At 39.2% G+C, this 72,089-nt stretch overlaps 2 non-coding genes across 2 annotated transcripts; one reads left to right on the top strand and one right to left on the bottom strand.

Moving 5' to 3' along the window:
* Positions 1-45,608: 45,608 nt before the first annotated feature.
* On the bottom strand, positions 45,609-45,682 carry Trnat-ugu. Its single transcript has one exon. It is a non-coding gene; the product is annotated as a tRNA-Thr (tRNA).
* Positions 45,683-46,230: 548 nt separating this feature from the next.
* On the top strand, positions 46,231-46,304 carry Trnat-ugu. The gene has a single exon. It is a non-coding gene; the product is annotated as a tRNA-Thr (tRNA).
* Positions 46,305-72,089: the final 25,785 nt, after the last annotated feature.

The raw sequence follows: 72,089 nt of genomic DNA, 5'->3' as shown, positions 1-72,089 counted from the left end.
TCTTCCAACCTTTCCCCGGTATACCTCCTTCTCTTCTGATCCTTGAACAGAGTATTCGCCGTTATTATCTGAAGCTTTTTGTACAACTCTATTAGTCTTTCTGCCTTGTCATTTCTAGTACCAAATCGATATAGTACAGTAACCCTTTCTTCTACTCCTTCTCCTACAACTGCATTCCTGTACCACATGACTATTAGGTTTTCATCTCTCTTTGCGTAATGAATTACTCGTTCAATGTACTCACACACATTATTTATTTCTTTATTTTCCACATGGAACTTCGAAATGTATATTTATTTATTTATTTATTGCCAAATTGTAGACCTGTTAACTTCTGTTTTGAAACAGGTCGCTCGTCTTACAATTTTCGTTTTCCATATTTTTGCAGTTTCTTTTCTTTTGTTTTATCTATAACATTTATAAAGAATAATACTTTTCAAAATAACAATAATTTAAGGTTGAAATATAAATAAAATTTTGTTGTTTTTGTTAGAAAAATATAAGAAGATGATAGGATAGAGGAGAGATTTGTTCGTACCATCGCCAATTGTGAATGACGATGAATACCTCAGAATGCTTTCTTCAAGCTGTTGACCACCAGTCACACATACATACACACACACACACACACACACACACACACACACACACACAGACACACTCGTACGTATATAGATACATACATACACAAATGGTTATTAGCAGAGAAATAGTATTGCTAATTCTATTTATTACTAATCCTACTAATTAACTTTAAGTGCACACCCGTGAACAGCATTTGGTGATCTCTCGGCTAGGTCGCCAGCACCTTATGCGTATTTACTGTTACATCTCGTCTTCCTCCTCCTCTTCCTCCTCATTGTCACTGTTTTCGCTGTGGGTAATGCTGTCCATCCTCTGGAGATTGTTGTTACGTTGCACACAGGCATGTCTGTTATGTCGTGTCAGCAGACTCTCTTCATGTGTTGTTTTTGATATACTGTTTTTCAATAGGTCGGCATGTATACCTGAACTATCCTTGACGATTTTGGTTTGCTGTCGATTCTGATGAGAACAACCTTATCACTGAACTGTTCACACTAAGTCACTCGCTGGCCTACCGTCCTATTCATAACGAATCCTTAATGTCTTGTTATTGCCAAGTGAACTATCGTTGTCGATTTTGGTTTGTTGTCGATTCTGATGAGAACAACCCTATCACTGAAGTGTTCACACTAACTCACTCGCTGGCCTACCGTCCTATTCATAACGAATCCTTAATGTCTTGTTATAGCCAAATGTACTTGGAGGTACTAACCGTCCTAGAAACATACTACTCCTGATAGCTATAGTTATGACCCTTCAGTAGAATAAGGCATAAAAATTGTAAATAATCTGTCACTAACTTTTTGAGACTTTTGGTAAAAACGTTTCCCACATAAACTCGTGGGAAACCTACAGATATTAAAACATGTACCTCATGTCAATCCAACAGTTTATTAGAGTATCATGGAAAAATTGAAAGTAGATCGTTCAAGAGCATTTGGAGATTTGTGCTAACAATGTTTCCTTTTGGAGATATTAATAATATACAGCATATGTCTGCCTTAACATTTATTACAGCATTGTGTAAAAATTTGAAGCAAATCGATGAAGGATTTTTCGAATTTTCTGCTAAAATCATTTCCTTTTTTGTATAATACATACGTATTTATACAACTGTATGTATTAAAAAAAGTATGTAGCATATGTTCCGCCGACGTTCATTAGAGTAACGTGTAAAAACCTTAAGTGGATCGATCAAAATTATTTCCATACTTTTGCTGAAAACCTTTTCCTTTTATACTGTACATTTATATTTATTCAAGCATATATATTTAAAATATGTAGCCTACATCCCTCCGTCCGTTCATTAGAGTAACCGGAAAGAAATTGATGTAAATCGATGAAGAATTGTTTGAGATTTTTGGAAACAAACATTTCCCTTTCTATTCATATAAGACTATCGCCATCCGACTGTTTATTGAAGTATAGTGGAAACCTTCAAACTAAATCGATCAAGAACTTTTCGAGATCTTTGGTAACAAATTTTAAGAACTACTTGTCTATGTATATTAGCCTAGAATACCTTAAAAAGCTCCTCTGATTATAAGCAGTCAGAGTTATTTGTTAATGCACTTCCGTCCATCCACAGGGTAACCTTGAAACAGCCACAGGTGACTATGAAAAACGTGTATTTTGCCCATTAGTTACAGCCAAATAACGGAAAAGTAACGTTAGTTTATAATTTTGTATAGGTTGTGGCCACCAATCTCAGCAAACAATAATAAAGGACAAAAAAGCTTGATCGAATTGTAAAACTAATTTATATGCAAAATTCCATTGTTAAAAAAGAAATGAAAGAGAAACCTCACATGTGTTTCACCACGAAGCCTTAAGGGGCCGGTGGAAGAAACATCTTCCAACTACTTATTCAAGAATGAGAAGCATCTGCCAGCACATGTTGCAGTAGGAGAAGCGTAACCTATGGAAAGAGCTGTTTATTCTTCCACTGTAGTGGTTACCGACATAGTCGTTATCACACGATTGGCGTGTATAGAAAGGCCCCACGTGACTAGAGACCGAGAGGAAAAACAAATTATTCATTCGGCCATGCAGGTCATATAGGCACGTCACCTGTGTTGAGATGGGATATGACTTGCTTATTTTCAGGAACGCAAATATCTGCATGGGCAGTCCGTCGACATTGGGAGCACCATGGAAATTCACCTCGGCGTCCTTTGCCATGTGTAGCCTCGACGGCGTTTCAACAAGATAAGGTGTGACTACGAGTAACCTGTGCTGTTCACACTTACCTCGATACACAGAGTTTCGATTGTTGACGCCTGCAGGACATTGCCCTAACCTCTCACACATGGGGAGGGCTGCCGAGAGCCTGTCAGTCCACCAATCGCCAGCCACGACGATTGCTGAACTCTGAGAGAACGACTTATGCGTGTCTGTCATCAAAAATCAGTTCGATTCGACACCGAGCCAAGTTAGACCCACTGTTTCTGCCAGAGCTGGCATCTCTATTCACTAAAATTTGCACCGGGCGTATTTTCAAAGCACCAACAAATTTATTCGTGTATTCTTCCTAATATATTGCACACGCACAGAAAGAAATATGTTTGTTGCAGGTGATATCTTCTGGGAGGTTAGGCTGCGTCATGTTTCTCTTCAGTTTCTTCTACACGATCCATGTTGCGGTATGATGGGCTGTTCTTCAGAACCTTCGGACATTCACCGTTAGACTGTTCGGGTAACACTGGACGCGACAAGATTCTGAAGAAGAGGCAGGTGGGTCGAAACTTCGATAATGTAGAAGATGTAGGAGAAGAACGTAGATGGAATAATAACATTGAAGATTTTGCCCCCAATGACAACGGCCACACTTACCTACAGACTTACTTTTCGGTTATGCGCTATCCATGCTGGTGGTAACACATCGCTAGAAGGAGGAGTGCCGCGAAAGCATCCAGTAGTTGACCCGGCGGACACGCACGCGCGCACTGTGTCTGGCAGACCCCGGCGGGGTAATCTGGCGTCCGTGTAATGGGTACTTGCGGGAGGCCAATTCGGCTGCCTGCCGGCCGGTGTGAATGGGAGCTCATCACGCGGCTCCTCCCTGAAACCCCAACCCCGCCCCTACACTACCCCTACTCCTCACCGCCGAAATTATCCCGAATGCACTTCATTAGCCAGCGTTGGGGTCTCCATCGAGCGTTGCCTCAAGCAGACAGCCTTCCTGCTCCGCAGTGTTTGCGACGACGCCCCGCTTACCCGTCCGGTGTCTCCCCCCCTCCCCCCCCCCAAAAAAAAAACATACATTCGTCTGGAACCTCTACACATTAGTGCTGCTGTCAACTCAGTTCTTTTAAACTTAATTACATCTGTCTAAAGTACACGTCTATTACGAATGTTTATCTTCCAGTTACGGGTTGTGCAAAAGAGCCCGCTCATTTTTACACTACGGCCATTAAAATTGCTACACCACATAGATGACGCGCTACAGACGCGAAATTTAACCGACAGGAAGAAGATGCTGTGATATGCAAATGATTATCTTTTCAGAGCATTCACACAACGTTGGCGCCGGTGACGACACCTACGACGTGCTGACATAAGGAAAGTTTCCAAGCGATTTCTCACACACAAACAGCAGTTGACCGGCGTTGCCTGGTGAAACGTTGTTGTGATGCCTCGTGTAAGGAGGAGAAATGCGTACCATCACGTCATGAACTGATATATAATGACTTTTGAACACTATTGTTTGTTGAACACATTGTTTGTTCTCCATCAAAATCTTTCATTTGCTAAGTATGCCCATCAGTAGTTAGTGCCTTCAGTAGTTTGAATCTTTTGTTTCGCTTACAGTAGTGGCGCTTGCTCTATTGCAGTAGTTCGAGTAACGAAGATTTTTGTGAGGTAAGTGATTTGTGAAAGATATAGGTTATTGTTAGTCGGGACCATTCTTTTGTAGGGATTTTTGAAAGTCAGATTGCGTTGCGTTGTGTGTTCAAAAAATGGTTCAAATGGCTCTGAGCACTATGGGACTTAACATCTGTGGTCATCAGTCCCCTAGAACTTAGAACTACTTAAACCTAACTAACCTAAGGACATCACACACATCCATGCACGAGGCAGGATTCGAACCTGCGACCGTAGCAGTCACGTGGTTCCAGACTGAAGCGCACACTTCCATACTTATCAAGCTAAGTATGGAGTGTGATTACGCATGTCAATCACATCGCGATTACGGGCAGCATGGGGCTCACGCCTGAGCCTCAGGATGTGCGCTAGCAGCGCATGTCGGGTGTTTCAAGCGTTAATTTCGCGTCTTAATATCTCGGGATGTAATGGGAATATTGCGATGCAATCAACGCCATTGTGTATGTGCTTTGTCATGCTATGGATTTCTGAAGAAAAAAATATAAGAGGTCCTTTTAAAAAAACATAAGTTTGTGTTAAAAAACACTCATGATTTCGTTTTAGAATGTTTCCAAATATGTACATTCATGGGCCCCAGCCCTACATTGATACTGGTGAAAGTCGTTTTCCAGTAGCTGTTATTGTTCCAGAGATATTTTGGGTGGACAAGATAGCTGGGACGCCCTGTATATATATATTAAACATCTACACATTAATAAAAATATAACACGTAGAAACTCACTGTTTCATCTTTTTATAAATTAGATCTATCCTCCTGTCCTTTTTCTGATCGTAAATATCGTTAACAGGCGATATGAACTCCTGCCGTTTGGTTCAAGATTTCGCAGTTCCCTTCACTACAGCCAAAATCGCTAAGTTGGACAGTCTGTCATTTGTCATTGTGTTGTGAAGGTAGGTTTTAACGTGTTTTAATGTACTCACGCTTCTTTTGCAGGGCACTGTTGTTTCTGGAATTGCAAGAACCAACGACAGTAGTTTCACTCATTCAGAGAATACGTTTTTAATCCACTATTTATAATGGATTTAAGGAGGTCCTGAGACTGTAGATGTTTATCCTTACTGCTGTAAATAAACGTAGGTTTCTCCTTCAGTTTTTCACTATTAAAGAAAGGATATATTTTATGTAATTTTTCGGCTTCACATACAGGGAAATTGTTTGCCCTACTATAACCCGAGAACTTTCTCTCATTTAAGAGTACTGTAAAATATTTTTCTTGAAAGTCCTACGATCTAATTCTCATGTTTACTACCACTGTATCAATTATTTCGAATACTAGCCTTCTTAGTTTCTGAATACTTACTTCTGTTTCGTTAAAATTTATTACAGATACTGCTGCTGACTTTATAAGTCTTTCAACAGCCTTAATGCAATTTTCTGTTTCGAGCTTACTGTGGCTTATGCCCACAATTTTACTTTGCAAGATGCCAAACAAGATACTTGTATGCTGGAAAATCGAATTCTACAACCACAGTAGAACAAGAGAAGTTTGATCATCTAGTATACTATTCAGCCCAAATGCTCGGTGTAAAGAATTATCATCCCATCCTTCACTCTTTATCACATCCTTAACTGCTGCTCTCAGGTCTGTTGTTGCTCTCAGGTCTGTTGTTGTTATTTTTGGGGGAGAAGACCAGACAGCGAGGTCATCGGTCTCATCGGATTAGGGAAGGACGGGGAAGGAAGTCGGCCGACCCCTTTCAAAGGAACAATCCGGGCATTTGCCTTGAACGATTTAGGGAAATCACGGAAAACTTAAATCATTCTGGCCGGACGTGGTATTGAACCGTCGTCCTCCCGAATGCGAGTCCAATATGCTAACCACTGCGCCACCTCGTTCGGTTCTCAGGTCTGTATAATGAAGTATAATGGTTTGCACAGCGCGTGAATGTAACTTGCACCTTCGAACGGCAAAAAATATGTGGAATCCTGACGTTAGCCACAAAAAGTTTTGCTTGCGTAATTTTCTTTTACAAGTATAGAAGAGGACGAAGTAGAACCGACGTGCGTAGCAATGGATAAAGAGAGCATGAGTATATGCTTATTTCACAATAGAATGGACACCATAATTTTTTCGTGGCATTGCACTGCAGCCGTCGTATGTTTGAGATACTAATTTGTTTTTGTCAATATTCCAACTGCTTAGTACTTGCAACAAAACAGTGGCTATGCCTTGTGCATCTCAACTGATCCGTTATTGGCAAAACGAAGAATTACAGTTTGACTTCTAGTTGAGAGTCCGTTGTTTCGTCGCCTTGTACTGATATTAAAGAACTATTCTTAACTTCAAGTTTGTTCTTTAACAACATCTGTAATAAAAGCTATTGATTAATTCAGTGTGTCAGAGGGAGTGCCTTTAAATAATCCATTGGACGCTAAATGATCTTTCCTTCTGCCAATAAATCAAAAAGTTCTAAGTAATTTCCTTTATTTAGTGATATCTCTGATTCGCCATGGCCTTCAACAGCTAACTCTTGCCGTGCCAAAAGGCAAATAGTCGAAATTAGCTTCATCATTATACCGATCAACCTTCTCGTAATGTTTCAAAGCTTCTAGGCATGATGTTTCTGAAAGAGCGTAGTCCTAGTTGATTGTATTTCCGAGCTGCTTTAATATGTGGAATGCAACTTCATGCTTTTCAGCTTTTGAAACATTACCTATTCCAATCAGTGCACAGTAAAAACAAAAAAGTTTTACCTTACAGCGCTGCCACTTAACCACGGTTTTGAAATATACTACTGTGTTTGAAAACGTCTTACAAAGTTTCCATGAGATTTTTCAATAGACATATTTGGCGTCGGCTATCGTTCTTCCACCAGTAGTTTACATTCCAAAGAAAGACGAGAGGAGAATGCAGGGTTTAAATTTAAAAAAAAAAAAGACACAGTGGAACTTATGGTGAAATAGATGCTTCCGTGACAGTTTCAGGCAGTCAGCAATACCATGCGTTAAAAGATAATGATTAAAATATTAGACAACTTAACGTTTTTCTTTCTACAACCCAATGGCAAGACAAATTGACGATCACAGTTTATACATAACAGGGCACACTGAAACATACTTCACTAATTAGTTAATCACTACCACTAATTACTACATTTCAGCTACAAAATTCCGTTCTAGGTTTATCATGAGAATGTCTAGTACTGCTGATATAAAAACCAACAGATACACACGTTTGATATAAGTACGGCTACTAAATTTTTAATCTGAGGAACAATGAAAATACAGAGGCTCTTTCCTATCATCTTGCAACAACAACCAATGATGCATTCACTTTTATTTTCTATGAGCTATGGATGTCTTCTTGTTCTCTGTGTTTTAAATAAACACTTAAATTAACGTACTTGTTTTGTAAATAATACTGCCTTTTGCTGCAGCTACGTAATTTATGTATACCATACGCATTTCGCCATATCTTGTTCTAAGGCATTATTAATGGGACCTATAATGATAGAGTTTTGTTAGTTTTAGATTATTAAACAGTTCGCGTCACGATTTTTCCGTAAAAACGTAATTGATTACGATTTGCTGATTCGCGTTTCTTCACATCTGGTCTGGAGATCGCAATACCACTTTTATTAGGCCATATAAGCACAACCTAGCGTTCTCACATTCTTCACACTGCTCACCATTTTTCTCACTCTTTCTTTGTGTTATTCTATTGCTTTTCTTGACACTCGATATAACTATTTCGCCGGACACTGCTTTTCACAACGTAAATATTGCTACTCTATTACGTGTTTCCTCGTCTTTGTTGCGTTTACCTACTTGTTGCCAGCCTAACGAAGTATGAAGTATGTTCAAGACTAACGTCTATTCATGATGATTATACCGTGTTTGTGTATGAGAGAGATAGAGAGAGAGAGTCGACAAGCGTTTTTTTTATGTTGGTGGTTTGAATTGTATGGTGTTGTAGTAGCTGTTAGCGAGTGGTTGAAAACGACAGCTGGTTTGACTTTTCGTTTGGGTATTCTGTATAGGGGTTCATGGATAAGTGAGTGTTAAGATGTTGTCTGGTATTATTATACACAACAGACAATTCCATACAATACACCCCAGAACTGACAAAAAACCGAAACATATACCAGAAATAAGGAATGTATAAACTACAGTGTAATACTTGTGAAGTCAGATACATAGGACAAACAGGGACAACATTTGATATCAGACACAAAAAACACATGAGACCCTGAAAATATGGGACGAACCACTCCCACACCTAAGAGAACATGACCACAAACCAACCACTAGAGAAGGCGACGTGAAAATAACTGGAATCAACATTGAATAACACCTTCTAATCCTGCAAGAAAATTACCACATACAGAAAATCAAATCAGAAGGGAAAACCCTTTTGACTGACCGAGTATGCATGCCAAGCAATTCATTATTCACACTAATGGATAAAATAATATAATAACGCTCCCAAAGAGGATTAATATAATAATACTGTTCAATATAATAATAATATCACCCAACATCTTTACACTCACTCATCAGTGAACCCCTACACAGAAAATTCAAACGAAAAGTCAAATCAACTGTCACCAAAGTTTTCAACCACTCGCTAACAGCTAGTACAACACCATATAATTCAAACTACCATCCTCAAAATAAAAAGAAAGCGCTCGTCGACTCTCTCATACACACATACGCTGCTGGAATAGAAGTTAGTCTTGAACATACACTTCATACTTCGTTAGGCTGGCAACAAGTAGGTAAACGCAACAAAGACGAGGAAACACATAATGGAGTCGCAATATTTACGTTGTGAAAAGCAGTGTCCGGCAATATAGTTATGTCTAGTGGCAAAACACAATAGAATATCACAAAAAAAGAGTAACAAACATGGTGAGCAGTGTGAAGAAGGTGAGAAAGCAAAGTTGTGCTTATATGGCAGTAATAAAAGTGGTAGTGAGACCTCCAGACTAGTTGTGAGGAAACACGGACCAGCAAATCGTAAGTAATTACTTTTTAAAAAAAAAATCGCGACGTGAACTGTTTAATAATCTAAAACTAACAAACCTGTATCTTTATAGATCCCACTGATGATGCATTAGAACAAGATAAGGCGAAGCGCGTAGGATATAAATAAATTAAGTAGGAGCAGAAAAAGGCAGTTCTATTTACAAAAGAATTATTTATATGCTTGCTGCGGAGGATGGCCACACAAACAAACTTGTTACTTAAATTAACGGTTAATGTTTTTTCATTCCGCCAGGCTTGCTCCTAGCGTGTTAGACGATGTGAATTAGCGCTATCTGTTAGGGAACTTTTGAATTACTTGTCACTGCACTTACAAAGGAACCTCCCTATCACACCCCCCCCTCAGATTTAATTGTAAGTTGGCACAGTGGATAGGCCTTGAAAAACACACATCAATCGAGAAAACCGGAAGAAGTTGTATGGAACTACGAAAAAATGAGAAAAATATATAAACTGAGTAGTTCATGCGCAAGATAGGCAACATCAAGGATAATACAAGCACCGGAGCGTCGTGGTCCCGTGGTTAGCGTGAGCAGCTGCGGAACTAGGGGTTCTTGGTTCAAGTCTCCCTCGATTGAGAAGTTCAATTTTTTATTTTCATTTTATGTGACAAACTATTATGTTTTCATCAGTTTTTTCGGAGTGATTGTCACATACACAAGAAAACCTAAATCGGGCAATGAAGAAGAATCTTTTTACCCATTTGCCAAGTGTACAAGTTAGGTGGGTCGACAACAAATTCGTGCCATGTGACGCACATGCCGCCACCAGTGTCGTATAGAATATATCAGACGTGTTTTTCTGTGGAGGAATCGGTTGACCTATGACCTTGCGATCGAATGTTTTCGGTTCCCGTTGGAGATGCACGTCCTTTCGTCTATTAATCGCACGGTTTTGCGCTGCGGTCGCAAAACACAGACACTAAACTTATTACAGTGAACAGTGACGTCAATGAACCAACGAACAGATCGTAACTTTGCGAAAATAAAGAAAGTAAGTTTTTTACTCGAGGGAAGACTTGAACCAAGGACCTCTCACTCCGTAACTGCTCACGCTAACCACGGGACCACGGCGATATTGCGCAGACGTTCTCCTTGATGATGCCTGTGATGCACGTGGACTACTCAGTTTGTATATTTTGCTTATTTTTTCATAGTTCCACACAACTTCTTCCTGTTTTCTCGATTGATCTTTGTTCAGTTTTTCAAGGCCTATCCACTGTGCCAACTTATAACTAAATCTGAGGGGGGCGCGATGGGGAGGTTCCCTTGTTAGGCGTGTATCCACCTGCTGGTCAGAAGTAAACATAAATCGAACGACAGCTCTGAAAAACCGTATCCATGATACAGAACCCTTGTCCACCACGTGAAAGAAACGGATTTTACTCCACATACTCGTAACAAGCACGGAATTCCGAGCTGCTATTGGTTGCGAAGCTAGAGGAGTGATGCGTTATATTGACTGGTGCATAAATATTTGAAAACGTTTACAATGATACGTGATCAATGATAAATGTGCCACTAACTATTAAGTCAGGTAATAAAATAGCCAATGAGATAGTAAACAGCAACATATGCCTCTCAAAAACACGTACCTTTAATCAACTAGGTGCAACAGGTTATAAAACCAATTGCCGACACACATTAAACTAGTAACAATACTAAGCTTGAAATGATTCTGAATTTAAATCAGGGGGTCTAGTAATGATCATAATCTATAACTTTATTGCCTAATACAGGGTTTCTATGCCTGTGCGTTAACCGACTTGCATTAGAACAGATAACACAGTAACAGCTCTTTCTTAAATTCGGTTTGAAGCAACTAAACAGAATGCAAATCTAAGTTTACTGGCTCTGAAGGAGCCTTTGCATTTCTTCATTAAATAACTAGGCTGGTCCATGAGGACCCTTAAACTTTCATGATTTGAAGAACCATGCTCATTAACAAAACTACACCAATATGTATGAGAAAAGGTAAGTTTCTCACCATTAATTATTAGTTAAGTAAAGCGCAACAAACTATAGCTCTTTAGATAATATCGGTGCTTTCATAAGCAGTCTTTTAACCTACTCAAAATTATAATTGGCTACGCAAATGACAACAGAACGTTCAATTCAAATTCAGCTACTTTCTCATAATAAATTAGGAGACTCAGTATTAAATTACTGCGATATGAATCCTGTCCAGGTTTGTGATAATCACAGGTGTAAGACAGAGTTTTCAGTAACACCACGATTATTATTAAAACCAAGCAGTTTTCACAAATACCTGATCCATTTACAGACTGCCAAATACAAAACAATTTAGTGGAAGGTTGGTGGCACTGGTGGCGCAATTTGCAGTGACTATTAGCCTGGCGGTGATGCAGTCATGGCAGCACTATTGGCCTCGCCCTATTACTGATATTCTTGGTGTCGAAATAATATTTTTATTGCGCCAAAAATCATGCCATGGTAATGGTATCAGCAAATTCAACAGCCGAGGCCCATAAATACTGCCCTTAAGCTCTTCTGGCCTCAAAACTCCTGGAATATGAGCCACTATGATCCGCTGCTGCTTGCGAGGTGTTAACCACAGCACTACTCGTCATAAAGGGCGAGTTGCCTCTTGCTCGCCAGCCACACCTGTTCCACTCCACCAGGCTTCTTCCGTAGCTGTGGGGCTTCCCTACATCTTTTATATTTAACCCTAAGTTCCCTAATTCTGGACCAAGTCATTTATAGTACATTACATAACAATGATATCAGCAGTTGTTTAAATTAACAAGCATAATTTAAACAACATCGTTAAAAAATTCACATAACCGAAACATGTATACATAGTCAAAGAATTTCCGTGACAGATACAACATTATACATCAGCAATACTACAAACTGGCATACGAATATCGATGCAGATACAAAATAGGTAAAAAAACAGATGTTACAAGTCGATTGCCAGTTACATCATTTGAGTCCAAAATCCGTTCTCACGATATGTCCATTTCTTTCTAAACCATCTTATTTTCCAAGAATTATCTCTTCTTTTCATTTGCTTTCATTATTTTAATTCATCTTGATTTTATGCACAGTGCTCAAAAACATCAAAAGCACTAGTGTTCTAATCTGAAACTTTATAATCCCAGAAGAAAAACCCTCAAATCTGAAATGTACCCAGCTGCCACAATGATACTTTTCTGAACAGTTGGTTAATGAAGACGTTTTAGAGCACACAGCTTCTACTTTGCATTTCGAATTAATTTGAGGAAGTGTACACTGGATTAATTATAGCAGATACTAGATTTCTACAGCGTTATCTCGAGGATGGTTTCTTCTGTCAACCTGGTGTTAAGAATGGTCTGGAATTTTATCAGTTGCTTGAATAAAACGCAAATTTCCGTTTTGGATGTTTGTTAAATCCACGAAACATCCATTTCTGTACTTCCTACATAAACGATAATTATATTTTCAGCATAATAATAGGAGTAAAATAAAACTTTCTTCTCTGTAATCCAAATAACAAGCGATTATTCATAACAAAATAATACAAGCACACTATTAACGCTCCATCATTACACTTCGTCACATAGATGCCTACTCGACTACGTTACCAAAACCAAAGACTCACATGTGCCAAAAACAAGTTTTCAAGAAGTTACATTCGTATGAAAATTGTGTAATTTCACATGAGATTTTGTACATCAAAAGGTAGAAATTTATCCGTTATTTCAAAATGTAATTTGTGTTAATATACTCAATTATTATTTTTGTTCAAATCTGTTTTAAATAAAATGTGTAGTACATGGATGACTATTACTCTCAAAGCTACAGCATTAACCTCTCCAGAACAAATAGAGAATATACTGCTTACAATAAAACAAGTGAGAAATTAGCCTGCAGATAAATGAGAGTCGAGCAGAAATAATGTACTTCCATCTCAAAACCGAAAAACAGGTAAGTTCACAAAACACATTACTGGAATCTTCACTTAAGAAATCAGGCATTAATAGGTGTGCCGGCCGGTGTGGCCGTACGGTTCTAGGCGCTTCAGTCTGGAACTGCGTGATCGCTACGGTCGCAGGTTCGAATCCTGCCTCGGGCATGGATGTGTGTGATGTCCTTAGGTTAGTTAGGTTTCAGTAGTTCTAAGTTCTAGGGGACTGATGACCACAGATGTTAATTCTCATAGTGCTCAGAGCCTTTTGAACCATTAATAGGTGTAATAAAGATCACAGAGCAACCGTCTAGCATCGTTTTAGTACTTCAGTTCGGCGCCGGTGACGGTGATGTTTACGTACATAAAAAGCATTATTAGCAGTGGTTGGTTACGGTTTCCTTCTTTGCAAGAATCACCTTATGCAGTATTCCTTTATTTTCAACGGCACGCTTCACCGTCGCGACTCAGATGAATGAAGTCTTCACGACACGGTAACAAGGTGAACGATCCGCCACTCGTGAAGTCTTCTTACGTGACGTGCACTTTCTCTTGCACTGATCTTTCATACTAAAGCAACAGGTCCGTAAGTCCTCACGTTTCCCAAAAACCATTCCAGCGCGCGTAATTGTTAATCTCCATGAACCAACACACCTTTTGAGAGTCCATAATATCTATGCGGCTGTTGGTAGACTGGTTCCAGAACACGCACATAACTCTAGTATCTCAACATGATGTACTTCACGATGACTGGGACAATCTAGAAAGAATTTGCTTGTTTATGACACACAAACTGTTAGGACATGCAGTCGCGGAACCGTACCTGCTATCGATAACAATTAGATTCGCGTGTCTAGGAGGACCAAGGTATCAGGAAGAGAAGGGAGCAGTGATATGGTGTTATGCTTACTTATTTTGTAAATAATTTATATAACCTGAAGGTGGTCAGATAGTCCAAACTGGAAGTTAATAAAGTTTATTTCTTCAGCAGCTCTTGGTGATTCTAAAAGTGTTTTTTTTTTCAAACTTAAGATTCATACCAAGTACAGCATGGAGTGGGGTGCAGACTGGGGGGGGGGGGGGGGGGGGGGTTGCAGACTGGGGGTTGAGCAGACTTGGAACTCAGTTCAACAAGTATTTTATCACGAAAGCAAATTTTAGTTAACAAATTAGAAAACTGCTTACAATAAAACAAAAGATATATTTCCGTAGGCCAGAACTACTTTGAGCAGGGGCAAAAAATAATCATACAGTTTTCCTTATAAAAATTACAGATCAAACGGAAATTCAGATCAAATAAAATTTTGCACTGTAAGGGACAACCGGGCAACACCGGCTAGCCGCGCGGTCTCACGCACTGCTTCCCGAGCGGAAAGGCGTGCCAGTCCCCGGCACGAATCCACCGGGGGGATTAGTGTCGAGGTCCAGTGTGCCAGCCAGCCTGTGGATGGTTTTTAAGGTGGTTTTCCACCAACTTCGGCGAACGTGAACTGGTTCCCCTTATTCCGCCTCAGTTACACGAAGTCAGCGATTTCTGCGCAAACACTGTTTCCACGTACACGTACACCATAATCAGTCTACCACGCAAACATTTGGGCGACACTCGTCTGGTATGAGACGTTTCCGGGGGGAAGGGGGGGGGGGAGTCCACTGGGTGCCGAACCGCACAATAACCCTGGGTTCAGTGGGGGACGCTGGAGGTTTGGGTGACCTGTTGTGGGGTTGCGAACCACTGAGCGCTACGGCAGATCGAAGCCTGTCCGTTTTTACTAGGTCCCCGGTTTAAACACACAATACAAATACATACCCACGTTTATGTCTGAATAACTTCTCATACAATAACATATGTAACAAGTCGTACACATAAAAGTAGTAACAACTAAATCTTAATATAAAATGAGTAAGTCACAGGGTCAGTCACAAAATAATAATAAGACAATAAACTCTTAAAACCACTGGACTAACCAACTGATTTACGATACTGGAGTGCCTGTGTTGTTAAGAAGAACGATGCAACGAGCTTTCGATCATGTACGCATATCCAAAGGAACAGGCACATTCGTGACTAAAGCCGTTATGAAATGTATTCACCGTTGCGAATACGAACAAACATCAGCTGTATAAATGAACGATGACAGTGAAAAGTTGTACCGGATCGGGACTCGAACCCGGATTTCTCACTTTGGGCGAGCGGTCGCCATGCATGTATTTCATAACGGCTTCAGTCACCGCACTGAACATGCATGACCGAAAGAACATTGCACTGTTCTTCGTAACAATACAAGCATTGCAGTATCGTATGCTTCCTCCTATACCAGGCAGCGACTTTCAATTGAAACGTCCTCCCCTGTACGGGAATTACACAATGTTTATGTACGAGTACAGGTTGTGACGCGGGAATGGCAACATATGGAAATTTAGGTTTTGCCTTGCTACATGCACGGCTAGCCAAAACGGTTACGGCGATTGTTCGTATAAAGCGGGAAAACCGGTTCGGCATACATTTTCACTGTCGTAATTCCTTTATACAGTTGATCGTTGTCCTTATTCGCAACTGCAAATATAATGAATACATTTCATGTACAGCTGATCTACACTCACAGCGACAAATAATCAGTCTCACCGCGCGGGATTAGCCGAGCGGTCTAGGGCGCTCCAGTCATGGAGTGTGCGGCTGGTCGCCGGCTGGAGTTGCCGCACGGTTCTAGGCACTACAGTGTGGAACCGCGCGACTGCTACGGTCGCAGGTTCGAATCCTGCCTCGGGCATGGATGTGTGTGATGTCCTTAGGTTAGTTAGGTTTAAGTAGTTCTAAGTTCTAGGGGACTGATGACCTCAGAAGTTAAGTCCCATAGTGCTCAGAGCCATTTGAACCATTTGCGGCTGGTCCCGGCGGAGGTTGGAGTCCTCCCTCGGGCATGGGTGTGTGTGTTCGTTCTTAGGATAATTTAGGTTAAGTAGTGTGTAAGCTTAGGGACTGATGACTTTAGCAGTTAAGTCCAATAAGATTTCACACACATTCGAACATTTGAACACACCCACAGCTTGTAATAACACAATTGTGCCTGCTCTGCCTCACAGCACACACTGTTGCACAACCCGTATGCCGTTAATAACAATTAATATGCACAGATTTCCTTACAGGAAGTCATTTAGAAGTGGCTACACTCGATTGGCGGTTCATTCGCAACATGGAGCACCGGGTCAGTCAGGATGCGACAAGGATGCCACCATTAGCTGCGAAAGCGCTCGGGTGGTGCTCCTTGTGACATGCCGAAGTTGTTACTTTACCTCCACTGGAACTGTCCAGGAAGACAGCAACGGCTCCACCAGATTGTTGTCTACAAGCTAGCCCTGCCCGTGCTCACTGTCGTCCAGGAACTGTCCCCCTAAACAGCTTCTTGAGGCCCTGAGGCCTTTGGACCGGGCTCTGCCCAGAAATTTCATTGTGCCACTGCAGCAACCTACCAGCTCCAAACTATTCAGGCCCACCCCGCTGTTACGGACACATTAGCCACCACGCAAAACCAGCCACAGGTGTACGCCGCAGGCCTGTCCACTGCGGCATCGCGGCAAGGGCAGCAGCCCCTGAAAGCATGACTACTGATACTTTTGAAAGTATCGGGAATCCGATGTATCGATATTTAGAAGAATATCATTACCATGCTTCGATATATCGATATGTACCAACATATTGATACATCGGTAGGAAAAGTGTCGACGTATCTGCCTAAAAAAATGCGGCCTGCACATTGTAAATATACAGACAGTTTTAGAGCTTTATATTCAACTAATCATTCATTACTAGACATCCTGTACATCAACAAGCTAGCAGCCTGGTAGTCCTCATTAGAGCAGGAAAAGGAAGGAAAAGGATGCTCGTTCGCCTACGGCGATAACCGCTATGCTAACAATGTTAACTGCGTCGCAGTGGCACAATAAGAGGTGTCCGATGGATCCGACGTTCAGTTTCCTACCATGTCTGGAACAGCCCAGAAGACTTAATGTCGACTTCCCTATTTTTTTTTCATTTCTGCCAAAGCCAGTGACCTAGTAGTTGTAGCGTCAAAACTGCGTGATGGAGCTAAACGTTGTAACTTCTGTTGGTATTCCGAAAGCCGACTACGTCAGCATTTCTCCCCACAGTCTCCACTCACCGCAAATACCAAACTTGTTATTTAGGTTTTTGCTCATCATTTTCAGGAACCTATTTTTGAAGAATGCCGACTGGAAGGAAGAGAACACCATTTGTGTTAAAAATAGTTTTTTAACGTCACTTGTGTACTGTTACACCACATCTAAAACCTTGTTATTCCATTCATACCGGCGTTATCCAGTGCTATCGGGCTTCTTCTTTGTGCCACACAATCAAAGTGAAAGATTGGATTTGATGAAAGCGAAAAGAGTAGTAAGTCTCTTTCACACAGTGAAAGTAAAGTTATATTCTATTACGATTTAAAAAGAACAACAAATATTTACCGAAAACGGTGAAAACAATGTAATATAAAATAAAAATATCAGCACTCCAAATTGCTTGTTCGATTTCATTGTATCGATATATTTCGCAAGGGAACATCGTGTGTACATATCGGTATCGTTTGTAGGTAATACCGATGTATCTGTTACAGTCAAAACCCGTTTTTAGTTATAACGCATTCTTACTTGTTATAACTAGTTTTTACTGAGCCACTTCGTCAAAACGCGTTTTGCCTATTTAAAACTAGTTTTAACTCACTTTCGCTATTGACCAGCAGTAAATTCTAGTTGTAACTAAGGCTATCACTATCAACTAGTTTCAACTAGTAAGAACGACTTCTAACTAAACTAGACAGAACTAGTTTTCACTAAATTTATTTAGGGGCAAATATTAAAATTAAGAGCAACTACGTGTTGATTGAAATAAAAAATCAGCATTTTTGTATTGTGCAATGCGATGTTTATTGAGAACATTGATCATACATCTTGTAAGTCACTGTTTATGGTTTCTTATTGGCAACGTTACGTAGCGCTCTGTATGAAACTCACTGGCTAGTTTGTATTGTTGTCTGCCATTGTAATGTTCGGCAGTGGCAGCTGGATATGAACAGCGCGTAGCGTTGCGCAGTTGGAGGTGAGCCGCCAGCAGTTGTGGATGTGGGGAGAGAAATGGCGGAGTTTTGAAATTTGTAAGACTGGATGTCATGAAGTGCTATGTATATTATGATTTTTCAACACTATTGAGGTAAATACATTGTTTGTTCTCTATCAGAATCTTTCATTTGCTAACTATGCCTATCAGTAGTTAGTGCCTTCCATAGTTTGAATCTTTTAATTAGCTGGCAGTAGTGGCGCTTGCTACATTGCAGTAGTTCGAGTAACAAAGATTTTTGTGAGGTGAGTGATTTGTGAAAGGTATAGGTTAATGTTAGTCAGGGCCATTCTTTTGTAGGGATTATTGAAAGTCACATTGCATTGCGCTAAAAATATTGTGTGTCAGTTTAAGGACAGTCATGTATAATTGATCAAAGGGGACGTTTCATATGGCGACCCTGCCAGGATACCTCACTGGAATCTTCTCATTTTTTTCTTGTAGTTTGTGTAATTAGTGTAGCTTTTGTTTATTGCTAGCATGTAATTATAGAGAGAATTTCCTTTGTAGTTGTAGTTTATCATTGTTGTACAGTAAAACAGTTGTGGCATGCATGTAGATTTGCAGCAAGTATTTCGCAGCTGCGCTTGCAATTAACTAGATATTATTTTCAGTGCTATGTTAATGTGTTCCCTTGTTTTTGCTCTTCAAATTGTGTTTTTCTGTGTTATGGTGTGAAAAATTGTGACAATAATGGCGTGTGAAGAACGTAATACTAGGCTCCAAAGTAAACTGACAAATGACAGTGAAGACGAAAGCAGTGTGTTAGCGCCACCGTGTAATGAATTAACTAATGTTCAACATAGTAATTTGGTAATTGTGCATAGGGAAATGGAGTGGGTGGCAAACAATGGCATAGGCAGTGAAACAATTAGTGAACAGGGAAGCATTATCGATCGATCGGTCGGCAAAAGCTCGCCTCAGGAATCCGAAATGACAGGACACAATTTTGCAAATACTGTAGATTCAGGTTTTGCGTCCTCACCGTTTTCTCAAATAAGTCAAGACACATTTTCTGCTTGTCAAAATGTGAATGTTGCCGGTGCAAATGCACTGCCGGAAAGCGTAGAGGAACAGATTCCAGACACTAATGCATTGTTATTACAGCTAATGCAACAAATGGAACAACACCAGAGACAAAGATAGCAAAAGCTTCAAAAGTCAGACACAATGGAACAAAGTCTTCAAAAGTTAGACACAATGGAACAACACCAGAGACAAACACAGCAACAGTTAGACGCAATGGAAGAAAATCTTCACACTACGCTTAAACAAACACGTGAAGATTTAACTACTGAGTTACATAAAATCGAATCGAAATGTCAAAAAGTCTGTAACGACGTAAAAACACAAATTTGTGGGCATTTTCAACCTATTTTTTCGCGGCATGAAAATGCATTACAGAATCATGAAGCAGCCATAAAAGAACTGCAAATTATTGTTCATGAAAATCATGAGGCCTTGCAACCTAAAATTGACTCAGTTGCATCTACCGATTCGGTTACGCAACTTGCAAAAACTCAGGAAAACTTAAAGGACACATTAGAAAGACACATGGAGGAAATTAGTTCATTATCAGAGAAAGTAGTTGAACTTTCGGATCAGCTAAATAATTTATCTATGAAGGTAGATGATAATCTGAATGACACAAAACCGTTAGTCTTTAATGACACAGAAGAGTGTGAACAAATTAGGAAATTCAAACAAAATCAGAATCAAATTAATACGCAACACCAAAGAGAAATCCGGGAAGTACAAGATCAGCTGACACAAGTAATACAAGTATTACATATTTCAGAGGACACTCGCACTCCAACACGGGAAGAGGGACTTAGAAATACGGAACAACCACAAAATAATAACACAGGACACTTCGGAAATTATGAAAGAAATTGGCAAGGCACACACCGCCGAAACGACGTAACAATGACCGACATGTGACTCGCCGACATGATGATTTTGACTATACGTTGTTCATTACTACATGTAAATTCAAAACATTTAAGAATTCTGGCAACGACATTCATCCACAAGCATGGCTCCATCAATTCTCTCATTGTTTTCCTCCCAACTGGTCATTAGAGCACAGATTAGATTTTATGTGTGGCTACTTAGAGAATGAACCAGCTGTAAGAATGCGATCGGTCATTCACGATTGTCACAGTGAAGGAGAATTTTACCATGCCTTCCTCTCAGCATATTCGTCTCAAGCTACACAAGACCGAGTAAAACATAGCATCATGATGATGAAACACTTTGAACAATCTGAATTTTCCAGTCTTGTGAAATATTTTGAAGACATGTTGCACAAGAATCAGTACCTGTCAAACCCATACAGCCCCTCAGAACTCACCCACGTTTGCTTAATCAAACTACCTGAATATTTACGACATATTATTTTGGCAGGACGTTGCAAAGATGACATTGAAGCTTTTCAGGGACTGTAACAAGAATTGGAAATTGACACTGACAATTGCGGAACGCGAAAACAGGAACACAACAATTACAGGTCACAACCGCCACAATTCCGCGATGAAAGAAATAATAACTGGACACGACAAGGCAATTCTCACAACACAAATCGTGACCAAAACAGACACCACCTCTATGACAACCGGTGGCAGAGTAGTAATAATTACAGAGAAAGATCACATTTCTGTAGTGATGAATATGACAGAGACAATCAAAGAAACAGACAATATGGCAACCAGAACTATTATTATCAAGGGAGACAGAATAACTTCAGACGCAATGGTCCACCGTGCAGTGATAATTCAGGGAGAAATTCTCCACCACTTAACCGACATGAAAGAAACTACAGGAACTACCGACATGATGACAGACGATATAATCATAACGACAGACCTGAATTTCATCAGAACTGGCGGGATTTAAACAGGGCTGGGCCCTCTGGGCAAGGTGAATTTGTAGAAGTTAGGTCTCCTAATCCCTATAACGACGCACGCCAACAAAGAGACAGACAATGACTTGCACCGCAGGCAGCCACGTGCGCCGGTTAGCTCAGAGAAAAATAATATAGATGCTAACCTTGAGAAAAATTTTGGCATTCCTTACCGACGTATACAACATGATAATTGCTGTGAAGCTGAAACTCTGCGTACTAGGAAGAGTAAAGGATTGCACCATGTTTCACATGTAAATCCGTGTATTGAAAGATAATCTGCTTTTTAACTTAGTCTTTGCCATAAAATTTTTCACTTCACGCTACTAGTACAATTTGTCACATTGAGAAACTGTTAATATGCAACAACGTTTGAAGTTAAATATCCAGTCAAAAACCAAGAGAACTTATTTAAACAGAAATTACGAATGCATTGTTATAGCGAACAGATGACACAGTGTTATTGTGTGTGTACATTCTTGCTTGTAAATTGCACGATTACGTAACGACTATAAGGCTTACATACTTAGAACATATACTGCTAATGAGATTTTAATGTAACATTTTGGTTTACTTGAAAATACATTCTGGATTTAAAGTACTTTCAGTGAGATACCAGATGACACAGTGGTTATTTTATGTGACAGCTACACGATTTTATCACGATGCTACTAATGAGTGACAATTTACAATGTTGCTTTTGCAGTGTTTCTGTTTTATATCTGCACAGTTTTTATGTATTATTCTGGAAAATAAAACACGTTTTAGTAGTAACTTTTGTGGTATAGCTACATTGAGATAGCCTTTTTGGTAGCACAACAATACGTTACAGCACAGTACTTTCTTCATCATGGCAATAAGCGTGGTAACTAAGATATCTATACGCAAAGCATTTCACTTTTGTTTATCATGAGGTAAGAACATTGGCTTCTGCAGAACTTAGCTTTCGGAGGACGATAACTGTGACACTTCCACAGAGATTATTTTGCAATAAGATGCACAGTTTAGCGCTACAGTACACGTATTTGAGTGATTAATTTTGTACTTAAATCATTTATTTTTAAAGATATTTGAAGTACAATGATACAAAGGTTTTCCGTGATACATTTCATTCCATTGCTGTAATCAGTAACACCTGAGAGTATAATTACATTAATCCTCAGGGGGGTACACGCTTACTTTGTGTACCACGTGTATGGCAAGCACATGGAGCCCTAGCTAATATGGTATTTGCTTATACAACTTTACGCATTGGTACCATATTTCTCTAACACACAAATTACACGGCTATCTGATCATTTAACTGAGAGATAAAGATTTTTTTTACTACATCAGTGACACATGTTTACGCAATTACACAGTTGGGTAACTTCACATTTATGAAATTGTATTTTGTCTGTACTTTGTGAACTCTTCATATTTTTTCAGAATCATTGTGATACTATGAGAGCTTTGAATGATGTTTTTGGTATGGGTCATGGTATTTAAAGTACGTTTGAGGTGGATGACACTATTTAAATGAGCAGAGAATTTTTTTAGGTTTTGAAGTTATTGCAGAAAGCTACGACGTTTTTGAGAGTTGACTTAGGTGTTTTGATGTTATTTTTACGACGACGATGTGTATTATGCTGTTGAGGTATGTTTATGATCAATAAGCTGATGTTATATGAAGAATTTGATTATGCTATGTATTTGTTAGGATGAAATATTGAAGAAGTGTCGACCAATATGTATATGTGTAATAAGGTAAGGAGTAATGAATAGTGGTTAGGGACTCTGACTTGTGAAAAAGGATGTTGGAAACCATGAATCGTACTTTAAGAGTTATGAAATGTGTCTAATGCGTGAATGTATCACAATGCCGGCGAAAATTTTTTCGACACTGTTATATTCATAAGATTTTGTATCTACACATTTGCAACGCAAACTCTCGACCTGTGAAATTCTGTATATGAGACTGCCACTGTAGCGGAAACTGCTGTCGTAAATATTTCCGTAAGAAAGTTAAGTGACCACCTGCACGTAATGCGTCGTGGGCACCCAGCTGTGTCAGATGCCTGGAGAAAAAGCCATTAGTGTGTGCCTTTTCAGAGGCACAGGTAGAAAAAAAAGAGGCCATTATCCTCGCTATTGACATTCCTTTGTAGAAAGCATCGCAAATACGACATGCTCAAACTAGAAAACATATGATTATACTGTGGAGCTCTTAATTTATGATATTTACTAAAATGCCTAATGAAATGATGAGAAACATTTCACGGCTATTGTCTTGCTAGTTGAGAGAAACGCCTCCCGTAGTTTGAATCTTTTATTTAGCTGGTAGTAGTGGTGCTCGCTATATTGCAGTAGTTTGAGTAACAAAGATTTTTGTGAGGTGAGTGATTTGTGAAAGGTATAGGTTAATGTTAGTCAGGGCCATTCTTTTGTAGGGATTATTGAAAGTCACATTGCGTTGCGCTAAAAATATTGTGTGTCAGTTTAAGGACAGTCATGTATAATTGTTCAAAGGGGACGTTTCAATCTAAGTCATTAATATTAACTACAGAAATACAAAAATTACCATACACTGAAGAAACATTTTAAGGAACATTACAGAGCCACAAAGTTACAAAGGTTTCCTTTTTTTCCTACAAAAGCATCTTTTTGAAATACCTGCCTTCTTACACATACAGCAACAAATCCTTGTCATGATCCTAAGGGTGCCATATTGGCAGCAGTTCGTAATGATACCTATGTCTCTGGCACGTTTTCCAGCAACAAGAATTTCTCTTTGGACACATCAAATTCGGATCCAGAAAAGCTTTTAATTAGCTTGTTTGAAAGGCGATTAGGTACTTAATACATATTATAAAATGTATTACAATGTAAGTATTAGAACTGAAAATATTAATTAATTACCTGAATAGTTAGCAATATTTTCAGATCATTAAATCAATGAAGTAATGAACGTGTTTGACATTTGCCCTTAATTATTGAAATCAATTCAGAAATACATACCTGCAATACAATTTGTCAAGTATCCCATATTTCGTTCCAATCTTGTGCAAGCCCTGTTCATCTTTCTGAAGAACAACTCTAATAATGTTGCGGAAATCTGCTTTTGCTCTGTCGATAACAGGAATCGGTATAATTATATTGCCACTGTTTTCTACATTGGCGTGTATTGAATCTGAAGCCATCATCATTCCTTTGGCCTGGTTCGTCAGGTTTTCATGAGCGTTTCCTCTAGCTTTTCGTATTTGAGATTGTCGTTTCGTAATAGCTTCAGCTTCTGGCTCTTCATGACAAGCTGGAGATATTTTAGGCTCTGCACTTGTACTAGCTACGGCTTCTGGATACTCTCAATTGGGTGCTGCTGTTGTTGGAGACTGTATACTTGTACTGCGCAAAGCTTCTGCACCTTCTTGTCTGGTTGCAGCTGTAATCTGTCCATTGCTACTAGCCATAACCGCTATCTCCTCTGAGTTCCAGTTCATCAGGTGTCTCATTTACTGCGTCTACCGAATTAATTTTATTTAAAGACTCTTTAAGATCTTCTTCATCTTGTGTCTCCTTAATAACATCTAGAGGCAAACTCGAAGTCATAAGCCCTACTCGTGGTTCTGTGCCAAACGTAGCTTTGTAGGGTGTTTGCTTGATACCAGAATGATATGCCCGATTTTTCATAAACTGTACAAAGCTAAGACCGTTTGACCAGTTGGTGGTAATGTTGTCTTGCATCCATGAAGACAAAATTTTTTCAACGTCTTGGTTGGCGCGTTCAACAGAACCCTGGCTTTGGCTGTTACCTCGGTTTCCCGTGAACCGGTTTAGACTCAGCTCAAAATACAGCCAGCTCATTTATGACAGAATTAACAAATTCTCTGCCGTTGTCAGAGTGTAAAATACAAGGAGCACCAAATGTCAAAAATATGTGTGCTAAATGGTGGGTCACTTCCACTGCCCTCTTGCTTTGCAGTGCACATAACAAAACAACTTTTGTGAAGTGGTCCTGATACACCATTATACAGGGTGGTCCATTGATAGTGCCCGGTCAAATATCTCACGAAATAAGCATCAAACATAAAAACTACAAAGTACGTAAAGAAATATGAATGTTTTAGTTGGACCTCTTTTTCCGCTTTGTGATAGATGGCGCTGTAATAGTCACAAATGTATAAGTACGTGGTATCACATAACATTCCACCAGTGCGGACGGTATTTGCTTCGTGATACATTACCCGTGTTAAAATGGACCGTTTACGAATTGCGGAAAAGGTCGATATCGTGTTGATGTATGGCTAATGTGATCAAAATACCCAACGAGCGTGTGCTATGTATGTTGCTCAGTATCCTGGACGACATCATCCAAGTGTCCGGACCGTTCACCGGATAGTTACGTTATTTAAGGAACAGGAAGTGTTCAGCCACATGTGAAACGTCAACCACGACCTGCAACAAATGATGATGCCCAAGTAGGTGTTTTAGCTGCTGTCGCGGCTAATCCGCACATCAATAGCAGACAAATTTCGCGAGAATCGGGAATCACAAAAACGTCGGTGTTGAGAATGCTACATCAACATCGATTGCACCCTTACCATATTTCTATGGAATAGGAATTGCATGACGACGACTTTGAACATCGTGTACAGATCTGCCACTGAGCACAAGAGAAATTACAGGGCGATGACAGATTTTTTGCACGCGGTCTATTCAGGGACGAAGCGTTATTCACCAACAGTGGTGAGTTAAACCGTCATAATATGCACTATTGGGCAACGGAAACTCCACGATGGCTGCGACCTTGGCGGGTTAATGTATGGTGCGGCATTATGGGAGGAAGGATAATTGGCTCCCATTATATCGATGGCAATGTAAATGGTGCAATGTATGCTGATTTCCTACGTAATGCTCTACCGATGTTACTACAAGATGTTTCACTGCATGACAGAATGGCGATGTACTTCCAACATGATGGATGTCCGGCACACGGCTCGAGTGCGGTTGAAGCGGTATTGAATCAAATGGTTCAAATGGCTCTGAGCACTATGGGACTCAACTTCTCAGGTCTTCAGTCCCCTAGAACTTAGAACTACTTAAACCTAACTAAAATAAGGACATCACACACATCCATGCCAGAGGCAGGATTCGAACCTGTGACCGCAGCGGTCGCACGGTTCCAGACTGTAGCGCCTAGAACCGCTCGGCCACTCCGGCCGGCGAAGCGGTATTGAATAGCATATTTCATGACAGGTGGATTGGTCGTCAAAGCACCATACCATGGCCCGTACGTTCACCGGATCTGACGTCCCAGGATTTCTTTCTGTGGGGAAAGTTGAAGGATATTTGCTATCGTGATCCACCGACAACGCTTGACAGCATGCGTCAGCGCATTGTCAATGTATGTGCGAACGTTACGGAAGGCGAACTACTCGCTGTTGAGAGGAATGTCGTTACACGTATTGTCAAATGCATTGATGTTGACGGACATCATTTTGAGCATTTATTACATCAATGTGGTATTTACAGGTAATCACGCTGTAACAGCATGCGTTCTCAGAAATGATAAGTTCACAAAGGTACGTGTACCACTTTGGAACAACCGAAATAAAATGTTCAAACGTACCTACGTTCTGTATTTTAATTTAAAAAACCAACCTGTTACCAACTGTTCGTCTAAAATTTTGAGTCATTTGTTTGTGACTATTACAGCGCCATCTATCAAAAAGCGAAAAAAGTGGTCCAACTAAAACATTCGTATTTCTTTACGTACTACACGAATATGTAATAAAAATGGAGGCTCCTATTAAAAAAAAAAAACGCAGTTGATATCCGTTTGACCGATGACAGCGCCATCTAGCGCGTCAACCATAGCGCCATCAGGTTTCCCCCTTCAAGTTAGACAAGGTTCGTTCTTTGTAGTTTTTTCGTTTGTCGCTTATTTCGTGAGATATTTGTCCCTTTCACTATCAATGGACCACCCTGTATACTTAAATCCACGACCTTCTTGACTCTACATCTCGATCAGATCAACTTGGCAACGACTGTTCATTTCTGAATGAAGTATAGGTTTCGAAACATGCCCTCTTTTCTTAATGCTTCTTTTGTGCTTACAATTTTCACACATAGACAGATACATGTTTATCATTTCCACTGTTATGTTTGCATTTTCTTGAAGTTTCTACCTTTAATCTGTCTCGACCTCCATGACCAACGGGCTGATTAGCTGCGTCAATAATGTCTAAAATTTCTTCGCCACACAATTAGTACTTCATAGGCTCTTTTCTTGTTACTAACTTTCGTGGTCCCACTAATATTAATAACCTTGAATCGATTTAATCTTCTGTACTGCTTCTGTGTCTTTTTCTCAGCTGATTTTGCTTCTTCAATTTCGTCCACTAATTAATCGTAAGATTTTTTTGTCGTAACATTGTAGTGCTTATCTCTATTGTCGTGTTCTTCAATCTGTTACATCTTTCTCACAAATTCTTCTTTCCATTGCCTTTCTTGATTTAGATATGCCATAATAAATACATATAAGCTGATCTGCACGTGCTTAACCCCTCGACCGTGTTGTTTGTTGTGGCTATTTTAGGCCACTGCAGGCAGCACTGCTCAGGCGGGGAGTTTGGCGCCAAGAACTGTTGCCGCGCATGTAATTCTTTTCGCGCCTCTAGCGCTTGTTGCAGCGGTGCGTATTTGACACGCTTATGTGCGATTGTTGTGGGGGAAGTGATTATTTAACAACCGAATACCTAACAATTCGAAGGTTTTCAAACATTTTAATTATTAATTTTTATATAATAAGGAAGGGTTTTAGTGGTAGATCTAAAGGAAACTGTTTCTTGAAGAATATTTATTAGAAATGACTCTTTGTATGGTATAGCTCAAAGCATGGTATCGCACACAATTAAACATCGCACTCTTCAAAATACACAAGCGTTTCTCTTCTTATATTTTGCCCATTGTCATCCAGTTTGCAGCAGCACTCGGCATTTTCGTGTTGGCTCCTTCTTGTTTTCACTATCTGGAATGTGTCTGGATGCATCATCAATATTGCGATGAATATTCCATTGCACGATACAGAAATGCTGTTTTTTTATTTCACTCAACACCTAGTTGCTCTTAATTTTGATATTTGCCCCTAAATAAATTTAGTGAAAACTAGGTCTGTCTAGTTTAGTTACAACACGTTCTTAATAGTTAAAACTAGTTGATACTGATGGCCTTAGCTGCAAACAGAATTTACTGCTGGTCAAAAGCGAAAGTCAGTTAAAACTAGTTTTAACTAGGCGAAACGCGTTTTGACGAAGTGGTACAGAAAAACTAGTTTTAGCTAGTAAGAACGCGTTCTAACTAAAAACGGGTTTTGACTGTAACATATCAATATTTTATCACCAGCCCTACGATGAAGCTGTTGCTAGTTCCAGTCACACCAGCTGACTGCCCTCTCACCGCCCGTGTCTGTCGGCAGCTCGTTGACGGCGACGTTCGCCTCCATCAAGCCTTACCTAGTCCTAGCATTTTGCGAGATTTACTCTTAAATTTGCAAAAATTACTGTTTCCTGAAAACAATAAAGTGAGCATATAGGAAAATGAACTTTAAATATGGGTCCTTTTTCAGAAAACTCGATTCAAGATGGCGAACATGGCCAAGAAAGACTGATGGATTTGCCCAAGTACGTAAAAAACTGGAAAATCTGTAAGTCCGATCAAAAATCTTAAATAAGAAAGTAGTATGGCTTAACAAGATCTATCTACAGCTTCTATATAAATATCGATTATTTTGTTACTTTTCGATATACATCGATAAAATCGTTAAAATCAGGTTTTTGTAACTCGTTATCCTTCATAGTCCCTCGTTCCTGTTTACTGTAAATATAGCCCGCAGTAAGTCAAAAAATTAAAAAATTATAATCATTTGTCGAGATAATTCTTATTTTTTTTTTAAAAAAAAAGAAAGAAAAAGGACTCACCTGGTAACTAGCTAGATCTCATCAGCGGATGTTCCTACTGTAAAGATTTTAACCTTACTTCTTTTGCAAGTTATTAATTTCTACAATTTTATTGATTGTGAGGACCAAAGGACTTCGCAAAACTTGAACTTTTGTACGGCGTGTTTCAATTATATATGTCAGCTTTTATTTTATGAAAACACGAGGGGCGTTCAATAAGTAATGCAACACAGATTTTTGTGAAAGCAGGTCAATTTGATTCAGGATTCCAGAGCACCGTATCATTCCCCACTCCTTTCGGTTCAAAACACTGTTTTTCAGTATAAACTCGGTTCAATGCGACGGCCTTACTGGGAGGGCCAGTATGCCCACAGTGTACCTCTCTACTGGTCGACGTCGGACCCAAAGTTTTGCTGCATCACTAACCCCTCTCGTAACCCGGTAGCAATTCCTCACATATGCTCATCCGTTGTTCTTTATGGTTCTCCGTTAGGCGGCGAGGTACCCAGCGTGCACAGTCGTTTAGTGCTCCAACTGGTGGACGAGTGTGTCAGCACTACCACCAGAAACGGCCAGCTGAGCAGCAAGGTGTGTGATAGTGATCCGTTCATCACCTCGAATAAGGGTGATGGCACATTGCAAAACTGCGAGAGTCGCAGGTGTGTGCGCCCATCCGGGCCGCGGCAGACACGACTGGTTTGCGGCGCCTTGTTGCGATGGAGACAGACGCCTCGCCCAGCGACTCAACGTTCTTTAGTTCACCGCCTGGTCTCCGTAGACATTCTGAAACCATCTATTACTATCACTAATGTGCTTTTCCACCAAATGAAACTAATACACAGCTCTCTCCTTACAGACACCATTTTTAAGGCTACATACAGTGCCCCCACCTTAGCAACTTTACGAAGCTACAGGGGGAAGCTGTAATATTACACATTTCCCACAACAAATGCCGTATTTCTTGATCCAAAATCGACAAAATAGTGTTTTCTATTGCTTATTGAACACCCCTCACTAGTTTCAAAGAAAGAAATTGCTGACATTTTACTATTAATTAAACGGAAAGAATGTGCACCCTTCTGGGATCGAAACAACTTCTTTGAAAAAAATCTTGTGGACGCAGTTAACATTTTTCAGCAATGTGCTTACTTGAGTTTAGGAAGCATAACAATATTTATCACTAATTAAGCGAGGCGCTTAAGATATTACATGAAAAATGCTAGTCTAGTACTGCAAAGATATTAAAATGACAGTAAATGTAAACAAAATGAAAATTAAATATTTCTTGGAATTTTTTAGTTCTAGGGAGAAAAGACTATAAAATCGTGTTTGTCTTGTCAAGCTAGCGCAGAGTAAGAACAAAAGCATTTCTGTATGTAGGCCACAACTCGAGATACCAAAGGTTATGCAGACGCCGCCTGTTTAGATTCAGGTTCCCCTCCCCCTCACCTCCCCCCCCCCCCGCCCCCACCTATTTCCCATTCTTCCTCCGCCTGGCTCCAGTTCAAATGGTTCAAATGGCTCTGAGCACTATGCGACTTAACATTTGAGGTCATCAGTCGCCTAGAACTTAGAACTAATTAAACCTAAGGACATCACACACATCCATGCCCGAGGCAGGATTCGAACCTGCGACCATAGCGGTCACCCGGCTCCAGACTGTAGCGCCTAGAACCGCACGGCCACTCCAGCCGGCTGGCTCCAGTTGACGCACTCCGCGTTTGTTGTACACTTCACTCATTACGCAATTACTAACACTAAAACTCAATTACACACATCCTAGTAATTTTCTAGAAAACATAAATATTCAATATTAACTTCCATCAACAACAACGCTGTAAAATGGGAATTGCGATTTGTGAGCACTATACTTTTTTAACCTTATCACGGCTCCAGGAGTTCGTAGGAAAAAAATTTAAATGCATGAAAAAAATATCAACTTTCTCCTGTTTCAAAAGTTATTCTCTTCAAATAAAAATTGGTGTAATTTAAAAAAAAAAACACTCCTAACCGGAGTACATTTTCTTCGAAAACTGTTGTTGATCCTTACAATTAACACAATCGAAAAATTATGTAACAACATGATAGCACAACTCATCACAAAGAAAATAAGTCTAAAAGTGTACCATAGTACCATTCACGGACAACTTGTAGCCAATTATCGGGAGTGCCTTTTTGTAAAAAGTCAAAATATACAATTAATACTTTTTAATTTTTCAAAGAAGTACATTTCTCACTTGCTGAGGGATATAGTTTCAGTAAATAGCATGTATGGTAACTTAAATGTTAACGAGTTATAAAGAAACCGATTTTAACATTCCTTTTAGATGTATCACGAAATATAAAAAAGCAATCGATATTGATAAAGATAAGTCGATAGATCTTTTTAAGCCCTGCAGCATTCTTGTTTAACGTTTTTCCACCGAAGCTATATCTTTTCACTTATCAAAAAAAAATCCTTTTCTCAAGCCATATTCGCCAGCAGGAACTGAGTTTCATGAAAGAGGAACTGTAATTAAAATTTAATTACCTATATGTTCATTTTTTTAGGTAATAATTTATGAATTCACTTCTCCATAATGTATGGACCAACCTTTTGCCCACAAGAGCGATAGTTGGTTCAAAAATAATCTTTGTTTTAGGGGAAACCGACCACGCCGTACGACACTGCGAACTGTCATCAAAAGACGTCAGTCTTCGACAATTGTACATGTTCTTCAACATGTACATTTTTTTTTCACTTCCCGTCACCACCAAATATCGAGGAAACGTAAATCACAGGTGCTTTTCCAGATATAAAAATTATGTGAAATACTGAGTGAAAAACAAGCATAGTAGAAATACTTGGAAAGTAAATATGCTGAGAAGGAATCACTTTAAACGGATATAAAATTTAGTTACTTTGTACACCACGCGAACACGTATAAGAAGTTTCGTAAGTAAGTTGTCAGTCTCGTAACTTGCGGAGCAGGCAGCACTTTTTAAATACTACAGGGAAACTAAGCGTAGACGTATACTGAACGTTGGTATGAAGAGCCTAGCTTATAAGGTACGTCACAGAATGGAGGCGGGTGGTTTCCCGGTAACTTGCGAAGCCGACAGGTGTGTCGGCGGCAGCTGCCGTGGTCTGTATACCCAGAGGGTCCGCCGCGTGAATTCGGCCGCAGCTCCAGGCACGCCTGTCAAGCTGTTTAAACAGAGCGCTGAAAACATTGACAGCCAATTAAAACTGCCGAGAAGTTTCCCGGCGGTTGCTGAGTGCAAACTCTCGCTGGCTGCGAAATGCACGAGGGAGCAAACACTGTGACGGCCAATTTCTCTGCAGCTCTGCTCATGAACGCAGCGGTCGCTTGGCGAGCGAGCAGAGGGGCCTACGTTTCATAACTTGCCTTTAGTTGAAGACGTAATCAGTTTCGCTCCCCACTCAATCGAAATTCAATAAAACGACATGATTTGATTTAATTTTAAAATAAGCCAGAAATGAATTGGTATTCATGATGACCATGTCTTGCGGTTCTGGTGAACATCACCAGAGTCATTATTGACCAAACAGTGTATCATGTGATAAGAGTATAGCTGAAATAGGCATCATTAAACCTATAAAACACGCTCAATAGGAGGTATAACGCCGTTCAAACTTATTTAATGACAAAATGGTTCAAATGGCTCCCAGCACTATGGGACAACTTCTGAGGTCATCAGTCCCCTAGAAATACTTAAACCTAAATAACCTAAGGACATCACACACATCCATGCCCGAGGCAGGGTTCGAACCTGCGACCACAGCGGTGGCGCGGTTCCAGACTGTAGCGCCGAGAACCGCTCTGTCACCCAGGCCGGCTATTTAATGACAGTACTGTCCAAAAACACCCCGACAGTTCCTAAGTGAATCTTTTCCTTATTCTCCAGGTTTCGTCTGCTACATCATTGTCACGATACGCAACATCAGCTAAGCATACAAACGTGATGATTTAGATAATGGCAGTTCCACCACAACAGAATATGTAAGGTCAAATCCGCTACCAATTTTCTGCAATAAAAAGTTAGATATAAGCGAAACTACAATTTATGATGGATCACAGTCGTTGTTGTTGTTGTGGTCTTCAGTCTGGCAGTCTGGAGACTGCCTTGATGCATGTCTTTAAGCTACTTTATCCCGCGCAAGTATATTCATCTCCGATAACTACTGTAACTTACATCCTTCTGAATCTGCTTACTGCATTCATCTCTTGGTCTCCCTCTAAGATTTTTACTCCCTGCAGTTCCCTCCAGTACTAAATCAATAATCCGTTTACGTCTGAGAATGTGTCTTATCAACCCACCCCTTCTCCTAGTCAGATTGCGCCACAACTTTCATTTCCCCCAATTCTGTTCTGTACTTCCCCATTAGTCACGTAATCTACCCATCTAATCTTCAGCATTCTCTTGTGGCATGACATTTCAAAAGCTTCTATTATCTTCTTGTCTAAACTGTTTATCGTCCATGTTTCACTTCAATACTTGGCTACACACCATACAAGTACGTTCAGAAAAGACTTTCTTAAGACTAAATCTATATTCGGTCTTAACAAATTTCTCTTCTTCAGAAATTCTTTTCTCGCCATTTCCAGTCTGCATCTTATATTCTCTCTAATTTGGCTGTCATTAGTTATTTTGCTGCCCGAATGGGAAAACTCATGTACTACCTTAAGTGTTTCATTTCTTAATCTAATTTCCTCGGTGTCATCTGATTTAATTCGGCTACATTCCATTATCCTTGTTTTCCTTTGTTGATATTCATTTTACAGCCTGCTTTCATGGCACTGTCCGTTCCATTCAACGGTTCTTCCAAGTCCTTTGCTGTCTCTGAGAAAATTACAATCTCACTGACAAGCCCCAAAGTTTTTATTTCTTTTCCTTGAACTTTAATTGCTACTCCAGTTTTTTCTTTGGTTTCCTTTACTGCTTGCTCACTGTACAGATTGAGTAGCATCGGGGATAAGCTAAAACTTCTACGAAGTGGGTACGTTGAATGTACTTGGCGTCATTTCGTTAACATTCTTCAAAAGCACCCAAAAACGTACACTAAATACATACAACGTGAAAAATTCATTATTATTATTTTTAAGCTTTCGTTCTCTTTCAGAGATCGGCACAGAGAGCATTTTGTTACAGAGTGACAGAGAGAACATTTGATGTAGGAGATCAGAAGCAAACAGCAGGTTTGTGGGTGTGAGGTCGATGAAGGGCAGTTGGAGTCCTTTCGATATTCGTGGCAGCACTCAGAATGGCGATGTCAGAATTTAACTGAGATTAACATCATTTGAAATTCAGCAGCCTTGCGCTCAAATTACCAGCAGTCATGATTCTTAATTGAGTATAACTTGTCTCCTCAGAGTGTCGATATGCATGCCGCAATGGTGTTCTTGCTCCTCAAAATTTTTACTTTGTGAGGAATCTTATATGGCTAACTATTATGACTCTGCCATCTATATACGTAATGACACGATTTGTGTAGTATCCTGCAACTACTCAAGCCATTTGTGATCGAAATTAACAATTTGATTTATATATGCAGACTTTAGCAAAAAATGAATATTTGCACCAAGGGGGGGGGGGGGGGTACAGTGGTTCTGCTTAATTGCACGGAGTACCCTAGCAGACCTTCCTTCACAATCTAGATTCCCGTTGACGCTTCAGTCCACTTGGTATTCCCCCTAAACGGCAACAACGTTATAGAGGCCCTCCAACTGACGTTTGAGACTTGGAAAAGTCTCTGAAACCATGTAGTTTCATGCGATTCAAGCACCAATGCCTCAGTTTCAGCATGATATCCCGTTTCATTCAGCGCTGAGATGATACGCATTTGGAGAGCCTCTGCAGCGCTATTCGAATTTAGGGGAATACCAAATAGACTGGAGCATGAATGGGAAATTGGTTCGGGAGGAAAGTGTTGTAGTGAACTCGAGAAATTATTTTTGTGACATCAGATACCATGAAAATTACCGGTCAGGTCGCCCCACGTAGCACGCCAAAAATGTGGTGAAGAGTGAATTGTTCTCTCAGCGGTCGGACGTGAAACGACGAACAGATGACTAATGAGATTGCTCCACGTTAGGAGACAACAATTAATTACTATCATTGATTAAATTTTGAAAATTTGGACATTGGCGGTAAGGTCTTATGGGACCAAACTGCAAAGGTCATCGGCCTATGAGCCTACACACTACTTAATCTAACTTACAGTAACTTACACTATGAACAACACACACACCCATGCCCGAGGGAGGACTCGAACCCTCGGACGGGGGGAGCCGCACAGATCATGACAAGGCGCCTCAGAGCTCGTAGCTACCCCGCGCGGATATGATTAAATGAAATCAAACACAAAGGGTACAAAATTAAGGTATTAATGTATGAATGCAAAAGATTGCTTATATGATCAAAACATGAAAGAAATATATTTTTTTTCGTGCTGTTACCACAAACCAAAACAAAATTACAAATCTCAGGGCAGATTTAACTGGACACGGACACGACTCAGTTATAGGGGGAAGGAAGGGGGGGGGGGACGGTGGGGGGGGGGAGACAAATCGTCTCACCACTCTTCGTTATCGTTCGTCGTGTACTGCTGTCGGCGGCTGGAGCTGCGTCTTTTCGAAGCATCGTCTCGGGGTTGTGCGGCGCGAGTCGGCTGATCTCATTACCAATCGCGGCTTTGAGGCGTGTCCCAGGTACGATCTCCACTTGTCTGCCCGTTGTCGGTTGCGTGGCCGAAGCTGTGCTGTCACCGTTGTCGGAAGGCGAATGTTGACGATGGGTGGAGGAGCACCCATGTCCTCAATATACACTCCTGGAAATTGAAATAAGAACACAGTGAATTCATTGTCCCAGGAAGGGGAAACTTTATTGACACATTCCTGGGGTCAGATACATCACATGATCACACTGACAGAACCACAGGCACATAGACACAGGCAACAGAGCATGCACAATGTCGGCACTAGTACAGTGTATATCCACCTTTCGCAGCAATGCAGGCTGCTATTCTCCCATGGAGACGATCGTAGAGATGCTGGATGTAGTCCTGTGGAACGGCTTGCCATGCCATTTCCACCTGGCGCCTCAGTTGGACCAGCGTTCGTGCTGGACGTGCAGACCGCGTGAGACGACGCTTCATCCAGTCCCAAACATGCTCAATGGGGGACAGATCCGAAGATCTTGCTGGCCAGGGTAGTTGACTTACACCTTCTAGAGCACGTTGGGTGGCACGGGATACATGCGGACGTGGATTGTCCTGTTGGAACAGCAAGTTCCCTTGCCGGTCTAGGACTGGTAGAACGATGGGTTCGATGACGGTTTGGATGTACCGTGCACTATTCAGTGTCCCCTCGACGATCACCAGTGGTGTACGGCCAGTGTAGGAGATCGCTCCCCACACCATGATGCCGGGTGTTGGCCCTGTGTGCCTCGGTCGTATGCAGTCCTGATTGTGGCGCTCACCTGCACGGCGCCAAACACGCATACGACCATCATTGGCACCAAGGCAGAAGCGACTCTCATCGCTGAAGACGACACGTCTCCATTCGTCCCTCTATTCACGCCTGTCGCGACACCACTGGAGGCGGGCTGCACGATGTTGGGGCGTGAGTGGAAGAAGCCCTGATGCTGTGCGGGACCGTAGCCCAGCTGCATGGAGACGGTTGCGAATGGTCCTCGCCGATACCCCAGGAGCAACAGTGTCCCTAATTTGCTGGGAAGTGGCGGTGCGGTCCCCTACGGCACTGCGTAGGATCCTACGGTCTTGGCGTGCATCCGTGCGTCGCTGCGGTCCGGTCCCAGGTCGACGGGCACGTGCACCTTCCGCCGACCACTGGCGACAACATCGATGTACTGTGGAGACCTCACGCCCCACGTGTTGAGCAATTCGGTGGTACGTCCACCCGGCCTCCCGCATGCCCACTATACGCCCTCGCTCAAAGTCCGTCAACAGCACATACGGTTCACGTCCACGCTGTTGCGGCATGCTACCAGTGTTAAAGACTGCGATGGAGCTCCGTATGCCACGGCAAACTGGCTGACACTGACGGCGGCGGTGCACAAATGCTGCGCAGCTAGCGCCATTCGACGGCCAACACCGCGGTTCCTGGTGTGTCCGCTGTGCCGTGCGTGTGATCATTGCTTGTACAGCCCTCTCGCAGTGTCCGGAGCAAGTATGGTGGGTCTGACACACCGGTGTCAATGTGTTCTTTTTTCCATTTCCAGGAGTATATATATATATATATATATATATATATATATATATATATATATATATATATATATATATATATATTCCATTAGCTGATGAACATTTGTGGTCCGTCATTGTATTTGTAATAAAATAAATGTTGTAATGAAGCTCATTGACAATACTTTTGCTGTGCTGTCTGTTTAGGTTCTACACTCTTCCCAGATCATCTACGGCGAAATCTGCGGCTAGAATTGCGTATCATTGTTTGTGTTACACTGTACAAGTAACGTACATCACTGTCGACTTGTTAACACACAGTAAAGAAAAATACGCAGAATCAATTATTGAGCTTGACTTAATGCTGGGAACAATCGTGTCGAAACAATCGATTTAATCGGTTGTTGGGAAACAATCGACTCATTTGGTGTGGCTTTACATATTGGTTTAATTATTCAGTCATTCTTTTGAATGATACCCTGTCTACGTACGGGAACAACCGAATGGGAAACAAGAGAATCAGTCTATTGTAGCTTTACATTTGAGCTGGATTATTATACATTCATCTCTTTTGGTTGAGACCAGTCAGTGTGTTGAACCGAAGAAAATCAGTCGGCACAGTCTGTTGGTGTTTTGGGTACTGACTGAGCTTCTAGTGAGAAATGTGTCACGCGCCTGTCCCAACGACCGTCGCCCTCCACGAAATCCAGAGACTGAGTGAAAGCATTCAGATACCGGTAACTGGCGTAGTTAAAGATACTTGTGTCCGTTGGTTGCCTCGAATTGAATGAAACCACACAAACCAGTGAGTGAAAACATTCATGTAGCTGTCACAGCCACAGAGACTAGTTTCATTCGGCTGTTTCATTCGACTGAAAAAACCGGCTGAAGGAAGAAAACAATCGACTACCCTGTCGGTTGCTGAAAACAATCGGTTTTTCCATCACTAGTTTTAGTAACGAGCGATGACATAGGTTCTGCAAATATATTTTATGGAACTGTGTAATGTAATGATGTTCCTGATCTGTAAAAATAGAGCCGTGGAGATAGTAAAACTAATATACAATTCTCTTTGGCATAAACAATGGATAAGTTGTATGGTAATGACTGTCAGTCATCGGAGCCTCACTTTGGGAACAGCCACGGAGTGATGAAGTTTTCTTCCTTGCTATTTCAGCTCACTGAACTTCTTAGATGTTGGTGCTGTATCTTCGAGGAAGTTGTGTCAGAGTTAGTTGGATTTTAATGACTCTTTGAAAGAAATCTGTTTCAGTTTTGCAGAGCGTCTTTGCAAGTTTATTGTTAATATATCAGATCTTGCCATTATGTATTGTTGTTGGGCATCTCTATCCAATGTAAGTGTTGTATTCCAGAGTTGATAGGAGTTTCGCAATCTCTTGCTTCCTATTACTACTGTTGCCTCATGTGGGAAATTTAAATGCTGGTAAAGTCTATCTGCAACATACTTAGTTTTGTATTAACGCCCTTCGTCATTTATTTTTATTTTGTTGTTACCTGTTGCTTCAAAACATAACGGTAAGTCCACTGCCGTTGTTGTGGTCTCCACTCCGATGAATAGTTTCTTACAGCTTCCCACGCTTGATGTCTCAGGATGTGACCCACAAACGTTGTGCCTTGAAGGTCATTTTTATGCATATATTCAAAAGCTGCAAAAACTGTATTGTGCTGGAAATAGCTTTGACACTTCCCATCAAATGGCAGCCTTCCAAGCTTGCAGATAATGACGTTAACTACTGAAACTAGGTCTGCAGATTTTGGAAGTATGTATAGTAACACTTTTCATCAAAGCTGTGTAACACAACTGAAAGTAGATTTTATTCTACAATAAAGTTGTTTCCTGCTCAGATACACTCAGTATTTCTTTATTAGTTCCACGATCCATTCATTTAATCCTCAGCATAATTCTGGAATCTCTTATTTCAATAGCTGTACTGTCTATGTCCAAGTTTCACCACCGTAAGAGATTACATGGCAAACCAGAAAAGATTCTTCAGTACTTAAATTTATACGGTTTATAGTTTAAAATAGCCACTATCCACAAGTATGGCTTCAAAAGCTTTGAAATAAATCACTACCTGTTTGGATTTATTACAAACATACGCATCAAAAAACGTTTAGCATCACCTCGGTCCCGAAAGTTCCAGACCTGTACAGAGAATTGAAATAAAGATCAACGTGAACATCATTTCCGCCCTTTTTATTGTTCATGAAAACCACACATTGCATGCTGTGCCACCATACGGCGAGACCTTCAGAGGTGGTGGTCCAGATTGCTGTATATAGCGGTAACTGTAACACCTAGTAGTCGAGCATGTCGTTATCCTGAAGGAAGTCATTCACAAGATGTGCACTATGGGGGTGCGAACTTTCGTCCATGAAGACGAATGCCTCGCCAATATGTTGCCTGTTGTGACTTGGCGAGACAGCCAAGCCACTACGAGGTAGCCGAAAGGCACGCGTTTTAGCTCACGCAGGATGGCGTGAAGCCTGGAACAGTTCAAGGTCTTATAGTAGCAAAAATAGTACCTAGCTTCTGGAATACTTAACTTTAATCCATAATTGGTGAACATCGGTCGGACGGTACATGCATCACAAGATAAATAGCAAATGATAATGGCGCCTTGCTAGGTCGTAGCAAATGACGTAGCTGAAGGCTATGCTAACTATCGTCTCGGCAAATGAGAGCGTAATTTGTCAGTGAACCATCGCTATCAAAGTCGGCTGTACAACTGGGGCGAGTGCTAGGAAGTCTCTCTAGACCTGCCGTGTGGCGGCGCTCGGTCTGCAATCACTGACAGTGGCGACACGCGGGTCCGACGTATACTACCGGACCGCGGCCGATTTAAAGGCTACCACCTAGCAAGTGTGGTGTCTGGCGGTGACACCACATTGCCTATATGGTTGCACTGTCCGTCGGAGGATGGCATTCACGTGTCGTACAGCGGTTACGACGCCTTCCATGACCAGCAGCGGCGTACTTCGGCCCCACATAATGAAATCCCAAAACATCTGTGAACCTCCAACTTGTTGCACTCGCTGGACAGTGTGTCCGAGACGTTCAGCCTGACCAGGTTGCCTCAAAACACGTCTCCGACGATTGTCTGGTTGAAGGCATACGCGACACTCATCGGTGAAGAGAACGTGATGCCAATCCTGAGCAGCCCATTCGGCATGTTGTTGGGCCCATCTGTCACACGCTGCATGGTGTCGATATAGGAAAGATGGACCGCGCCATGGACGTCGGGATTGAAGTTGCGCATCATGCATCCTGTTGCCCACAGTTTGAATCGTAACACGACGTCCTATGGCTACACGAAAATATTATTCAATATGGTGGCGTTGGTGTCAGGGTTCCTCCGCGCCATAATCCGTAGGTAGCGGTCAACCATTGCAGTAGCAGTCCTTGGGCAGCCTGAGCGTGAATGTCATCGGCAGTTCCTGTCTTTCTGTATCTCCTCCATGTCCGAACAACATCGCTTTGGTTCACTCCGAGACGCCTGGACACTTCCCTTGCTGAGAGCCTTTCCTGGCGCAAAGTAAGAATGCTGTATTGACCGTCTAGGCATGTTTGAATTGCAGACAACACCAGCCGTGTACCTCCTTCCTGGTGGAATGACTGGATCTGATCGGCTGTCGGACCCCCTCCGTCTACTAGGCGCCGCTCATGCATGGTTGTTTACATATTTGGGAGGGTTTAGTGACATCTCTGAACTGTCAAAGGGACTGTGTCTGTCATACAGTATCCACAGTCAACGTCTGTCTTCAGAAGTTCTGGGAACCGGAGTGATGCAAAACTTTTTTTGATGTGTGTACGTCTTCAAATGGCTCTTACAAATTTTCTTGGTTTCGTGTTGTGTTCTCGGTTTCTAGTCATTTGATTTGTGCACTAATATATACAAAAAAAATTTCGTTCAAAAAAATCGTTAACCTTACAGAAGATGTTTCTTTTTTTCCCCCTCTTTAACCTTCACAAAAGAAATACATGAAATGATTTTAAAGTCTTTGAAACATAAAATGTGAGGAAAACGTACTTTTGTCCATTTCTCTGTATTCGTGTCAGTTTTAAAGTTGTTACAGACACTGTACAGAGCATACGTGCGAATTAAGACATATCTTTGCCAGAACGTTGACATTAATTTAAAGGTTTAAAAGGTAAATGGTAAAATGTTGAATAAATTCTAATATGGCATTTTAATGAATTGCTACAATTATGCAAATAAATGCTGTATATAAAGTACAAAAAGATTGTAGGTGTGAGATATGCAACCAGATCTCATGTGTGTTGCATTGTGATCAGATAAAATAGTTGCATAGTGTACAAAATTAGCAAAATATCCACTCATACCATGTATATGCATACTATCACATAAAATTTCCAACCCATTAGAAGAAAGAACATCAAAATCAGTTTTCCCATCAGTAATAAATTTCGGCAAAGAATTGCATACACACCTGCACATTAGTATCCTCCACAATAGCACAACAATTTATAAACTGAAATGTAATAACTGTCAGAAATGCTACATTGAAACAAATTTTAAGGAAAACCTTGCTGCCCTACGACTGAATAACTAAGCAAATCATCCTTTTGCACTCGTTTTGCACCAAACAATCACACACAACATAATATAGAAAACAGACCGCAGATTATACACCTTATAGTTAAATGTGTCGCAATGAATGATCTAGAAGAGATTGGAATTCGTAAACCGTATAATACCTTCCATCTAATTCTGGATGAACAAGCACAGACAGCCAACATCACATTCCGAAATTATTTGCAATAAGTATTCTCATGTTTTAAACCAGCTCAATACTATGACAATTTACGATGGCCATAATGCAGTTTCAACGTCCTTTAATTTAAATTTTTACCCATTTGCATGACTACAACATAAAATACTTATGCTTTGATTGTAAAACTCGTATCTGTACGATATGCTTAATTTGACATAAAAGAATATTTGCAACATTTTTGTATTATAACGGGCCTATGAGTTGAATACATCATACTACTGTTTATACTTCATGATATAGCTTTAGAATCGATTTTCAAACTCAGTTTTATCACTGCAACAACAACCTATCTTATTGTGTTTTGTGATGTTCAAATGTGTGTGAATTCCTGAGCAACGAAACTGCTAAGGTCACCCGTACCTGGACTTACACAGTAGTTAAACTAACTTATGCTAAGAACAACACACACACACACACACACACACACACACACACACCCATGCCCGAAGGAGTCGAACCTCCGACGGGCGGTGCTGCGCAATCCGTGACTTGGCGCCTGAGACCTCGCGGCCACTCCACGCGGCTTTTGTGTTGTACACAGTACTGATCATCTGCTGCTGATTCTATTCATTGCACAAATATCACAGCATGTGGCTTACCATAATACGATTGACAATAATGAAAGCAGTTCTAGATTGAGCTTGCATTTGTGCCGTATTGGTCTTGTAACGACCACGATAAACGCTTATTCTAGTGAATGCACTAACATTTTATTTGATGTCAACGGAACATGAGTATGATCTGATTCGGCACTTGACACCTATAAAATATCAATGTCTATACATGACATTTGTTTATATAATTCTAGCCGTTCAGTAGAAGGTCATTTTCGAGTTTATTCCATATAATTTTACTTCTTTTACACCTTGAAATTAATTTCAACTTTCTAGCAAAGACATATCTCAGTGCGGCCATATAATCTGTACAGCTTCTGTAACTACCATCTTTGGGAGTCTAATGTCACTGAATATTTCTCACGTGAAACTGAACTACGTTTTTCAAAAGTTGACTGTGTTTGATGCCATTAGACATAGAATGGCGTGAGTTACAGCAGCTTCTAGAGAATTTAGCAGCACTCAGATAGTGCACCCGCCAAAAATGTGCTAATTTTAAAATGTATAGCACGAATACACGATGGATTCGTCTCACAAAAAATGGACATCACGTAGGTTTTCGTCGTAGTTCATGATTTAATGCATTTCAAATCACCTTTTGTACAGGGTATTAAATTTCCAGTTTCGAAACGCTATAGAATGAGAATTACTGCTCAGAATGACATCAGATCTGAACAGCATACTATTGATGCAGAGGGCAGCGCCATGGAACAAAAACGAATTACGAAAATAGATGGCACAGTAAGTGTCTTAAGGCAAATGGGGTTATTTACAAATGACAACCGGCCTCTGTGGCAGAGCGGTTCTATGCGCTTCAGTCCGGAACTGCGCTACTGCTACGGACGCAGGTTCGAATCCTGCCTCGAGCATGGATGTGTGTGATGTCCTTAGGTTAGTTAGGTTTAAGTAGTTCTAAGTGTAAGGGACTGATGACCTCAGGTGTAGAGTCCCATAGTGCTTAGAGCCATTTGAACCATTTGACCAAATGACAGATGATTCGCAATAGGACGTCTACTGTTTGATTTGCACATTTACAACTTTTGTGATGTTCGTTGTACGACTAGACAAGTTCATTAGTCAACAGTTGTGGCACTGTTAGTGAGGTAAGCCAATCCACCACCAATGTGGTACCACATCGGATGTGAAAAGTCTGGTTTCAGTTGTCCTGAGGTCAAAAACCGCATAAAAAGCAAAATGACATCGGTTTTTACTTATCTTTGGCACAAAAACTGTATAAAAGAAAAAATGACATCGGTTTCTCTTCGTCCACGGACTGGCGCAGGGCATGTTCAGTATACTGTCAACTATTTTCTACCTGAAGTTGAAATCGTAAAACAGCATGTTCCACAGCAGATTGGGGTGTATCAGCGACGTCGGATCAACTGCTTTGCTCGCTCTGCCACACTGCACTTCAAAAGAATCTGGTTTTTTTCCCCGAAGTTTGGAGTCATTTTCAAAAAAAATGTGTGTGAAATCTTATGGGACCAACTACTAAGGTCATCGGTCCCAATTCTAACACACTCTACTTGTTGTTGTTGTGGTCTTCAGTCCTGAGACTGGTTTGATGCAGCTCTCCATGCTACTCTATCCTGTGCAAGCTTCTTCATCTCCCAGTACCTACTGCAACTTACATCCTTCTGAATCTGCTTAGTGTATTCATCTCTTGGTCTCCCTCTACGATTTTTACCCTCCATGCTGCCCTCCAATGCTAAATTTGTGATCCCTTGATGCCTCAAAACATGTCCTACCAACCGATCCCTTCTTCTAGTCAAGTTGTGCCACAAACTTCTCTTCTCCCCAATCCTGTTCAATACCTCCTCATTAGTTACGTGATCTACCCACCTTATCTTCAGCATTCTTCTGTAGCACCACATTTCGAAAGCTTCTATTCTCTTCTTGTCCAAACTAGTTATCGTCCATGTTTCACTTCCATACATGGCTACACTCCATACAAATACATTCAGAAACGACTTCCTGACACTTAAATCTATACTCGATGTTAACAAATTTCTCTTCTTCAGAAACGATTTCCTTGCCATTGCCAGTCTACATTTTATATTCTCTCTACTTCGACCATCATCAGTTATTTTACTCCCTAAATAGCAAAACTCCTTTACTACTTTAAGTGTCTCATTTACACTCTACTTAACCTAAACTATCCTAAGGACAAACACACACGCCCATGCACGAGGGAGGACTCGAACCTCCGGCGGGACCAACCGCACAGTCCAGGACTGCAGCGCCTCAGAGCGCTCGGCTAATCCTGAGCGGCGAATCATTTTCTCCAGACCCTTAGCACACATGGGACCGACGCCTTTTTCCATACCCTTGACTGTGTGGAAGTTCTGTAGGGCTACTGGCGCATAGTCAACGTTCTTGTCGCGGAGTTTTACCATCAGCGCGGGATCTGTCACGGATACAGGTATGTTTGGCAACTCGGACGCAAACTGAGGAACAGCTGTGTGTTGCACGTCTGTTGGAGTGGATGTTCCGACGCTTACATCTATTGGTCAAATTCTCCTTTAATTTTTTTCTTCCACGGCGTTTCTTCCTTGCGATAATAACATCCTGTTCAAATTTGACGTCATTCTGTGCAGTGGTTCTGTATCTACGCTTGTGGACAGATGAAAATGTGTCCCCGACCGGGACTCGAACCCGGGATCTCCTGCTTACATGGCAGACGCTCTATCCATCTGAGCCACCGAGGACACAGATCGATAGCGCGACTGCAGGGACTTATCCCTTGCACGCTTCCCGTGAGACTCACATTCCCAACTGTCCACAATTCTACATATGTAAAGTACCTTATAGACATTTGCCCATCCACTCATTACTCGCGCACCCTTTGGCGATTCCCGTAAGAGTTTGGGCAACCTGAAGACAGTAACTGTTCTTGAAAGAACAGATACTGCTGATGAGCGTGCAACAACACCTGTCGGCAGCTGTGGGTTTCAGTTAGTCATCATTTATTCCAGGGAAAAGCTGCACGGTCATCAACAGTATCTGTTCTTTCAAGAACAGTTACTCTCTTCATATATATAGTTGAAAGGCTACCCAGCCATTGACCTTCGTCTGTGCGAATGAGCTCAGGTTGCCCAAACTCTTACGGGAATCGCCAAAGGGTGCGCGAGTAATGAGTGGATGGGCAAATGTCTATAAGGGACTTTACATATGTAGAATTGTGGACAGTTGGGAATGTGAGTCTCACGGGAAGCGTGCAAGGGATAAGTCCCTGCAGTCGCGCTGTCGATGTGTGTCCTCGCTGGCTCAGATGGACAGAGCGTCTGCCATGTAAGCAGGAGATCCCGGGTTCGAGTCCCGGTCGGGGCACACATTTTCTTCTGTCCACATCGAGGTATATCAACAACACCTTTCGGCAGCTGAGGGTTTCAGTTAGTCATCATTTATTCCAGGGAAAAGCTCCACGGTCATCAACAGTATCTGTTCTTTCAAGAACAGTTACTGTCTTCATATATTTAATTGTGGTCACTCTGTATTTTTCTTATGAAGGTCAAAAAGAAACATCTGTCGTTAGTTTACCGAATTTTGAACCAAAAATCTTTTTGTTTATCTTATTACACAGAACAGGCCAATGGCATTGCCGCAGTGGTAAGGCCGGTTCCCGCCAGATCACCAAAGTTGCTCTTGGGCTAGGCTAGCACTTGGATGGGTGACCGACCGGGTCTGCCGAGCGCTGTTGGCAAAGGGGGTGCATTTAGCCCTTGTGATGGCAGATAAGGAGTCAGTTGGCTGAGACGTAGCAGCTCCGATCACGAAAACTGACAACGGCCGGTAGGAAGGTGTTCTGACCCACATGCCCCCTCAATATTCACGTCCAATGACGCATATCGGCTGAGAATGATACGGCTGACGGTCGGTACCACTGGGCCTTTCCACCAATGTTCGGATGAAATTTTACTGCACAAAGGAGTACAAAACGTGAGAACTTTTAACATCGCAGCGCGTCAGCAATCGTGAATAATTTAATGATCATAAAGAAGCCGCCTCGATCGCAAATAGAAACCCGATGTTGACCTAGGTTTCGGCGCGGATAAGCACGCCTTCTTCGGAACACACTAAAACTACAAAATTGCCTAAAGAGGCATGGTCCAACATTAATACAGAACGCCCAAAAGTGCAAATGACCCGCATAAAATGTAAAACAATAGGTACGTACACACGGTACACACATACCGTTTATTTTACATTTTATGCGAGTCTTTTGCGCTTTTGGGAGTTCTGTATTAATGATGGACCATGCCTCTTAGGGCAGTTTGTAGTTTTGGTGTGTTCCGAAGAAGGCGTGCTTATCCGCGCCGTAACCTAGGTCAACATCCGGTTTCTATTTGCAATCGAGGCAGATTCTTTATAATCGTTAGAGAACAAAACGAGTTCGTAGCAGGAAACGAAGAAGATCCGTAGCAGCGACCTCAAACCGATTATCCCACTGTTATAATGCCTATATTCGGCAAGATGGTGTTACTTAAAGCTATTTTGATGTAAACGTTTAATCGTTTTCTAGGAAAGCATTTCACGCTATTGCCACTGTATATTGACGCTGATGATTTAAAACATTATTCGAACCTGCTCAATGGCGTACTGGCCTACTTTTAGACCGAAATATAGCAAGGATTCTGCGTGGCATGGGTATGAGAAGTCCCTGCAGTTCTGTAAACTTCCTCGTTTGTGGCCCGTATCGTAGCTATCATGATTCCCCATTCGTCTCTGCTCCTTACCACGAGACACTGGACTCGCATTCGGAAGGACGACGGTTCAATCCCGCGTCCGGCCATCCTGATTTAGGTTTTCCGTGATTTCCCTAAATCACTCCAGACAAATGCCGGGATGGTTCCTCTGAAAGGGCACGGCCGACTTCCTTCCCCATCCTTCCCTATTCCGATGAGACCGATGACCACGCTGTCTGGTCTCCTTCCCCAAACCAACCAACCAACCTTACCACGAGACGTGCCCGTATCGCCAGCAGGCGGTATTGGCTTTCTCGTAGGGACAGCGGTTATCGCTGTAGCAATCGGTTTTCGGTTATGTTGCTTTTCTTTCACGCCAGTTTAACGTGATTGTTAAAACCGCTCAGAATAACCGATTTTTGGCTTTTTATTCCTGTTAAATCCCGTAATAAACGTAGAAATTGAACAAAAATTCGAAGAATTTTGACTACCCCAGTTTCGAGATACAATCAAAATATTAAATGAAATAGGCAAATAAGAGAAAACTCTACCATTCGGCCGCGCGAAGTGACCACGCGGTCAGAGGCGCTATGTCACTGACTGCGCGGCCCCTCCCGCCGGAGGTTCGAGTCCTCTCTCGGGCACGGCTGTATGTGTTGTTCTTAGCATAGGTTAGTTTAAGTAGTGTGTAAGACTAGGGACCGATGACCTCTGCAGTTTGGTCCATTAAGAACTCAAACACATTTGAACATTTCTACCATACGCTGCTTCTCACGAGAAGTGATAAGTGGTTGAACACTTCACAAACAATCACCAGTGTTCTCCTGCTGATTCAAAGTTTTTTGAAACTACTCAGAAATCATGCAGCAATTGGGATTCGCACCACTATTTGAGCTTTACGAGTAGTCAGTGCTAAGGGACGAAAGCTGAGGTTGAAGAAGTTTGTGTTTCATGTTAATTTGTCCTTTTCCAAGGGCTGCAAGCAGATAAGGTCACATTATGTAAAACCAGGGAGCATATCACATCATGTTTCTATTGTATACTGTGTATGATTTGTTTTTAAGTTTTTAGTTTGTTACTGTTACCATTATTTCCTTTCTCTTTCGTTATTTAACAGAAAAGGCAAAGAAATCTTTAATCTTCTTTACTACGTCCCTTCGTAAAAAGATTTCCAGACTAGCGTTGTTGCCGTTCTGCAACACAAGAGATGTCCGGCGATGACAGCGACAAACTACCGTATGTACCAAATAGGGGTCAGGTCTTCCACACTGCACGTACGCGCGTACCATAAAATGACGACAGAGGCGTTACTGTCGCAGCAATGCAGTACCAATTTATATCTGAGGTGTTTGTTGCTCTTTCCTGTTCACACAGTTATTAAAATACCGCGGATCGTTTTTCCCAATTCCCGTAATAACGTAATAATTGAAACGGTTGCAAATTTTATGAATGAAAAATATTTCTTTTTTTAAAAAAAGGTTTATTCAAAACCGAAAAATTTTAGAATTGCTGCCATAGTTATTTGATATTTCGACTGTTCGCTGAGTTATTAGTAAAAAATTAAACATCCATCATAAACGACACCAAACAGATCCCGAATAATGTGGGTTATTCAGAACTGGAACGCCGGTGTCTGTTTCACCTGTCGGTTTTTCCCATCCCTACCATCGTAGTGAGCACTGGTCGTAATGTTTCGGCTCATCCTCTTCACCAAGGCATCGTCAGTTCAAATAAATAAAATTATATCACCTATAACTTTCAGTGCCTCATTTTCCAAATTTCATTTCCTGCATCATAGAGTGACTTGTACATTAGTAACACAACAAATTATCAACTAAAACATGTGGCGGTGGAGTAACAAAATCATTTGATATAGCTACATCAAAAAATTCGTATAAAAGTGTCGCTGTTAATCATCAGTATAAACTGCTGTTTAGGCTCTTTACTGGAAGCTATGACGAGGAAACGCTCTTACACTTAGGTGTAATTTCAGCGCGATGTAAAACTGTGCACCGTGTTTTGCTGACGTGCTCGCTTGCAATGTACTACAGCCGCTGTGCAGACGTCATGCCCACTTGCTCTCCGTGCTTTCAGCTTTTGCGAGTAAGCGGGACTAAAAACGGCGTCACCTGTGAAAAGCAAATAAAAAGAGTCGAGCACGGGCTTTCGAGCGCTCTGATTGCTTATTTCCGCAGACAATCAAACGGCGCAGCTGCGAGCGCGCCGGCAGGCGCCGGACACAGGCGGAGCCGGAAATTTCAGCGCAGGCGTCCAGTGCGCCGTGTTTCACAGCCGGGCTGCGATAATCGCGTCTGCCGATGTGGAGCTCAGCCGGCGAGCGGCCGGCAACAAGTGGCAGGCCAGCCGGCCGCTACCCGCGCCCGCACCTCGGGCCCTCTCTCCACCTCACCAGACACGGAAAAAGAGCACGGTGGCGCCGCTACAACCGGCGCACGTCCCAACAACGCACCAAAATATTTTAAATAAAAGCCAGTCTAAAATACACCACAAATCAGTTTAAGAAGTGGAAAATAATTTTTCCAAGCCCCATAAACGTTCCTAACCCCATACAGGCAGTCCTGAAAATCTGTGACTGTACTCAGATTTAAAACGAAAAGCGTGTGACGTATGCAATACATGAGTGATGCAGGAATAGTTCATGCCTGTTAAGCATACAGAATAAAAAGAATTTCTGTATGGGTTTCGGAACCAGTATACGGGTAGGAAAAATTATTTTATATTTTTTAATCTGAATTTGAAAAGTTACATATTAAAAATTGATTTCTTCTCAGATAATAATTTTTCCTACTTATTAGTCTTGTGTGGTGTTGTGTACATAGTTCCGTGTAGTCAGCGCATACACAACTTTCCCACTAGAGCGCGCCCTGCTAAGCACAACAGCGCAGGCGCAGCGCTCGTCCGTCTCCGCACTACGAGATAGCGCTGCCTTAGCCACGGACAAATTATGCTCCCGCCGATCCGCGTATTAGTATGTAACGCCGCCAATGAGATTGCTGCTAACGTAGAACCTTTTCTCCTCGCGGATCACACTCGCGCAGTGATACCTGAACGCGCGAGGTATTATAACGAGTGTACAGACCTCCGATGAGTCCGTCGGCATTTATCTGCATTTGTCTGCACCAGTCTGTACCAGTCTGCGTTAGTCTGTATGAGGCTGCATTTGTCTGTACCAGTCTATAGTCAAGTTTCAGTCTGCGCCTAATAAGATTATCGTATTCCTGTACATAGCCTTGAAGAGAAATGTATAGACACTTTGTCAAGTATCAGAGGTATGTGAGAATAAGATTAACGTACCAAGACCAAAGGAACTTCAGATTGTCAATTGTAAACAGCATCCAGAATCAAGTTACGTAATATATATGATTTTTATTATTTTAATAAATGTGTGTGAAAATTAATCAAGTTCTGTTTAAAGTTGGTCATCGTCAATCTGCTACTCTAAGCGTGCAAGTGGCATTTCTTTCGTCTGACCTAACGGCAGAAGATAAACACGCCACAATAAGACCACGAGCCATATTGCTGACACTCGTCTACTTCGATGGACTGACAAGTCAAATAATCTGATGGTGTGTGTACGGAAGGTCTTACAGTACGCACACCACACGTGTGCAAAATTTGTAATCGATTTCAAACATTTTGATGAGGTTATGTCGAAAGTTTCAAGTCTCTAGCTCATAGGAAAGTTAGTTGAAAATAAATTGCAACAATTGTGCCGAACACACGGCCACACAAGAAAGTGACCTAACAATAACGTGGTAAATTCAATGACACCATCTGGAATTACAGAGAAGTTGCAAACGTCCATAAAAATCTTCAGGGTACGTGACCGCATTGTCAATATGTAAAATTCCTCCAAGATTGCTTTTCTTCAGCGTATTTTTTCGCTGGGCACATTTTAAATGTTAAAAAAAAGGCTCTTAACACTATGGGACTTAACATCTGAGGTCATCATTCACCTAGACTTAGAACTGCTTAAACCTAACTAACCTAAGGACATCACACACATCCATGCCCGAGACAGGATTCGAACCTGCGACCGTAGCAGCAGCGCGGTTCCCGACTGAATCACCTAGAACCGCTCGCCCACAGCGGCCGGCTTCAAAATGTTGACAATGCGGATACATGCTCTGAAGAAGTTCTAGTGACTGCGGTACCCTACTTTTCAGAAACTATAGAGCTTTATCTCCTCTCTCATTAAAATTTATCACCATTTCTGGGGTTGTACACCACACAAAAGTATCAATAAATTCCCCTAGAACAAATATATTACTGTCAAATATCTTAGTATCTTATCATTTTGTTGCTTCACTGTACCTATTTCGTCCTTACTGCAAGTGTGCAGAATAATAGGAAGAACACATGATTCACTTTGTGGGAGATTTGGGTATGAACAGTGTGCTATACTTGTACATAGTGGTGCAATCTCTGCCTGCACCAACAGCCCTAAGCAGACTATGCCTGGAGTCGGATTGAGTTGGATCATAAATGCACCTACATCATTTTGTAATCTGGAATGTTGACGTGCCATTCTCTTGGCAATTTAGACTCAGAAATTTTTCAGAGAGAAACCTGAGAAATTTTTTGTGCCCTTGAACATCTGCTCTGTCGACGTAGGCTAACACAGTATTGTGTTGAGATATCATGCTAGAACATAACAACACAGGACCTCGGAAAAAGATCACCATCAAAGTTCATAACGTGACATAAATGTAATGGAAGCTGGCTATGAGAACCAGAGGGGACTGTTTTAGGTACTCAACAGTATCTCATAACAATTGTCTGGTCCATATGACGATGACGAATACAATTCTGCAGCCTTTTGTTATGCAACAGATTTTTGAAATACCTGTCCATCCTACGAAAAGCTCACTGAAGATTGTAATGTCTACAAATAGTATGTAGTATGCTCTCGACCAAAGTGCATTGTTGTCTAAAAATTCCAGGCTGCAAACCAAGAATTTAATTTTCCAATTCTTCCAACCAAACAATCTCATTTTCCTATATCGAAGGAAAGAAATTCTATATAGATACCACAAAAAAATTACCAAACCTGAATTATTTAAGAACTTGGAAAATTATAGTAAAGGAAACCTTAGTTCAATTAAAATCAAAATATTAATTTTTTAAATTTAATCAAATTCAATAACATGCATAGCTCGATCTTTTGTTATTTTAGCTTGATAGAATGTAAATTTATAACTGTATATAATTTATCATCATCAATTACAAACATTTTAGTATATCCATGTAGAAGAGTGATTTTATATTTATCATCTAAAAGTAATAAAATGTTTCTCTCCAAACTTCGTTGGAAAAATTTTGTCATCTGAAATGACATAAGATTTATGTTTTTAGTTCTGATGAATTAGTCAACACTTCTGAATAACCATTACCATAATTGTTAAGTTCAGCTAATAGATTTTCAATCCTGCTTTTTGTGGACATCTTGATTTCTATAGAAAAAATTCAATAAATTAAAAAATTTAAATAATTAAAGCTTCCGCTTTTTATCTTGTCAATATTCCTGAAAATTTTCAAGTGGAAATGATAACAAGAAGTTAAAATTTCTGTAAATTTTTGTTCACTTACATAATTATAAATTTTCAGCTTTATTCAATGTTCCCAATCATTAGTTAATATTCCTTTTATCATAGATCGTAACATAAGCAATTGTATGATTTGGAATATTTTCATTAAAGAATGGACATAATTTCGTCATTGTTTTTTGGGTAGTTAAATCACTCATACTGCTAGACATATTAGTTCCATTAATAGGATAACTTTCAGTAAACTGAATGGACTTACATTTGCATCATTATTTAATTGTGTTATCCTTTTAAAATCTCTGAAATAATCAAAAGCTTTAAAGAAGCTATTCAGTGGATCAAGATTCCATAATTCTTCCAAAAAACTTCATCTCTTCACCTTTTAATGTAGATTTTTGTAATTTAACATGATAGAATAAAGAAGAGTAAAGTAATTGATTATTTATTCCATTAGTTTGGAAAACAACAAAAAAGAATGATGGATATGAAATTCTATCGAACTTAAGTAGTTAGTAATGTCTAGATCAAAATTTCTTTTTCCCTGTAAACCAGCAAATTAAATTGTTGGGAGTTTGAGGAAGGAAACAGGTATACTTAGATTTTAAAGCCTTTCTTCTTCTAATTCAGGTGAATATTCTGGTTTATATACAACACCAGAAACACGAATTTCCATACTTTTAACAATAATTTTACCTTCTTTTGGAAATGCAGAATAATCATTGTCTGTTGTCCAATGAAGAATAGACTCTTATTAATCTATTCTCTAACTCCAAGTAGAAATAACAGGTAAGTCAGCTTCGAACATAATTCCTATATAATCTTTAAAAATCTTTCTCTATAGTTCATTAATCATTAAGGAAACATTTATTAAATTGTTATACCATTAAAGTCAATAAACTATCTTTTTCAACAGTTATAGTTACTTATAAATTCTCAATATTATCAAAAAGTTAGAATTTTTATAGGATGATTTGGCTCATAAATTATTCAACCACCAAATATAGAATTAACTTTAAATGAAGCAATAATGTTATATTCTTGATGAAAATGATCATTTAGTTCAACAAACACTGCATCAGCCAAATTAATATTAACATTTATTAATTCAAATCGAATAATTTTAGGAAGAGCTTTTGTAACAGTTTTCTTATTTGGTTCAATAATTTGAGTAATAAATCCTAAAAAACTTGTAATATTACTTTCTTATATTCATGTACATTTTTATCTCTTTTGAGAATAATTCTATTCATAATTTTATCTGCTTTGAACGAATATTTCAATTTTGGAATGAATATTTTTTTCTAAAAATTTCTATGTGAATTAACCAACAGGAAATTCTAGTGTTTCTCCATCACAGTAAAGTTTATTATTTTTTGATATAACATTTGCAGTTTCAAAGACAGTGAATAAAAATCAACTAGTGAAACGTTTTTATGAGTTTGTCTTATTGGAACAGTTAACTGCTTTTTCTCAACAGAAACTTACCACTCAGCTGAATTAATGTACTCATTTAAATTCAGAAAAATTATATAAATAAATATTAGATTTGGAACCAAAACTAAGAATTGCAGAAAACAAACCAAAAATTTACTTCCTTAACTTTTACCTGATTCTATTCAGTGTGCAGCTTTTGTATCAAGTAGTTGTGGACAAAGAACATTAATCATTTATAATTATATTTTATCAATAGGTTGACTAAACTGGAGAAAGTTAATCATTTGTATGTTTATTCCATGCATTTAGATCAACGAAATCATCACCAATTTATAAAAAGACGTGAAAAAATTGAAAATGAAATCAATAAATATTGTTAGTTTTGTTGAAAAAAGGTAATGAAATTATTCCATTAGATGAATCGGGTAATAATTCAATTGCAGTTTTTGAAGATTTCAGTCTCCAATTCGAAGATAAACTTTGGGAATAGAATTCATACACTTTGGGAAAATTTTATTTGTCACAAAGGAAAAGATTGTTTTCATTTAGGTCAAACATATTCAAAAATTCCTAAACAATTAGTTAGGAGCAATTTTAATTTTTATACATTTTTAGAAAAGATTACTAAAATTTAAATTTTTTATTAAAAAAATTAATAAAGGTAAATATACAGAAAAGATTGAGAATTTTGAATTGTTGAATATACAAAGTATAAAGAAATGAAGTGAACCCAAAATTCCTCTTATTTTCATACACAATTTATTTTAATTTCAAATATAAAAATGTTGAATTTAGAAACATTTAACATTAAATTACTTGGACTTCAATGTTAAACATAAATGTTGAATGTAAATGTTAAATGTAAAATAAAATAAGGATTATTGTTCATCTTCCTTAGCAAATGTTTGCAAAATATGATCCAGAAATTGTTAAAGAACGAAATGTAATTATAAAGTAGAAGAACAGTTTTGGGAAGAGTTTAAGAAATGGAAAAAAACTGAGAAGAGAATAGGAGAAATTTTAAAAAAAGAGCAACCAGTTATCGATAAAACAGAAAAAGTTAATGAAGGAATCAAATAATTTGGAGAAAAAGTTGTAGAAGCAACTAAGGAAAACAGAGGAGTCAAAACACAAACATTTCCTTATAATCCATATAATTAAGAAGGATTTAATGATATTCCAACAACTAAACACTATGAAAGTGATAAAAGAGATTATTCATTATGTTAATCAGAAATAAATAATCTGTTAAAAATTGTAGAAAAGAAAAAACAAAATTAAAAGACAAAGATATTAACGAAATAAATATAGGTGAAAAACCTTTAGAATTTGTGAACCATAGTGAAGATCCTCATTTTGGGTTAAGATCTGTTGGCCCTTATAAATATATTGGTAAATTACCTCCAGAATTCAATAATGATAAATTAAAATTTGGTGAAAAAAAATGAAGAAACAGATGGTTAATGAATCTTTTAACTACAAACTTAGCTAAGGATGATTTAGGAACAGAAATTGATTTTGTTGATTTACAAAAATATACAGGAATTTTTTAGATTCTAATGCTCTATATAATAAAAGCAAACCAAATAAAATAAATGCTCGTCAAAGAAACAAATATAACAATTTAATTGAACAACTGTTGATCAAAATTTTTCTAGTCCTTCAGAAAGATATCTTGGTGATTCATTTGAAAGAGTTGTCGATGATTTAGTAACAAAATTTTCAGAAAAATCAATTGTATGTATTTGGGTGAATGATGTTACAAATTTGAATGATAGGTTAACAGTAATTCAAGGTGAAGGATTAACAGCAAATAATAATGAACATAATGAAATCTATGCAATAACATATTTGTTAGCTAATAAATTTAGTGATTTAATTGTTAATAAACCCAAAGGAATTCCATATTTCATCTGAGTTTTCAATAATTTGCCACACACATTTTGGAAAAGTGAAAAACATTATACAGAGTTAGTAAACAGTTTGATTAACAAATTACCATTTGAGATGCATCTTCCAGGCTATTGATTTTGTGGCCCAGGAACCAAATTAGAAGAAAGAATAGCTAGAGGAGGTCAAGGAATTAATCCATTAGATCAAGCATATAAAAGTTGTGATGTTTCTTACAGAAATAATAAAGAATTTAAAAAACCCATGAAGCTGATATAAAGCTTCAATTTGTTGTGATAGAAAGACTGTATGCAACAGATTCTCCCTTATGAGAATAAACAGCTGCAACTGCAGGAAGAGGAATTAAGTATGGAAATGGGTTCAGAAGTTAAGAAATGCTGATGGCGCTTATAAAAACTCTATTATTTTTTAATCTAGGTAAGTGGTCAACTTTTCAATTGATTATATTTTGCTTCCCAGTGCCAAAATTAAACCAATATCAATTACACTTGAACTCAATAATGAACAATTAAGTATTATTGAACCATTTTTAATTCCTGTCCAAACAAGAAAGACAGAGAAAGAAACTGACTGAAATTTACTTGTTTCATTTACTATTCCTGTTGTGAAAAAGATTGATGAACATTTAACAAACAAAAAAGAAACAAAGCATGAAGGAGGATATATACATGACAATTCTCATGCATTTTATGCATAGGTTAATTACAGATTGCAGATAAAATGTTTTATAGCGCCGCAGTCGCAGTCTGGTGTTGGTAAAGTTCCCCATTTGTAGAGATCGTCATCACATCTTTCGTGGCTGTTACGTATGTGGCTTAGTGTTGTCCGCACTTAGTGACTGATTGAAGCCAGGCAGTTTCTCAGTTGTCATGAAACTTGCATTTTGATGGGCAATATTCTTGCCAGTGTTGTTTCCACCGATTGTCGACATCAAAGTTGAAGTTCGTCATTCTTTTAGCAGAGAGTAATGCTGGTCATGTCGATTTAAGTCTCATGCACTTCACGTCAGCTATGTCGCTGTGTGTGAGTTGTTAGTTATCTTGTTCAACTCACTGAGAAGAGCGGTTTCTCACTGCATTGTATGTAGCTCAGGGTTGGCAGCAGTACAGTGGAAAAAGATTTTATTGTGCCACTGATAATGCAGATGGTGTCAGTTAGTACCACATAATCCTGATTGTATGAAGTCTGTTAATCCACACAGGAACACAGTATCCGAGTGGACAAGCCCAGCTCCTAATGTGTGGAGTGTGCGTGCTGTGGAGCCCACATAATTTATAGACCATGTCCTTTCTTGTTCTCATTTTATCTGCAATCTTTGTCAGGTGCTCTTGGTAAGAGAGTGTCCTGTCAAATATGACTCCTAGATATTTGGGGTAGTTGTTATGGCTAAGGTGTTTCCCTTCAAGGACGACATTAAACCCTCTTCTTGCTGAGTTGTTGCAAAGGTGGAAGCATGGCACTTCTGCTGTAGTCTCCATTTGCGAAATAGCCACTCAGCAGCTTGAAATTGCAGTACAAGTTGTCTTTAGTAGTCTCGAATGATTCATATTGTGCAGCTGTAGCCCAATCGTCTGCGTAGCCAAACTTCCCAGATTGAGTGTTTGGGATGTCAGAAGTGTAAAGATTGACGAACAATGGAGCAAGGACTGAGCTTTGTTTTAGTCCATTGTTGAGAATTTCGGTACAGCTCATTTGTTCTCCAGCAATCACTTGAAAATCTCTCCCACCCAGTATGTTATTGACAAGTCTTATTATATTGCAGTATGGGATTATTTGTATCAGTTTGTAGAGCAGGCCTTGTCTCTGGACAGTGTCATAGGCTGTGCTCAGATCTATGAATGCTGCTGATGTTTTTTGGTTCTTCTGGTTGCCTGCCTCTATATGTGTTATCAGGGAAAGTACTTGATTAATGCAGAATCTATTAGGTCGAAATCCTGGTTGTTCATCTGGAACTGATTCCAGTATTTTAGGCTCAATCTGCTATACAGGAGTCTCTTGAGCAGCTTGTATATGACACTGAGCAGTGTGATTGGTCTATACCTCTTCAGCTCAATGCTTGGTTCCCCTGGTTTAAGCAGTGCAATGATCTTTGAATTCTTCATTTTCCGTGTACGTTCCCTGTTGCCATTGTATTTGAGTAAAAGTCTGCAAGCCATTTTTTGGCATATTCTCCACAGTGAAGAAGGAATTCTGGGTGCATTCCATTCAGTCCAGTTGCCTTTCCTGCCTTTTCACTCTTCAGCGCTTCTTTGACTTCATTGGTATTAAAATGCGAGGAATACTGGTCCAAACGTGTACTGTTTCTCTTAAGTGTCTTATTCTTGTATGTTTCTTGCCCCCTATCCTGAAATTCATTTTTTAGAAATATCTGTTGAGTTATGAGTAGTTTTTTAGCTCCAGCTAGGTTTTGGAAGAGACCAGGCCTGTATGCTAGATATCTTGAAATCAAGCGACTCAACGTTTTCAATCAATTTCTCTCGCTGTGTGTTGTCTAGGTTGTGCAGCAGGCCGTCTGCAATCTCAAGGAATCTCTGATACTTATTTTCGTGTTCTTTGCCCCATCCTGGTACATATTGTTTATCGGCCCTCCATGGGACAGCAGGTTTTGATGCACATTTAACTGCACCTATGAGTCTGTCACAATTATTTGCTCTTGGGTAAAGTCATCCTAAGCACTTGTCCCATTTTTCCACATACATATCCCACATTACCTTTCCAAAATTCTGCTCAAAAACGGCTCAAATGACTCTGAGCACTATGGGACTTAACATCTGAGGTCATCAGTCCCCTAGAACTTAGAACTACTTAAACCTAACTAACCTGAGGACATCACACACATCCATGCCCGAGGCAGGAATCTTTTAACATGGGCTGGGGGGTAGTCCTGGCGGTTGGCTGGAACGTGGGTGTCCGTCCCTTATCGTAGGGCCTTCTAGCATAACACGGTTCTGCTCTCAGCTTCTGTTCTCGTTTTCCCCTCGGAACTGCATCTGTTTCATGGTGGGAAGGTATGATATGCATTTAGGCATTCTTGTGTTGGTCTGTGGTATTCCATATGCTCACTCATTAATCGTATTACTTTGGTTCATTTAATGTCACGATTTATTCGGAGCTACGTGATATACTGCCGGATTTGCTTATCATGTCAAGGTTTCCATGGAGGGTGTTGGATTTGCCTGACAACAACTAGTTAACTATTTAGGAAAAATAATATGTATTATAATATCAAAAGAATACAAAACATTGATGAGGTGAATTGTGGTCATTTGTATTTATTGATTTTGAAATTATTTAGTATGGCTTATGAGTTTAATGATACTTTATATTTATTAAATGAACTATTTTGGAAATAAACCCAATACCGATTTAGAATAAATAAGAAATTAATAATAAATTAATTTCAAACTTTGAAAAGTTTCAGTCAAAAATCAAAGATTTTCAATCAACAGTAGATCCAAAACTTAATGTCATTAGAGACACTGGATTCAAAATTCAACGATTTTCTATCTTCAACATATACACAAATAAATGATGTATAAGACAAGTCAGAAATTAATTAAATGCTATTATTAAAGTATTCAGACATTAACTTGGTTTTAAAAATGTGAATTTTAATGATCCCCTTGATGAATTTGATGTACACTCCTGGAAATGGAAAAAAGAACACATTGACACCGGTGTGTCAGACCCACCATACTTGCTCCGGACACTGCGAGAGGGCTGTACAAGCAATGATCACACGCACGGCACAGCGGACACACCAGGAACCGCGGTGTTGGCCGTCGAATGGCGCTAGCTGTGCAGCATTTGTGCACCACCGCCGTCAGTGTTAGCCAGTTTGCCGTGGCATACGGAGCTCCATCGCAGTCTTTAACACTGGTAGCATGCCGCGAAAGTGTGGACGTGAACCGTATGTGCAGTTGACGGACTTTGAGCGAAGGCGTATAGTGGGCATGCGGGAGGCCGGGTGGACGTACCGCCGAATTGCTCAACACGTGGGGCGTGAGGTCTCCACAGTACATCGATGTTGTCGCCAGTGGTCGGCGGAAGGTGCACGTGCCCGTCGACCTGGTACCGGACCGCAGCGACGCACGGATGCACGCCAAGACCGTAGGATCCTACGCAGTGCCGTAGGGGACTGCACCGCCACTTCCCAGCAAATTAGAGACACTGTTGCTCCTGGGGTATCGGCGAGGACCATTCGCAACCGTCTCCATGAAGCTGGGCTACGGACCCGCACACCGTTAGGCCGTCTTCCGCTCACGCCCCAACATCGTGCAGCCCACCTCCAGTGGTGTCGCGACAGGCGTGAATGGAGGGACGAATGGAGACGTGTCGTCTTCAGCGATGAGAGTCGCTTCTGCCTTGGTGCCAATGATGGTCGTATGCGTGTTTGGCGCCGTGCAGGTGAGCGCCACAATCAGGACTGCATACGACCGAGGCACACAGGGCCAACACCCGGCATCATGGTGTGGGGAGCGATCTCCTAAACTGGCCGTACACCACTGGTGATCGTCGAGGGGACACTGAATAGTGCACGGTACATCCAAACCGTCATCGAACCCATCGTTCTACCATTCCTAGACCGGCAAGGGAACTTGCTGTTCCAACAGGACAACGCACGTCCGCATGTATCCCTTGCCACCCAACGTGCTCTAGAAGGTGTAAGTCAACTACCCTGGCCAGCAAGATCTCCAGATCTGTCCCCCATTGAGCATGTTTGGGACTGGATGAAGCGTCGTCTCACGCGGTCTGCACGTCCAGCACGAACGCTGGTCCAACTGAGGCGCCAGGTGGAAATGGCATGGCAAGCCGTTCCACAGGACTACATCTAGCATCTCTACGATCGTCTCCATGGGAGAATAGCAGCCTGCATTGCTGCAAAAGGTGGATATACACCGTACTAGTGCCGACATTGTGCATGCTCTGTTGCCTGTGTCTATGTGCCTGTGGTTCTGTCAGTGTGATCATGTGATGTCTCTGACCCCAGGAATGTGTCAATAAAGTTTCCCCTTCCTTGGACAATGAATTCCCGGTGTTCTTATTTCAATTTCCAGGAATGTAGTTAGTAAATGATATTTGTAAACAAGACTTTTAGAACCTAAACAACAATATGTAAATTGTTATTAAGTTATTTGAGTTGACAATTAATAACTTAGATGAGAAAATTACAATCAAAAAATTAAAAGTAAATTAATTATTTTTTCTATGTAAATGAAGAATGATAATCACAATTATTCTTTCAAGTGCAGAAACTTCACTGAAACATTTCATCCTTGTAGATTAATAACTGAAACTGGAGAACAAAGATTTGAAGGTTTTTGGTCAATTTACGAAAATAAAAAGAGTAAATTCATTAAAAATATTGTGTAAGGGAACGTCTAAAATTTGTGAACAAATTATTAATGAAGTACATAAGTAAGTTACGAAAATATTTGTTGTTCTGTTATTTAGTCAAAATGGACCCTGGTAATCCGAAAGGAGTTCCGAAAATAAATAACGAAAATATGTCTTTTTAGCTGTTGTAGATGTTTTTACAAAGTTTCTTTAGCAATGTAAATTTAAAGATAAACCAAGTAAAACTAGAGTTGAGGCTTTCGGAAAAATATTTGTGACAAAAATAATAGCTAAGAATATTATCATAAGGAATTTGCGGAATTACTGCAAAAATCTTCCCCCATGAACCATGGACCTTGCCGTTGGTGGGGAGGCTTGCGTGCCTCAGCAATACAGATGGCCGTACTGTAGGTGCAACCACAATGGAGGAATATCTGTTGAGAGGCCAGACAAACATGTGGTTCCTGAAGAGGGGCAGCAGCCTTTTCAGTAGTTGCAGGGGCAACAGTCTGGATGATTGACTGATCTGGCCTTGTAACATTAACCAAAACGGCCTTGCTGTGCTGGTACTGCGAATGGCTGAAAGCAAGGGGAAACTACAGCCGTAATTTTTCCCGAGGACATGCAGCTTTACTGTATGATTAAATGATGATGGCGTCCTCTTGGGTAAAATATTCCGGAGGTAAACTAGTCCCCCATTCGGATCTCCGGGCGGGGACTACTCAAGAGGACGTCGTTATCAGGAGAAAGAAAACTGGCAATCTACGGATCGTAGCGTGGAATGTCAGATCCCTTAATCGGGCAGGTAGGTTAGAAAATTTAAAAAGGGAAATGGATAGGTTAAAGTTAGATATAGTGGGAATTAGTGAAGTTCGGTGGCAGGAGGAGCAAGACTTTTGGTCAGGTGATTACAGGGTTATAAATACAAAATCAAATAGGGGTAATGCAGGAGTAGGTTTAATAATGAATAAAAAAATAGGAGTGCGGGTTAGCTACTACAAACAGCATAGTGAACGCATTATTGTGGCCAAGATAGACACAAAGCCCATGCCTACTACAGTAGTACAAGTTTATATGCCAACTAGCTCTGCAGATGACGAAGAAATTGATGAAATGTATGACGAGATAAAAGAAATTATTCAGGTAGTGAAGGGAGACGAAAATTTAATAGTCATGGGTGACTGGAATTCGTCAGTAGGAAAAGGGAGAGAAGGAAACATAGTAGGTGAATATGGATTGGGGGGAAGAAATAAAAGAGGAAGCCGCCTTGTAGAATTTTGCACAGAGCATAACTTAATCATAGCTAACACTTGGTTCAAGAATCATAAAAGAAGGTTGTATACCTGGAAGAATCCTGGAGATACTAATAGGTATCAGATAGATTATATAATGGTAAGACAGAGATTTAGGAACCAGGTTTTAAATTGTAAGACATTTCCAGGGGCAGATGTGGATTCTGACCGCAATCTAATGGTTATTAACTGCAGATCGAAACTGAAGAAACTGCAAAAAGGTGGGAATTTAAGGAGATGGGACCTGGCTAAAGTGAAAGAACCAGAGGTTGTAGAGAGTTTCAGGGAGAGCATAAGGGAACAATTGACAGGAATGGGGGAAAGAAGTACAGTAGAAGAAGAATGGGTAGCTCTGAGGGATGAAGTAGTGACGGCAGCAGAGGATTAAGTAGGTGAAAAGGCGAGGGCTAATAGAAATCCTTGGGTAACAGAAGAAATATTGAATTTAATTGATGAAAGGAGAAAATATAAAAATGCAGTAAATGAAGCAGGCAAAAGGGAATACAAACGTCTCAAAAATGAGATCGACAGAAAGTGCAAAATGGCTAAGCAGGGATGGCTAGAAGACAAATGTAAGGATGTAGAGGCTTGTCTCTCTAGGGGTAAGATAGATACTGCCTACAGGAAAATTAAAGAGACCTTTGGAGAGAAGAGAGCCACTTGTATGAATATCAAGAGCTCATATGGCAACCCAGTTCTAAGCAAAGAAGGGAAGGCAGAAAGGTGGAAGGAGTATATAGAGGGTTTATACAAGGGCGATGTACTTGAGGACAGTATTATGGAAATGGAAGAGGATGTAGATGAAGATGAAATGGGAGATAAGATACTGCGTGAAGAGTTTGACAGAGCACTGAAAGACCTGAGTCGAAACAAGGCCCCGGGAGTAGACAACATTCCATTAGAACTACTGATGGCCTTGGGAGAGCCAGTCATGACAGAACTCTACCATCTTGTGAGCAAGATGTATGAGACAGGCGAAATACCCACAGACTTCAAGAAGAGTATAATAATTCCAATACCAAAGAAAGCAGGTGTTGGCAGATGTGAAAATTACCGAACTATCAGTTTAATAAGTCACAGCTGAAAAATACTAACGCGAATTCTTTACAGACGAATGGAAAAACTGGTAGAAGCGGACCTCGGGGAAGATCAGTTTGGATTCCGTAGAAATGTTGGAACACGTGAGGCAATACTAACCTTACGACTTATCTTAGAAGAAAGATTAAGAAAAGGCAAACCTACGTTTCTAGCATTTGTAGACTTAGAGAAAGCTTTTGACAACGTTAACTGGAATACTCTCTTTCAAATTCTGAAGGTGGCAGGGGTAAAATACAGGGAGCGAATGGCTATTTACAATTTATACAGAAACCAGATGGCAGTTATAAGAGTCGAGGGGCATGAAAGGGAAGCAGTGGTTGGGAAGGGAGTGAGACAGGGTTGTAGCCTCTCCCTGATGTTATTCAATCTGTATATTGAGCAAGCAGTAAAGGAAACAAAAGAAAAATTCGGAGTAGGTATTAAAATTCATGGAGAAGAAGTAAAAACTTTGAGGTTCGCCGATTACTTTGTAATTCTGTCAGAGACAGCAAAGGACTTGGAAGAGCAGTTGAATGGAATGGACAGTGTCTTGAAAGGAGGATATAAGATGAATATCAACAAAAGCAAAACGAGGATAATGGGATGTAGTCAAATTAAATCGGGGATTAGATTAGGAAATGAGTCACTTAAAGTAGTAAAGGAGTTTTGCTATTTAGGGAGTAAAATAACTGATGATGGTCGAAGTAGAGAGGATATAAAACGTAGACTGGCAATGGCAAGGAAATCGTTTCTGAAGAAGAGAAATTTGTTAACATCGAGTATAGATTTAAGTGTCAGGAAGTCGTTTCTGAAAGTAATTGCATGGAGCGTAGCCATGTATGGAAGTGAAACATGGACGATAACCAGTTTGGACAAGAAGAGAATAGAAGCTTTCGAAATGTGGTGCTACAGAAGAATGCTGAAGATAAGGTGGGTAGATCACATAACTAATGAGGAGGTATTGAACAGGATTGGGGAGATTAGAAGTTTGTGGCACAACTTGACAAGAAGAAGGGATCGGTTAGTAGGACATGTTTTGAGGCATCAAGGGATCACAAATTTAGCATTGGAGGGCAGTGTGGAGGGTAAAAATCGTAGAGGGAGACCAAGAGATCAGTACACTAAGCAGATTCAGAAGGATGTAGGTTGCAGTAGGTACTGGGAGATGAAGAAGCTTGCACAGGATAGAGTAGCATGGAGAGCTGCATCAAACCAGTCTCAGGACTGAAGACCACAACAACAACAACAACTGCAAAAATTTTACTTTAAACATTATTCAACTTTTAGTGACTTAAAAGCAACTGTTGGTGAACAAATTAATAGACCATTGGAAGAAAAGATGTGGAAGAAATTTGCTCTACAGGGAAATTGTAAATGCAACCAAAAGATGTAAAGAACATAAAGTGAAAAAATCTTGTAATTCCTCAGGCTATCTACAAAATCTGTTGGCATTTTGAAAACATGTTCAAATAGCTCTGAGCACTATGGGACTTAACTTCTAAGGTCATCAGACCCCTAGAACTTAGAACTACTTAAACCTAACTAACCTAAGGACATCACACGCATCCATGCCTGAGGCAGGATGCGAACCTGCGACTGTAGTGGTCACACTGTTGCAGACTGTAGCGCCTTTAACTGCCTGGCCACCCCAGCTGGCCGACATTTTGAACAAATGGGACATATACCAGATGTTCGCATCATTCTCACACGAAATTTCGATGGTGTAACCTGCTGCCTTCATCAGGTGCTACCCAAGAATGGTCCTTGAGCTGACCAGTCCTGTATTTATGCCTGTAAAGTGCTTGGTGCACCCTAGTAAGCGATGCCACATCAGGTATTCCCACTGAGAACATCCAGCATAGGTACTGTTTTTTCAAAATGAAGAATGTCTTATTGAAAACTTCAATTTTTGTAGTCCTGTCTTCCTCAGTTGTGTGTAATATTATGGTATATTGACAATTGTTACTTATGGACCATCTGATGGCAACTGAACAAAACACAATTTTAGTGCCAAGATTATGTTTTATTCAGTTGCTGTCATAAGTAAAAATTATCAATATACTATATTATTGAAAACTCTTTATGTAACAAATTTGTTAGGTACTTAAGCTAAGTATAAAATTGATGTAAAGTAAGAATAACCATATTTAAAGGAATTTTTGAGAAAGGTTATACAGGAAACAGGTCGACAGAAATTTTCTATTTTGAAGATGTTACTTATACCAATCCGATCACATATAAATTGAAAGATTTAAATGGCAAATAAATAAAATCATATTTCTACAAAAAGAAACAATGAAAACTAATTCACCTGATGTTTACCTATTGGAAAAAATTTAAAAAGAAATGTAACAAAGTTTATGTTGAATAGTTCAGTTTTGATAATTCGCACAACAGTTGGGTAAGTAAAACTAAAAGTAATTTATTAGAATATTAATAAATAGATTTATATAAAAATGGCGCTAGTTATTGAAGATTTAAGCATGTTTGGAATTGAATATTATGTCCATTAACCAGATTGTTTCATTAAAGAAGAACAACCATATTCAGAGATTCAAATAAAGGTTAACAAAAACAGTAATGTCAAAATCGTTTCAAGATTTTAAATCGTAGTTGACTGAGTTGGATGGTTTTGATATATTTCCTGTATTAGTTGTACATAATTTTTTTATGAACATTATTTAAAATTGACTATTAAACATATTTGGAAATGTAGTTTTATGTTCCATTTAATGTTTACTAGTTGATTTGAATCTTCACACACAGGTTCTGGTGAATACTGAACCTAGGTATTGAAATAATTTGGGTAGGAAACCATTCTCACATTTTGTTTCATTTGGTGATATAAATTTACAGAATTTGGTACATGATTAATTCATAAAAATTCCTAACAATTTAAATGTTTCTATACAATAATTTCTATGTGATTTTATACACTCTTTAATTGAAATCAAACAACAAGAATGTTTGATCATAAAAAGAAAAGTTGGCCCTTAATTTCGATCACTTAATTGTGGAGCAACATACGGTAAAAATCTATTTATTTCTGCCTTTCTTTCGCTTTTTTTCCAACTGCATCACGAATTATATCCCAAACACTTCAAATTATAATGTTACTAAAAATCCGTCTCCATTGCAAATTTTTTATTCATATGACCGGTTTCAGTTCATTCAGAACCATCTTCAGATCTGATATTTCAGTTATAGGAGTAACCCGTCCAAATCCAGCAACTTTCACATGCTACATCACATCATGATGTGACAGGTTACTCCTATAACTGAAGTACAGATCTGAAGATGGTTCTGAATGATCTGAAACAGGTCATTGAATAAAAAAATTATAAAATCACTGATTGTTGTTATCCCATAAGACATTATGTCTGTTTTTGCAAAACACTTCAAATTCTTCTACCTTCGATTTTATGTAAGTTTTTCCAGTGCTTTATTTTTTCATTATTTTATTCACCATTTATTCTAATTGCTGGTAAGACTTCTACACAATCACAATCTTGAAAATTTTCTGCAATAATTAATTCAGATATCATTACTAAAGAGTACTTACCAGGTTCAATAATAATTTTTTTATTTGGATGAATACTTCTTAATATCATAGTATGAAGGCTTTCACGACCGGATGAAATATCTTCTGGTAAACCTTGCGGGATGTAAGGTCGTGGTCCATGAAACTCTTCAGCTCCTGACGTTTCGTCCAGTGCTTCGCTGGACATCTTCAGAAGGGGTGTTTCTCCTCCGGTGAGTCAGTCGGCAAGACTCACCGGAGGAGAAACACCCACTCTGAAGATGTCCAGCGAAGCACTGGACGAAACGTCAGGAGCTGAAGAGTTTCATGGACCACGACCTTACATCCCGCAAGGTTTACCAGAAGATACTTCTTAATATCATGATTTCAATGTTACTGTAATTTGGTTTAACATGTTATCTAATTACATTTCCTGAATATTCTTAACCTAAAATATCAGTAACATGATTTGCATAAAACCAGAGATTATCTTTATTATTATCTTTTTCATGAATTTGTATTACAAAATTTTTGTTATTATGAAAAAGTTTATTGTGTTTAACATGCACAAGCGACTTTATTTATGTTATAAAAATTTCAGTATATATTTTTAAATTTTTAGAATTCCAGTAAATATGTTTTCCTTCGAAATAGGAAGGAGAAATAAAATGATTTGACCAGATTGCATTCAAGAAAAAGAAATTGATAAATATTTAAAATTACCTGAAATAGTTTGTCTTCAAAATCAGGTTATAAGGATTTAAAAGAAATAGACAAATGTAACTTCTTCATAATTGATGTATTAAAACATTTACTGGTGAAATTGGGGAAAGAAAGTTATAAATTCTGCTAAATATGTTCATAGCTGTGTATATTCAAAAGATGAAATATAAGCTTAGAAATACGAAAAAATAGAGAAAGCAGCTATTATTGTCCCAAAGAAGAATGTTTCTAAGGAAAACATGTTTGTAAATTTTTTGGGAAGAATGTCTTAAAAATAATTTTTGTCATCTTTTGTTTTATATAGACATAATTTGTAATGACCATGTTGTAACGTATTTTTTCCATTATTTAGTACAACACAGTGATCATCATCTGAACTTAAAACAATTTGATTACATTCAACTATATATAATTCATATTTAATTGATATAATAAAATGGATTACTCTACATTGTTTAATTTTGTCAGTTAAATATTTTTATAATAATTGAAAGTTATTCCATTTGTCACAACTGATTTATTAACATCTTTAGATTTTTTCTTTCCTTCTCACCAACTTTATAAGTTCACATTTTTCATCTTCAACTAATGTATTTTAACATAATTTTTCCACAATTTTCATCTTTCACTTTTCCTAAAACTTCCTTGTTTACTTGCAGTAGCTCATAAATATTGTCTTTTCGTTCTTCACTTGCATCCAATTCCTTTCTTCATTGATTTCATATTCATACAGAAATCTACAGTCAAAATATAATAAATGAATCAGTCTCCATAAAAAAAATCAATAAATTCCCCATATTTTGTTCTTATATAATTATATTGAAAAACATACATTTTTATTTTCGAAATATGTATACTACTCATTCGAATATAAATAGGTTTATTATACATTATTTTAATTTTCTTTAAATGACCTGATACTAATTTTCTGAAAATTCAGTAGCATGTTCATAATAACATTTAGAAATATAATTTTATATTTATTTGGATCTGTGATGATTTTAAAATTTGCTCTAGTTCTAATTATTTCCATAGCTTGCCCAAATACTGAATTATTCATTTACTTGTAAAGGTATTTTTCAGAATTCTTAACTGCCTTTTTCTCATTTCTGTATTAAAAACAAAGTATTTTTTGAACCAATCTGTCTGTTGGAATGATAATATTCTAGGAATTTTCTTAAATTTTATCCAAGATGTAAAGAATCTTTATGTTTTCTGTAATGTAAAACAGATATTTCTTATTATTTAAAGTACAATAATAAGTTTTCCCTTCTTCAGGTGCTAAAGGGAAATCTGTATGTAAATCATGTAATTTTCATAGATATTCTAGATCAACTTCTAAAATAAAACCACATTTATAATCACTTACATTTTAAGTACTTTTTCTTCATTAAACCTTTTTGGGTTCAACCAACTGAAGTTTATAAATGGTAATAATTGAGACATTGCCCAACGATATTAATGATTACCATCTGAATATATAATACAATTTTTCTTATACTTGTTTTTAATTTTACATATCTTTTAGTACTTTGGGGAACTCCACTTCAAAATCCTGATTCAAGAAATAAAATCATACCATACATATATAATAAAGTAATCCATATTTTGCCAATTTTAATATAAAATCCCAATATAATCATGGTACTCTTACTTCCAAGATGAATCAAGGTTATAACATGTAATACATTTATCTCTAATATTTTTGTATTTATCTGGTAAAATTAAAACAGCAGACAGACCACATAATTGTCAACATTCAACTAAATTTTTAATATTTTTTTCCAAGCTCTTTTTGCTCTTTCATAATCTTCATCAGAAATATTATCATTATTAATTTTGTGATAAAAACATTCTCTATAAGGTAATTTAGGTTCTTATAATTTTGCCTCAGAATCCACATATCTGTAAGGATAAACTCCTTTTCAAGTATTAAATGTAACTGTTCACCACTAAAATATTTCGATGTTTCTCTAAATTGCTCTTTTGTAAGATTGGGAGGTAGTTTAGCAATACTTCAAACCACAAATTTAAATATGTCAGAAAATTTTAAAGTTTACTAAAAGAGATATATTTTTGTTCAGTATTTAGAATTGCATTAATATCATTACTAACAATTGCATAAATTACATAAGGAACTTGTAATGAATTATTACAGTTTTTAAATTCAATTTTTGGTGTTTCTACAGGCATTTCTATTTTTACTTCTTTTGGTTCTTTACAAACGATTTCATCAATGTCTGATTTTGCCTGTAAGTAAAAAATCTTAAACATTGATTTTAAGGATAAATATTCGTTTTGTATATAGTCCCTCACGATTTTATCAAACAAGATAAATCTTTTATCCAGCAACTCTGTGAATTATTTTCTTCATGAATTAAAAGAAGATTTATGTTTTTCTTCTTTATTTTGTGTATGGTAAAGAGCATATACAATAATTTTTTCTTCTTCATTATTATCATAAGTATAAATACTAACTGAAATATTGGGTTTATTTTGAGAATAAACTGGAGAATTAATTTTCTCATTTTCCTAAATTTTGTCTATTTACTATCCAATACTTCCATAAATATATATCTTTCTACATGATGATTTAATGGATGTAAAGCTGTTTTTATTGAAGAAAGAATATGATTTTTATCTTTATTTTCTACATTAATTACAGCTTTTTTATTTTTCATTATTTTTGGTAAATCAGTATACGAGGAACCAAAAATTGGATTTAGTTTATTATCATTTAAATCTAAACTACTTATATAAAATAAATACAACTTGAATTCTTCCTTTGCATTTCATCCATTTCAGCTAATTGTTCATTTGTTGACTACTGATAATAATCTTCTTATTCAGATGTCCTTAATGAAACTATGTAAGCTGTTTCAGAAATAACAAGGAATGTTAACAAGGAACTTTAACAAGGAATGTTATTGTAATTTTAAAAGACAAGAAGAAATAGTTCTTCTTGTCTTTTAAAATTACAATAACATTCCTTGTTATCCTGAGTTACTCTTCTTCAGACCAAATTGGTCTTTAATTTGATGATTATTTCTTCTTTAATCTCATTAAAAATTTTTGTGATTCATCAGCATTATTATAGTTGATTCCAGAACTTATTAGTTTTGATTTGAAAGCAGAAACTGTTCTATAGATTCGTTTAGTTGATTTGAAAAAATCTTCATCATCTAGAAAACAGATACCTTTAATTCTTTCTGTTAATTTTGTTTATTTAATTCCTTAATACTTCTCCTCTATAAGTTTTTGAAAATAATGCTTTCATCGTTACTATTTTTCTTATTATCACTATTACTAATTTTGTTCTCAGGTCAATTAATAAGATTGATTAATTGTTGCTTATTAAGTCAAGATTAATTTCTTAAATTTTTCGTTTTGCGAACTTTATGGAGATCACTCAAAGTTTTTTTTACTCAAATCGTTATCATTATTAATTTTACCTTCAGCTTACTACATCTACATCTACATCCATACTCCGCAAGCCACCTGACGCTGTGTGGCGGAGGGTACCTTGAGTACCTCTATCGGTTTTCATTTCTATTCCAGTCTCGTATTGC

Source organism: Schistocerca piceifrons, chromosome 1 (genome assembly GCF_021461385.2).
Source record: "Schistocerca piceifrons isolate TAMUIC-IGC-003096 chromosome 1, iqSchPice1.1, whole genome shotgun sequence".
In the NCBI taxonomy this organism is placed as follows: Eukaryota; Metazoa; Arthropoda; class Insecta; order Orthoptera; family Acrididae; genus Schistocerca; species Schistocerca piceifrons.
This window is presented reverse-complemented; position numbering and strand designations above follow the sequence as displayed.